This window comes from Cornus florida, unplaced genomic scaffold (genome assembly GCF_030987335.1).
Source record: "Cornus florida cultivar Cherokee Brave unplaced genomic scaffold, ASM3098733v1 CherokeeBrave_3.0.0_Hap2_Chr01, whole genome shotgun sequence".
Classification (NCBI taxonomy): Eukaryota; Viridiplantae; Streptophyta; class Magnoliopsida; order Cornales; family Cornaceae; genus Cornus; species Cornus florida.
Window position 1 is genome coordinate 32,381,337 of NW_026775571.1, and position 72,089 is coordinate 32,453,425.

The 72,089-nt window shown below is 36.8% G+C and overlaps 3 protein-coding genes, 1 long non-coding RNA gene and 1 pseudogene across 5 annotated transcripts; 3 read left to right on the plus strand and 2 right to left on the minus strand.

Annotated features, from left to right (window-relative positions):
* The first annotated feature begins 18,930 nt into the window (after positions 1–18,930).
* LOC132270496 (peroxidase 3-like) lies at positions 18,931–22,246 on the plus strand (annotated as a pseudogene).
* A 1,540-nt stretch (positions 22,247–23,786) lies between these two features.
* LOC132270503 (uncharacterized) lies at positions 23,787–34,593 on the plus strand. The gene is made up of 7 exons (XM_059771685.1): positions 23,787–24,389; positions 24,492–24,855; positions 32,454–32,488; positions 33,266–33,343; positions 33,482–33,609; positions 33,763–33,781; positions 34,441–34,593. The coding sequence occupies exons 1-7, from the start codon at positions 23,787–23,789 to the stop codon at positions 34,591–34,593; spliced, it is 1,380 nt and encodes a 459-aa protein (XP_059627668.1).
* A 119-nt stretch (positions 34,594–34,712) lies between these two features.
* LOC132294472 (uncharacterized) lies at positions 34,713–43,487 on the minus strand. 2 transcript variants are annotated; one of them, XM_059792345.1, is made up of 4 exons: positions 43,372–43,487; positions 42,616–42,652; positions 37,745–37,911; positions 34,713–35,161 (listed from the first exon to the last, which is right to left on the minus strand). In XM_059792345.1, exons 3-4 carry the CDS (start codon positions 37,798–37,800, stop codon positions 34,987–34,989), a joined length of 231 nt encoding a protein of 76 aa, XP_059648328.1. In that variant the 5' UTR covers positions 37,801–37,911; positions 42,616–42,652; positions 43,372–43,487; the 3' UTR covers positions 34,713–34,986. The 2 variants fall into 2 exon arrangements, with proteins under 2 accessions (XP_059648328.1, XP_059648337.1); XM_059792354.1 differs by lacking the exon at positions 37,745–37,911 and having other exon boundaries at positions 43,372–43,480.
* A 6,342-nt stretch (positions 43,488–49,829) lies between these two features.
* LOC132294486 (uncharacterized) lies at positions 49,830–58,404 on the minus strand. The gene is made up of 6 exons (XR_009478099.1): positions 58,116–58,404; positions 55,341–55,418; positions 54,890–54,948; positions 54,677–54,716; positions 51,130–51,417; positions 49,830–50,116 (listed from the first exon to the last, which is right to left on the minus strand). It is a non-coding gene; the product is annotated as an uncharacterized LOC132294486 (long non-coding RNA).
* Positions 58,405–63,706: 5,302 nt separating this feature from the next.
* On the plus strand, positions 63,707–64,771 carry LOC132270509 (uncharacterized). Its single transcript, XM_059771690.1, has one exon. It carries the CDS (start codon positions 63,707–63,709, stop codon positions 64,769–64,771), a length of 1,065 nt encoding a protein of 354 aa, XP_059627673.1.
* The last annotated feature ends 7,318 nt before the right edge of the window (positions 64,772–72,089 follow it).

The window sequence follows — 72,089 nt, forward strand, 5'->3', positions numbered from 1 at the left end:
TATAGGGCTGCAAGAAAGTCTGCGCGCCTCTGGATCTTATGGCCCACCATAAATATGTTTCGGTACAAAATCGAATCAAAGAACCAAAGGTCATCGGGCAGATAAGTCCGTATGGCAAAAATCACGCCTCTACTGTAGTGGCCAGTCAAAGCCACGGCCATGTCTACATCAGATGGCCTCCTCAAAATAGGATAGTCGAGCTCTTGAGGGCAGACATGCGGGCATCGGGAAGAAGTGGCCAGTGTCTCAACTGTGATCTGAATGGGGCGGCCATTAATGGTAGTGCACAGCTCCGCCAGATTACTCAGGGTCGGCCGGAAACATCCGAACAAGTCGCGGGTAAACTGGGTATGTCACCGAAGCTAGAATAGCTTAAATGCCCTGGCTAAAAATGTCATCATAAGCTGTCTGGGTCAAGACTGACCGGGAGAAGAAATCAACATCGAACACAGACTCATGCACCACTGAAAGGCATGAGTATCTCCGGATAGATCTGTCTCTGACCTAGCCTGGCTGTGCCAGTGGTGGAGAAGGAGAAGGTATATGCTTATCCTCATCCGAAGAGGATGACGTAGAAGTAGAAGACTGTAGTCTGGTGTCGGATGAGGACTGAGCTGGAGGCTACTCTTGAGCATGAGAAGGCCCTGCTGGCTCCTTTACTCTCTGTCTGACTCTCTGCTCATACTATCTTTTGGCAACTGTCTTAACCCGTGCCATAGCCTGCAAAAAGAAAAGAAACACTTGCAGAATAAGTCATTACATGAATAAGGAATTGAAGTACAGTACATAGAAACATGAATGTCAAGTAAGATAGACAACTCAAAATAATTGACATGAATCTATGCAAGTGATAATGTGCCAGGTATAAATAAGTGAAACATGCTAAGCATTATAAGTATGGAATGCATCCAATGTGGAAAACATAGGCATTGGGCATAAATAAACTAGCATGGAACACAAAAGATGGTGTGTGAAGTGTGTTATGCAAATCTGTAATGTTCGATCGATCAGGAAATGTGAGATCGATCCAAGTTGGATCGATCAGAAATAAGTGAGATCGATCTTTCTCTGATCGATCAAAGAAAAATTTGATCGATCTAACTACTGTGAGAAATTTGAAAAGTCACAGATCTGTCACGTGGATGGCATGGGGGCCTCTCGAGAAAGCTCGTGGGCCTTCTCACACATCAACAACACAACATTGGTCACTTATCTCGGCACGTGACCCCCAAAAACGAATTCGGAACAAAATATATATATATATACATATATATTCACATATATATACATGCTTGGAAACTTCATATATGGCAAGAAATCTAACATTAAAGCTCAGATCTAACATAGTAAACATGGAAAACTCAAGATTGAAGCTCAAAATGAAAAATAAAACTCAAAACTTACCTAACCCGAGAGGAGAGAAGTGGAAACGAAGGAGAGATGATGAGATCGAGATGAGAGATGATGATTCGAAGCTTTAAAGTGTCGCCGGAGGTTCGCCGGAGATGGGAGTGATAGGTAGCAGCGATTGGAAGGGGCTGGGGTCTGAGATCGATCTTGGATTCGATCAAATGACCCTTGGTTTCTATTTTTAAAAACGATATCCGATATGTTTGATCGATCCGAAAAGAACTTAGATTGATCGAACATAGATCAATCTGAAAGTAACTCAGATCGATCTAACCTCGCAAAAAGACAAATATTTTTGAAAATTTTTGAATTTTTGAAAATTAAAAATATTTTTGGATTTTTGAAAATAAAAGAAAATAAAGTAAAAGAAAAATATTTTTGGATTTTGAAAAACTTTAAAATGAAAATAAAATAAAATAAAATAAAAGTAGAAATTAAAATAAAATAAAAATCTTTTTGGAGTTTTTGAAAATAAAATAAAATAAAAATCTTTTTGAAGTTTTTGAAAATAAAATAAAATAAATATTAAAAATGTTTTTTTTTTTTTGTATTTTTGAAATATATATATATAATTTTTTTATTTGTTTATTTTATGCTTAAATTCAAATTCAAAATTCAAAGGGTAGTCAAAGTCAACAGTAAAGATGGGACACAGATCGATCAAACCAAGATCGATCTAGAAGGGACTCAGATCGATCGAACATGTAAAAACCTACATACAAGTTCGAACGATGCACAGAGAGCTGATTTTCATGGGTTCAAAAAAAATTTCTAAGTGTTGGAACTGAAGATCGATCCAAGAAGAAAATGGATTGATCTAGGAACTTTCAGATCGATCAAAGAAAAACTTCGCACGATACACAGAGAGCTGTTTTATACAGGAATTCTTCGTACGATGGAACAGAGAGATGATTGGATGCAGGGTGGAAGTTCGATCGATCGAACCTCTTTTGAGATCGATCGAATAGGCACAAAATGCCTAATTTCAACATAAAAGTGCATGCATACCTAATCATAGTTCCTAGTAATGTGTATGAACGCAGAATATATCTAGACGTCGCAAGAAATGAAAGGTAAAATAGAAATGAGGGAGGAATAGGGTTGTAAACCCTACGAAGTGCACTAGTCTTTAACGTCTCTAGCAAGACGTTGAGCTCTTTTAACCTGGATCAAAAATTTTGTGATGCATCGCCTTCTTAACGGGGTGAATAGCACTTTGAACCCCACCCAACAAATGGTTCTTTTGAGAACTTGTTGGATTTAGCTCAAAAGGAATTGATGGTCCTTTATCAATGTAATCCTTGGGCTTCCATGCCCTTTCAACACAAGGTTTCAAAACAAAATCCTTTGAATTCAAGTTTGAAGATGAACTTTTGGAAACTCCATTTCCAAGCAAAGACTCAATTCTATCACATTCATTGTCAAGACACTTTTCCACAACACTCACTTCTTCATGCTTGTCCATTGAATTCGGGGTTGGATTGAAAATATTCAACTTCACTTTCATGTGGCCAAATGAGATTTTCATTATCCCTGTCCTACAATTGATGTTAGCATTTGTGGTTGCCAAGAAAGGTCGGCCAAGGATGATGGGAATTTGGCTCTTAGGATTTGGAACCGATTCCATGTCAATGACAACGAAATCGACCGGGAAGAAGAATTTATCAATTTTGATCAAGACATCTTCAATGATGCCCCAGGACTTTTTGATGGATCGGTCGGCAAGTTGTAAAACCATCGACGTCGGTTTCAAGTCTCCTAAGCCCAATTTAACATATACCGAATATGGAAGAAGATCGACACTTGCTCCTAAATCAAGGAGAGCTCAATTAATGACATGGTCACCAATGATGCAAGAAGTAGTAGGTAAACCGGGGTCCTTAAATTTTAAGAGAATGTTATGTTGCGAAATGGAGCTCACTTGCTCGGTCAAGACTACTTTCTTAGGTGCCTGGCTTTTGCTCTTCCTCTTTTGGGTGCAAAGATCTTTCAAGAACTTGGCATAAGCCGGAATTTGCTTAATTTCATCCAAAAATGGAAGATTAATCTTCACTTGCCTAAACACGTCAATGATTTCATTCACTTTGGCCTTTTGTTTCTCAATAGAAATGGATCCTTTCAAGGCATCCGGATATGGAGCTCTTGGCTCAAAGTTTTTTTCAAAACCCTTCTTTGAAGTATCTTCAACACAAGAATTTTTCAAATCATCTTTCAAATCCTTTTTCAAATCACTTTTCATCATTTTCTCATTAAGATGATCATGCACATGCAATGAATGAGCAATTTTTAAATTCATTAGAATTATGATAATGAACATGATTAGGGGAGGAAGACATTTGATTAGCCGAATTTTGGTTGATCAAAAATTAATCAAACCTTTGAGATAAGGATTTTATTTCGGCGGCTATGTCATTTGAATTGTCAACTTGATATAAGCCAACATTTTTCCTTCCACCTGAGTTTCTACCATTTTTGGAAGACAAGGATCGATGCATTGAATTTTCACTCATGCTTTCATAAAGACGCCACACAGCATCCTCCTATATAAGAGCCACCCATGGAAGCATCGACCATTCCTTTAAAATTATCTGACAACCCTTCAAAGAAACATTGAACTAATTACCATTTAGGTATGTCATGGTGTGGACACTTCCTAAGCAAGTCATTAAGGCGCTCCCATTCCTCATGAAACATTTCCCCATCCCCTTGTAAAAACTCTCGAATTGAGGTTCTCATGGCATTGGTCTTTGAAACCGGATAGAACTTTTTCAAGAACTCTTGTTACATTTCCACCCAATAAGTTATCGAAAAAGGCCTAAGGTTGTTGAACCAATATTTTACCTTGTCTTTAAGGGTGAAAGGAAAAAGTTTATGTCTTAAAACCTCTTCCGGCATGTCACTCATCCAAATGCTTATAAGGTTCTTCACTTGGAAGCCCATAATAGTTAGGAAGCATTTGAATGATTTGTGGTTTAATCTCATAGTGATATGCTCTAAATAGGGGCAATTGAATGCATGTGGGTGCATTGTATTCATTCGGCACATAGTGATCACGCAAAGCAAGAAGGGGATTTATAACCGGTGGTGCTACACGAATACCTTGATTGCCTTGAATTATGAGAGGTTGTGGAGCAAAAATTAGCCTAGGCAGTCCCAATGGAACTTGGCCTTGTTGTTGTGGGTGAATGAATGGTTTAGGCATACCTAATGGAACTTGAATGTTGTCATGATGCACATTAGGGTGGAGGATACCTTATTGGTCTGTATAACCAAGGTCCTCCACATGGTCCTCATTATGGTCTTCCATTGTTGAAATGGAGTGATTAGAACTACCTCTTCCCCTAGGATTACGAATAACAGATTCAAGATGAAAATCAAGTGGGACAAGAGTAGGATTTAATGACCTTCGACCATGCATGCGCAAACAAGACAAAAACAAGCAACAAGCAATAAACAATCACTTCACCTCTGCAATAAATCAATCAATAAACTTCCTCCACATACAATGATCCCATACTCCCATATTTTCAACAATATGCAAAGAAAAATAAAATGCCTCCACGCGGGCTCACGATTTATCTAAGAATTGAAAAACAAGCCTCCACGCGGGCCGACGATTTAACTAGAGATTAAGTTTAGAAAGAGCTCACAAAGGGTCCTTAAGCACTTCAAATTATTTTTCAATTTTGGCTTAGCTTTGCAAATTTAGATTTTTAGCCTTTTCTATACTTAGCTTTAGCTCCTTGCTTTGAATTCTCCTTTGTTCACTTTTCTTAGCTTAATGTACCTAACCAATCAAGAACAAACACAATGAGTAATCAAAATGAAAATAAAGTAAAGACACGATCAAAAGAGTACTAATTCCTAATTGTTTCCAAAATACGGCGTTGCCTTCAATCCCCGGCAACGGCACCAAAAACTATGATGGCTTCCGGGGCGTGTGCACAAAATAATGCACAACAATTTGAATTTAGAAATTAGTGTCAAGTGGGCACCATGTTTTAAATTTATAAACCGCTTAACACCTATACTATGTAGTATGAGCGAGAAGGGATCGTCCCAAGGGATTAGGGGGTCATATTGATCTGGAAACAATATAGGGTTAGTAGGTCAAATGATCAAAAATTGGTTGTTTGGTTGATTAAACTAAAACTAAACTAGCAAGCTTAATTTAAACAAGTAAATAAATGATAGAGAAAACAAGAGAGAAAGGTCTTGGGAGTTAGAGGTCACCACTAAACATCACCTTTCTAAACACTCAATATATAATTGATAAGGGGAAACATGTGTTGCAATTATAGTGCGTGTGATTGGTTGTTTCAACAAGCATGGATGACCAATTAAGTATATATTGTCTAAGCAACATAGTGAATAACACAATATATCAAATTAAGCCATTAATCCTTCCTTTAAGCTCACAATCTAAACACATCACATGGTTAGAGACATATACTACTTGCATTCATGAGCATGGAACATCAAACAACAAGCATTGATTGTCCTCCCATCTAAAAACTAAGGCAACTACACTACAACCAAGCTAAGGACATGAAAATTAAAATACTTGAACTAAGGGAGAGGCACAATCCATCAAGAAATGAATATGAACCATCAAATAAACCACAAGAGTATTCTATTAAGTACCATGCCTTGACAATCTCTAGATCTATAGCATCAACACACATAGACATGCATCAATAATACAAAAGTTAGAGATAAATACATGAACATCTATTTTAGCATACATAGACATATGAATATAATGAAATGATCAATTAGAAGTATTAAACCACACAAATCATTGAATAAACAAGATTCATATATATATATATATATATATATATATATATATATAAAGTGTCAAGACAAGTATTACAACACAAATTCCCTCAAAATACATAACATCAAGGTTTAGAAGGCATGCTTAGGGCTAACTCTAGCCCCAAGAAGATGTTTAGCCACTCATTGATGTAGTCCTCCAACCCTCAAGGGCCATCTCCATGGTAGGAATGCTCTTCTTCTTGATGAAAACCCTAGATGAATGGAAGAACTCCCAAATGGTGTGTCTCTAGCCTCCTCTCTTTTCTTGGTCTCTAAGAATGTTATGATATGAGATATGATGTATAAAGTGGCTCAAATCCTTATATAGGTAGCTCAAGTGTCACACCCAATGGTCTGGACTCATGCACTAGGGCTCCCTCAATGATTGCACCATTTACCAACTTTTAATGAGCTGGAATATGATTTAATTTGCACTTGAGAGGGTTCGATCGATCGAACTTAGGTGAGATCGATCAAATTTTAGTGAGATCGATTCTTCCATGGCAGCGCCTTTTTGGATAAAGACAAATCTGAGATTTTTTTGAGATATTTTAGGAAAGAGTTCGAACTTTGGCGAGATCAATCCTTCCATGGCGGCACCTTTTTGGATAAAGACAAATCTGAGATATTTTTGGAATATTTTGGGAAAGAGACAAAAGTGGTAGGTGAGGATAAGATCAAACAAGTTCGATCAATCCGAGGAAAGTTAGATCGATCGAAGGTGGTAAATTCTTTTGGAAAAAGACAAATGCTTGGATCCATCTTGATGAGGCTTAGATCGATCAATGTCAGATCGATCGAAGATTGTTGAGATCGATCGAAGATGCTGCTTCTCCACACTTTGCTTCCACTTTGCTCTTTTCTTCCATTCAGCTTAAGTTTACTTCATTTATGCTCTTATTTGGCTGAATTGACTTATTTTGGGGATAAGTGCCTGAAAATGAAAATAACACGAAATTAATCTAAGGCGGGAAAATAAGATAGATAAAGGTCCTAGAATGTTCAAGCTTAACGGGTTTAAATGCGCACTTTTCAGCGCTCATCAATCATATTCCTTATAACACTTGGAATATGATGTATATTCATTAGGTGTTCTTACCAAACTATTCGTTGTCTTGATTTTGATTGTTCTGATTTCAATAATATCACAAGAATCATTATTCCCCATAAATACCTTACCACCTACATGTTTGTAAGTAGAAAACCACTCTTTATTAAGACACACATAAAGGGAACAAGCATAATCTAATAACTACTCCTTATCTCCTCCCCTGTTATCAATGATTAATAATGCTTTATCATTATCACCCCCTTCTTTCGTAGCCTCGGACACAACAACAGCAGCGAATGCAGTCTCCTTTCTTTGCGAAAAATACCACTGAATATGCCCCTTTCTCGCACACTTATAGGATCTTTTCTTTAACAATGACACAAAGTTTCTTAAAACTCCAAATCTCTTCTTCTCATGAGCAATAAGAACTTGAGCCTAAGCACCATGGCTCTTCATCATTTAACTTGTCATTGGAGAACAAGGTACTCTAAACTTGTTCTACCGAGATGGTGTCTCTCCCATAAAGAAAATTATTGAATGAATGCTTATGAGTAGAGCGTACTGATGTTTACAAAATAATTGTTTTATCCTCATCACTTAACTTGACATTGAAATTATATAAATCACAAATAATCTTGTTAAACTCACAAAGATATTCTTACAAGCTTACATCTTCTTTTCCCCAGAAGGAATATGATTCTTGCTTCAAGATTAACTGGTTGGTGAGATTCTTTCCTATATACAAATTCTCCAACTTCTTCCACATATATGTTTCTTAAGCTTCTTCTATCACATTATACATATCATCATCTGTCAACATCAATCAAATTGCACGCATTGCCTTCGAGTTGATCTTCCGCCACTCTACATCTTCTATCTTTTCCGTTTTCATGCCCAAAGTCTCTCCTAGACCATACTGAATTAGTAAATCCCAAAGTCTCTCCTAGACCATACTAAATCAGTAAATCCTGCATCCTAACCTAGACCATACTGAATTAGGAAATCCTGCATCCTAACCTACCAAAGACTGGAGTTTCTTCTTTCATCAAACTTTTCGACCACATGATTTCTATCTATAATAGTTATCACAATAGCTATGATACCAATTGTTAGGATTGCACACATACTATTGGTAAATAGAACAGCTAAAGGAACACACACAAAAAGGATGAGATTTACATTGTTCAGTAAATTGACTACGTCCATGGGCGAAGAACGAGTATCTCCACTTCAATACTTTGGTTACACACTCTTTCTTTTCTCACAAACTCAACTTATTTTCCTCTCTAGCCTAGTCTCTAACACACATATTTATTTATAGAGTCTTCAAACTAATTTCTTATTGGACAGAATTCTCCTACTTACCGTATCAATCTTGCTCCACAAGTTCACAACTTCCCAAATTTGGATAGGAAACTGATGTACGCACATGTATCAAATGTGATGGACTGGTCCATAACCATAATTCTTGGACCGGTCCAAATAGGGCTCCAACTATCGACTTTAGTTTCCTAATTTTGCAATCTCTAGCCATATTGAACTGGTCCAACTCTTCCAAAACATTATATTCACACAAAATTCGAACCAAAAACTTAACGAGGCCCACACCTCTACTCACACAACAACGGGCATCTCCAAATTTAGAGAATGTATTATATATCTGATTTGTCTCGGTATTCAGACATGCAAGTTAGTTTACCTTACCTCCATAATTTTCGCAACTAATTAGAACATTTAGCTGGCGTTACTTGGTCACAAGTTTTTGCAATACGTGTACGCCCTTAGTGGGCATAAAGACTTCTTGTGTGTGTGTGTGTGTGTGTAGTGTTCAACAATTAATCACAAAACTAGAACTAGACTTTCCTTCTTTTTGTCGTTTTGTTTATTTTGTATTCCTTGACCTTCTCAAGGTGCAATTCATTTGACTATGACTACTGTTTATGATGATCTGTCCTCATATTCTCAATGAAAAATAAATAAAATAAAATAAAATAAAAACACAGTCAAATTGGCGTTAGGGACGTGCAAAGTAGTTCAATTTGAAAAACTAGTACACAATGGCAATCTTTTGTTTCAGAATGAACAAATGTGCCATGTCACATTTTTTAGGTAGTTTAAGTTTTATTTTATTTTATTTTATTTATTTATTTATTCAGAAGATTGCCCATTTTCAATGACAGTATTTCTCTTCAGTCTTGTAATTTTTTTATTTTTTCAAACCCAAATGTAGGGTTTGAGTTTCTCCAAGAACATTGTGGATAATATAAACGAAATTCTCACTTTTTTTTTTTTTTTCCCTTTTTACAATGAGGCTAAAAAAAGTGAGACAACAAACAAGAGAGCGATTGGTGTTAACAACCTTGATCAAACCTAGGGAGTCCCCTGTTTCTTGGCATAGCTTCTTGTGGTTTAAATGTTTTTATTTTCAAACATTCTTTTAGCATATAGCTAGTCTTGGAATATGGTCTAATTGATTGATTTCATGAGTTCTTTTCTTATGCATAGAAAGTAAACACAATGATTATTCACTTAGAATTTGGTGTTTCTTAGCTTCTAACTTTCTCATAGCTTGGAATGTATATTGTATACTATGAATGATTCTAGGGATTAAAATTCTCTCATGTATTACAGTGTATCTGTTTCAGTCTATGAATAAAATGTTAAAATGTACGTTAAGAAAATATGAAGATGTTCATCTCTTCTTTCCATCTGTAGTTACCTATAGTTGGAGAATCAAACTGAATGACCTTGTATGATTAATTTTTCTAACAAAAACTATATAAAAGTCAAATCCGGTTATATCTACTCTCTTACAAGAGATTGGTGAAGCCCACCCCACCACACGTTTGTGAGAGAGTTTGCACAAGCTTAATCAGCCTGTATAACATTGCTCTTTTGAATATTGTTTGATTTTTTTATTATATATTTTTTTTAGCATACCAAACCCCTATTTGATTTTCCAATTCAGCGCTGAATGCAGAATACGGTGAGTGATTTTTAAAAATAAGTGCATTTGATAAAATTTTAGGACAGCGCTTAACATGGTAAGTACAACTTAAAAGTAGCCAAAATTTTATAGCTTATCGCAGAATACGGTAAGTAATTGGGTTTAAAAAATAAATTTCAAATGACTACTCTACCCTCATATAATCATATATATTTAGTTGTTTGTTGTTTGCTAATGAAAATGAATTACATGGAACAAATTCCAAAAAAATAAAAAAAACATAATTCTACCTAATATATTTTAAACTATTACCATTCATATTGATTCACTATATATAGAAAATAATTATTTATATAAGAATTTTATTCAATTTCACGTACTTTCTTTAATATTGTTAACACCATTTTTATACCCTAAATAAATATTATGTAATTATTTATATTTTAAACTGTTACCATTCATATTCATATTGATTCACGATATATAGAAAATAATTATTTATATAACAAAATTCCATTCAATTTCACGTATTTTGTTTAATATTGTTAACCCCATTTTTATACCCTATATAAATATTATTTAATTATTTATTTAATAGAATTTTATTCTCAGAGAAGAATTGTGTTTCAAATATAACAGAATTACTTTCTTTAGTAATAATATTTTTGAATATTTATTTATCAGGCAGGAAAAAAAATATTTACTTATCATATACTTTATTAACCATTATAAACATATTACATTGTAGATAAATATTATTTGTGTGATGTTGCATGCACACACACCCGAAGATTTATGGTACCTTATCGTAATGTACGATATTGGTTAGCCGACTTTCGAAATGGTGGTCGTCCTAAAACAAAAGAAAAGCTATTTAACCATGCACATGCCAAGCTAAGGAATGTAATTGAACGAATATTTGGAGTATTAAAGGCTCGTTTTCCAATCTTGAATTTATATTTTTTTATGATTATATTTGACATTAATATTCATTATTAAATTGATATATTTCATTGAGTGAATGTGGTTGTTTTATTAATATTTTTGTATTATAAATATAAAAATGTTATGAGTATAGATATTAAGGGCAAAAATATAATATGTATAACTTTCAGACTTCAGTTTTTGTATATAACAAACAATCTTAATGAATTCAGCGCTTAAAATTAAAATGTTATCAAATATGTTTTCAAATTAATACATTCAGTGCTTAAAGTTTCAGCGCTTAAAATTCAGTACTTGAAATTTTCAGTGCTTAATTTTCAATTTTATCAAACAGCACCAAGTGTGTAAAGTTCTCTCCGGCGTTATCTACAATTTATTATTATTATTATTATTTTTTTTTTTTTTTTTTTTTTTCATTTTCTAAATCTTGGAACGAATTCCTCCTTATAACCTTGTTTGTACATAGTTTTTTGTTCCTTTGTAGAATTTGCTTTACTTACCCAGAAAAGGAACTTAAGACAATAACTAGGAGCGTCCAACAAACTAAAAGTTCTATGTTGCACCCGGGTTTTTTCCCGCCCTTTATATAAGGGTTATACTAAACACTTAATGGGTCAGAAAATAGGTTTTATGCGACGGAGTGACTATGGTCAAATTATTATTTATTTTGGAGTAGGGCCAATTTACTAATATTCGGAGTCGCCACCTAGCATAGGGTTATGGTGTGCTAGGTCACCTATGGTGTCTAAGGACTTTAGAAAAACCTAGCATAGGGTTATGGTGTGCTAGGTCACCTATGGTGTCTAAGGACTTTAGAAAAATAGAAGGACACATGAGAGGTTTAATTTGGGCCCTAATGTATTTGACATCCATTTAGTCTACGAAAACTAGATTAATGGGCTCGGGGGTTTGGTTGTGCATGGGGAAGGTGTTAGGCACCCCCACGACACCCGTGAAACACGGTTACCTTACTTTTTATATTGCATCCCTGAGAAGAAATATATGTGTAGTTTTAAAAAAGATATTTTATTTAATAATACTTTAAAGGCTCTAATCTTATTTATAGGAAAAGATATTTTATTTAATAATACTTTAAAGGCTCTAATCTTATCTATAGGAAAATAAGATGTTGTCATAGTTTGAGAAATATATATTTAAACATATGAGTTTTATATATTTTAGATATTGATGTGACCGAACCTAGGTATGACCTAGGTTGCCTACATACCCCATCACATAAAAGGTGAGGATCAGGTCAAATGTAGTTCAATCAGCATTTAATAATTATTTTAGGAGAAATGTTTCTAAGAGAAAATCTAGTTTTTAATAAAGTGAAAATTGTTACTATATAAACATATATATTTCCGGAGATTTGATTTTTAAAAATGTTTCTAAGGAAACATTATAATTTAAGAAGTATAAATATTTATAAGGAAATTTATATTTTAGTAAAATATATTTATAAGGAAATCGCATGTACATTTCTAAGGAATTTGTATTTAAAATGTTTCTAAGGAAACTTTATAATTTAGGAAAGTATATATATTTCTAAGGAAATTAGTATTTTAAAAATGTTTATAAGAAAACTTGCAATTTAGGAAAGTGTATATATGTTTCTAAGGCTTTGTTTGGTCAGGTAGAAACAGGTATAAAAGAAAGGAAAGAGAAATTTTTTTAATTTTTTTTAAGTTTGGATAGATAGAAAGAGAATCGTAATGGAAAATTTAGTTTCCCATTTTGAGTTTTTTCCCCCAAAATTTTTCCCTCAAAAAACACACGGAAATTTTATTTTCGCGTGAAAGAATCCCCTATTTATTTGCTGTTCCAATTTTACCCATTATTTTATCGTTGCAAAGTTCTCTCCAAAGGTAAGTTCTATCTCAACATTTCCCTGGCAACCCAAATTATAAATTTAATACAGAATATCAATGATAATTTGTGTAAAAATTGCTCCTTCTAAATAGATTTTTTTTTTTAATTGTCTATTCTATGTTGTAATTCTAGCCACTCATAATCCCAAATCATACTTAAAATAATGAGTTTAATAGTCACTATTACATCTATAGTTTCAGAATTTCAGATAATTAGGAACGCTATTTTAACGATTTTTGCATTCCAAATATATACACAGTATCCAATATATATATATATCATACTATGTATTGTCTCTTTGTGATTTTCCCTTATATATATATATACACACACACTCATATACCTCTTTCTCTCTCTATATATATATATATATAAACGAATATACAATAGAATCGGAAAACTATCCCCAAGTAGTTTTGCTACTAATTAAATTTTGATGGAAAAATTTTGTTCCATGAATGTTTTATTGAAAGACCATATTGAACTTTTAATTTGGTATATTAATGCAAGTCATTTTCGCATGGGTATGGATATGTATGTATATATATATATATATAGTTATATGGTGAAATATTTGATTTTTCTCTCAAAGGACAGTTTTGGTATGTATAATCACTTTCTTTTCATTTTCATACTATCCAAACCAACAAACTAATATTTTTCTATAATTTTCCTGATAAATTTTCCATGCTAACCAAATGCATGCTAGAAAATGTCTTCACTTTTCATTCACTTCACTTTTCATTCACTTTCTGTATCTTTTCTTTTCTAACTTATTTCAATCTATCCAAACGGAGCATAAGGAATTTGTATTTAAAATGTTTCTAAGGAAACTTTATAATTTAGGAAAGCATATATATTTCTAAGAAAATTAGTATTTTAAAAATGTTTATAAGAAAACTTGCAATTTAGGAAAGTGTATATATGTTTCCAAGGAAACTAATATTTATATATGTGTCTAAGGAAACTAATATTTATAATTTAAATATATATATTTATTTCTAGAGGAAAATTTATTTTTTAAAATATTTCTAAGGAAAACATATAATTTTAGAAAGCATATTCTACAGAAACATGTAATTGAAGAAATATATATATATTCCTAGAGGGATTTGTAGTCTATGTTTCAAAACCTGTTTTTAATAAAGTATATTTTAAGAAACATATACTTTTAAAGAAATAATATTTTTAATAATACTTGTATGCTTTAAGAAGTTAATATTTAAAGAATTATTTTTTTTATAAGAAAATTATATGATTTTTGGTTTAGAAATTGGGATCAATAATTTTTCTATGACAAATGATTTTATCTAGCAATTAGTAGCAGTTCAAATATGAGTCCATTTTTTTTTGGTGATCGAATGTTGTGATTTGCTTTGGTTGGATAGCCTTTAGTGAAAATCCAACCTCCTTTGACTTGGGGTTGGTTTGGTTAGACGGAAAATTTAATGGAAAGTGAAAGTGAAAGAAAGTAAAGTGAAAGAAAGGAAAATCAAGTTTCTATCGTTCATTTGAAATAAAATAATGTGATATCATATATAATATTTTGTATTTTTTTACAAGAACTTGAACCCACTAATTTTTACACTTTAAAAGTTGAGTAAGTACCAATATAGTTGACTAATTTAAGTTGTGTACGTGAAAAAATATTGATTATTATTACTGGGAAGAAATTATGCCAACTTTGTTCTATTTTAAATAAAATCTTAAGTCATTGGATGTATCTCAATGAGTGGAACACGGTAGGACTCTAACTAATATATACATATATGTATGTATTATTATTGTATGTTGTCTTGAGATGATATGGTTTGTGAGATAATAGTATTACCAATTGTGAAAAATTGTGCAATTGCAGCCATCATCGGAAAATAATGAAAAATTATAATTTAATAATGGAAGGAAAAATTAAATTAATTTTATACACACACATAAAATTACAAACAATTAAATTAGTAATAGACAAATTAAGTAATTTACAGAATAAGGAAACTTTTTCTTTTCAATGAAGTCTATTTAGTTTAGACAATATGGGCATAGGAAAAATAAGAAGTAAAGTGCACAACTTTTGTGGGAAAGCAGATTTTCCTGTGTTTGACGCTCGAAAAAATTTGAGGAAAATTTTCAGATGTGAGAAATTTACTTTCCCCAAAATTTTCACTTTCTATCTAACTAAACTATTAAAAAGATTTAAAATTTTCTCTTTGTTTTTCTTTCTTGCTGTTACTTGCTAACCAACCGGACCCTTAGTTAATCATAAAAATAGAATGAGATGATTTCCAAGAAAACCACATATTTTTGACACTTTAGGAACTTTAATTTTAATGTGATAATGGTTTTTACGCTCACAAGAGAATGATTTCTAAGGAAGAATATTGTTTTGGAAAATACTAAATTTTCAAAACAATAATGCCTATTTATTTAGGGGATATCACCACCTATCTCTTTTGAAAATAGTTTTAGTTGTATGGAATACTTTTTTAGTAAATGATGATGAAAAAGATTACTTAGAAAAATATGATTTTTGGAAAGCATTACTTTAGTTTTAAAAAAAATATCTCTAATGAGATTTTCAAAAAGTATTACTTTTAAGAAATATGATTCTAAAAAATATTCTATAATTTGAAAATACAATTTCAATGTGACTTATATATATATATTTATATATATATATGGAAAAAACATAGTTTTTAAAAATATGATTTCAATATAACTTGTAGGAAATATAGTTCTGAGAAAAACAAATGATTTATTGAAAATATAACTTTTTAAGAAACTGAGGTTCTAAAAATATGATTATTTTCTTATAGAAAATATAACTTTAGGAAATACTGCTTTAGGGAATGTGTTAAAGGGAACTAATCCAAGCTACCTCAATTTGTTGGCTACGAAAGTTCAAATGTGTTAATGGAACTATGTGAATCATATGATTTATTTACCAAAGAATATTATATTTGAATAGATAGAAATAATATTTATGACAGAAAACAATTGATCACCTTACATACCTGAGTGAATGAATGCACCAATACTTTTTTCAATTATTCCATCAATAAATACAAATCTAGTCAGTCATTGGGATTTGACAAAAATGATACTAGATTGATGATTTGGCCTCAATAAGAAATGAAGTGAATGTGGATGATAACATGGTACGCCAAACAAATCATAACATATATAAAATATATACATAGCAGATATATATATATATATACACACACACACACATAATAGATATATATATATATACATATAATAGATATTAACAAGATACCATAAAAAGCATATATCACCACTCCCAAAATCAAAATACATCTACATGGAAAAGGATCGATGCCTACCTCCAATGAAGCTTCGACTCTTTTCGAATGTTCATGACTGTTGAAGGCTTATCAGAATATTGGTAATTGGCGTCGGTTGATGCTTGGTACATCTGCTGGTAATGGGTGTCTTTTGTGGTTCATTCGTGTCTAAAGTTGGTCATGAGTGTAGTGTATCAGTCTCCATCTGCCTATGGTGGATGGTTGTGTATGTAGTGGATGTCTGACTGTTTAGCTTTGGTAATGGGTCACTGCTTAACAGTATGCTTGCTAACACATGAATCCAAAAATGAAGAGTCTATATGGCAAAGGAATTAAATAAAATACATTTGCAAAATTAAAAACAATGCTAACCTTTGACGGTGAGTAGAAAGGAAAGATGGAGCAACCGTTTCCCTTTGCTCTCTTCTTTTTGGGTAGAGTTTTGACTTTATTTTGGGCCTTGGAAAGTTGACGACCAGAGTCTTGGCTTCACTGTTGGAGGCTCATAGGAGAACCAAAGAAAAAGATTTTCTGTTGGTGGCTTATGAGAAGGAGAGAAAAAGATTTTCCTATGCTCTGTTTTGTGTGTGTCGACCACTGATACTTCGTGGTTGGTGTCCAACTGGTATGTGATTTTCCTATGCTCTTCACTGTATATGCTTTGTGGGTGTAATTGATGTCCAACTGGGGTCGGCAGAACTTGGTTTGTGTGTATTGGTGCGTCTGTCATGGGTAATTCGGTACCCCCAAAGCTGAGTTTTTATTCACTCATATTTATACCGTTCTAGTGCGTGGGCAATAAGAATTTAAATTTCTAAAGATATGATTTATGACTAACAGAAATGAAAAATTGAATTGAGGTTTATCTTTTTCCTCTATATCTTCTCTAACAGAAATAAAAGATTGAATTGTGGTTTATCTTGTTCTTATATATTCTCTCTTAACATAAATGAAAGAATGGATTGTTATCATGTTTAAAATTTTATTATTGCCAAATATATACTTTGGTTTGTTATATTTTATTTATTTACTATTGTCATCATATTTATTTTATTATCATAGTTACTCTATGTATATAATAAAAAAAACAGATTTGCTAAAAACCAACCTGTCCATGCAGCCTTGGTCACACCTTTTGGGCAAACCAAATTTACGCCTATCTTACGGACCCAATATAGCATGGAGAGACAAAAGGTTGAAACATATGCCCATTTTAATAGCTGGCGTTGGCGAAAAACGGAAATTAGTAAAAGGCTTGGGCATTATTTTCCTTCATCTTAATTTTATTTTACCTTACTATATAATATATAAAAATGCAATGATCATTTGTAAAGCTTTGCAACTCCTTTAGTTGTGTCCTAGAATTTTAACCAAGAACAATATTATTACTCTATTTTATTATTATTATTATTATTATTTTCCTTTCATTCTATTATATTTATTTTTCCTTTTATACCGCGTGGCTTATGACCACAACCTGGTGAATTAGTTTGTGGCCTTAAGTCACAAAATGAAAACTATTTTATTTATTTTTATTTTATTTAAAATATTTATTTTATTTTATTTTTATTTTACCCTAAAGTTTTGACGCATTCCGGCCACAATGGCAGAGTCCATTTTATTTACTTTGAATACTAAATTTATTTATTTTTATTTTATTGAAACTTGAATTGGCTAGGGTTGCAAAATTACGATTTTGCCCCTCTATCTTGATGGAATGCTAGAAGCCGCTTTACGAAGTGAACTTTAGGTGTATCTTATAGTTTTGAGACGTTCTAGATCCAACGGTGGCATCCATTTTATGATCTGATGGTCGAATTTTCTGATTTTCCTAACTTGGCCAAACTAGTTTTACTATAATACCCCTACAAATGGGTAGGGGCAAAAATGGGGTGTCTACACTCTAAATAACTATTCTTAATAATGTGCTAATTACTCTTTTACCCCTTACCCTAGTTTTTCCTTTCTTTTATTTATTTGTTTCTTTTAAAATTAATAAAAATAAAAACTTTGTCATCAATTTCGTCAATCCACCTCTTATTTACTTAATCAGTACCTTGTTAAAATATCTACTTTCAAATACAAGAGTATTCACTTTGTGTAAAATAATGTCAAAAACTAAATATATCTCGTTCCATTCACACATTTACCTAACCCAAGCCCAGTTAACAGAATTTAGTGTTATTATCCATACTAGTAAGAATACATATTCGTGTGTAAATTTTTGTGGGACAAAAATTGTCAACCCAAAAACTTTCAACATTTATGATTCAATGAACAACATTGTTCAATAATAGAAAGCAGCAATTTTTATTTGGTTGACTTCACTTGTCATTCTATAACCATCAGCAAATCATGTAAAGCAGTAGACTCTAAAAGTCTACAGAGTTTTTATATATGCTGAAGCTCCAAGAATTAAGGAAGTTGGTGGTATGTGATGCCTATATATATAAATATAAATCATCCAGTGGAGGTTAGATTGTGCATTCAACAAACAGATAAAGATTTGAGCATTGTCTCAGTTTCACTACACCACTATAACGGTATAACTTTGGTATTGTCCATTCCTTCTTTGAACAAAAATGAGGGCAAGAGAGAGCATTCTCATTCTCTTGGTGTCTCTTGTTTTGCTTGGGGTAATAGGTAGGGTTTGTGAGGCAGATGGAGACGGGGGAAATGGAGATGGGAACAACGGAGATGGGGGAAATGTGTTAGGAATTGTGTCTTAAATTCCCATTATTATTAGTTTCTATTTTAGAGTGTATTTTTTATGGTAATTTCTTATAGAGACGTGAATTGGGCTCTAAGAAATTGTAATCCTTATCCACAAAGGAATTTGATATGTGACTCTATAAATAAATACTTAGGCTATTATTGAGAGTGATGAGTTGAGAGAGATGTAACTTCATGAGGGAGTACGATGCTGGTAGGGGTGAGTTACGGGTTTGGTAAAGTGAACACTGATGGCGAGAGGGAGTTTCATGGAGTACACGGAGAACTCGAGAAGAGTTTGTGTGTATGATCCGGTGTTGAAATTCTCTACAATTGTAATATCTCTACATATATAGTGAATCACTTCTCATCCGTGGATGTAACCCTGATTTTGGGTGAACCACGTATATATCTTGTGTTGTGGTTTGAATTGTTATTTTTTGTTTCTTTCTTTTGCTTCCGCTGTGCCCAACAACTGGTATCAGAGCCAAAGGTGAAGGAGATCTAGAAACCACAAGAAGTCTCAACATGTGCTACAACGGGTTTCAGTTGTAGGTGGAGTCAATCGGCTTAGTTACATGGCATTGAGCTTGAGTAGTCAAGGTGGAGCCTTGGGGTTTTGACTGATTGAGCAACGTATAGTGGGGATAATCCGAGTTCTGCAATGAGATTGAGAATATTGAAATTGCAGAGAATTGTCCAAATTCAATTGCCATGAGAAGCGAGATTGACGTAATGGAATTTGAGCCAAGGTGGAGATTGTTAGGAATTGTGTCTCAAATTCTCATTATTATTAGTTTCTATTTTAGAGTGTATTTTTTATGGTAATTTCTTATAGAGATGTGAATTGGGCTCTAAGAAATTATAATCCTTGTTCACAAAGGAATTTAATATGTGACTCTATAAATAGACACTTAGGATATTGTTGAGAGTGATGAGTTGAGAGAGATATAGCCTCATGAGGGAGTACGATGCTGGTAGGGGTGAGTTACGGGTTTGGTAAAGTGAACACTGATGGCGAGAGGGAGTCTCATGGAGTACACGGATAACTCGGGAAGAGTTTGTGTGTATGATCCGGTGTTGAAATTCTCTACAATTATAATATCTCTACATATATAGTGAATCTCTTCTCATCCGTGAATGTAATCCTGATTTTGGGTGAACCACGTATATATCTTGTGTTGTGGCTTGAATTGTTATTTTTTGTTTCTTTCTTTTGCTTCCACTGTGCCCAACAAAATGGAGATGAGAACAACGGAGAAGGGGAAAACGGAGAAGGGGAAAACGGAGATGGATTGAGGAAGAACTTCTATTGGAATGGATGCTTACAAGCTGAGAAGCTTGTGAGGGACATTACATGGAGCAAATAGGGATGGCAAATTCCCCATCCCTGCCGGGTCCCCACCTCGCCCCGCCCAGTTTATAGCGGGGATGGGGACCCTTTTATGTAAACGGGGATGGGAATGGGGGTAAATTTTGAAAACCCGGCGGGGACGAGGGTGGGGGACGGGGTGGGGATGAGGTAAACCCGCCCCGCCCCGCCCCGCCCCGCCCCGATTAAATATTAAATTACTAATATACCCTTACATTTAATAATTTATTACTAAATTAGATTTAGTATATATATATGAAAATAAGAAAAATTATGTTTTTTTATAAAAATAATATATGTTAATTGGGGCCGGGGATGGGGATAAGGGGGCGGGGGCGGGGGCGGGGGCGGGTATGGGGGTGGTGGTGAAATTTTAAACGGGGATGGGGGTGGGGATGGGGATTGAAAAATTCAACGGGGATGCGGATGGGGAATGAGATCCCCGCCCCATTGCCATCCCTAGGAGCAAAGTTCAAAATGGCCCTACTTTGGGTGCTAAACTGCGGAGAATGCACTTTGCTTTGTTAGGGTATGTCCACGTTATATAACTAAATTTTGTTCCCATGACTGATTCAAGCATCTGTCCTGCATTACCTGCACACACACACACACACACACACAAACAACACACACACATATTCAGATGCATTATCACATTCATGTTGTGTGATTGTGGCAGGGATGTGATGCATCTATACTGTTGGACAAAGTTGGGACTACCCAGTCAGAGAGAGATACAATACCTAATCTCACCGTGTCAGGTTTTGATGTACTTGATGATATCAAGTCACAAATTGAGTAAGCCTGCCCTGGCATTGTTTCCTGTGCTGACATTCTAGCCTTGTCCGCTCGCGAGTGTGTGTGTGTGTGTGTTTGTTCGTATAGTTTAAGCAGCCCATGTGGGAAGTCCTGACTGGAAGAAGAGATGGCAAGATTTCTCTTGCATCAGATGTCAATGGAAACATACCATCACCCTTCGCAAACTTCGCCTCACTTAAGCAAATATTTGAAAACAACGGGCTCAATCTTATTGATCTTGTGGCATTATCAGGTAAAATGTTATATATCTATAGATTTGGATGCGATACATATACGATATGTCCATCTAGGTAATCTATGTGCATATGCAGACAACAAATTATCATCACCTCCAAAGAAATTTTGTTTAAAACAGATGCACACATCATTAGCCTTACAATACACACACATTATTATCATAAAAACAAAATAAACACACACACATATATAATCACCTTTATATAAATGCGGTATCAGATGCACACATCATTAGCCTTGCAATGCGCGCGCACACGTATGATCACCTTTAGATAGTGTGGTATTTATGATACGTCCAAGTACTAGTGTTGAAGTCATAGAGCATATATATGTATATATATGTCACACAGAGGCAACAAATATCCAATGGTATGCTCACTCTGGAACTTTCTCAAGTAGGCTTTACAACTTCACTGGAAAAGGTGATGCAGATCCTTCTCTAAATGCAGCATATGCTGAGTGACTGAGTCCTTGAGAAAGCAGTGTCCAAATCCGGCTAGCACCGCGACAACTGTAGAGATGGACCCTAAGAGCTCGCTCTCATTCGGTAGTAGTTACTTTAGCATCTTAAACCAGAACATGGGGCTACTCCAATCTGACGCGGCACTCCTGACTCAGCGAGGATAGTGAAATTGTTCGAGACACCCCGTGCTTTCTTCAGAGAGTTTAGTAGGTCAATGACGAAGATGGGACCCATTGACGTGCTCACAGGTAATGCTGGAGAGATTATGCAAAAATGCCATGTTGTGAACTCATAAATTGATCATCTGTGGAACCATTTGGGGTTTGATCAGATCTGTCTGCATTCGTCATTCATTCTTCAATTAAACAAATCGGTGGACTCAATGCCTGAGTGGATAAATATCATTGAAGATGCAAGAAACTCCTACTATTATTTCTCTCTCTAGAATTCTTACACCTCAACCCGAAAAGATCCCTCTCCTCTTCATTCTAACTCCTATTTATAGATCCTTACAAGATATTTACAAGATATTTGCAAGATATTTTCTGATTGCTGGACCTGGGCCTATTCCTCTGTAAGCCTTAGTCACCCTTGATGGGCTTACTCCCGCTCGGCCCATATGGCAGTGTCTTTCTATGGGCTGACCCAGCTGTTCGGACTGAGGGTTGTGTTTTGCGAGTCGGACCCGGCCCATGTCATCCGGGGCCTCCTCAACTGCCCCCATAATTGCCCCTTATTTAATAAGGGGTAATTATTGATGGCGTCTCATCATGACGCTGACGGCTCGAGATAACCACGTGGGGGAGCGGACGGTCAGATCCAGAATCAATGTTCCGGGGCTCGAGGGATTTCTTGCCTTCCCGACGCTTCGGCCCTCGGGCCCCCTCGCCTTTATAATGCTCTAGAATTCCACTTCACTTCTCTTTACCGTCTCCATCATCAGCCAAGTCTCTCTCTTTCTAGAACAGTGCTAAGCCTTTTCCGGTGAAATCCTTCGAGAGTCATTCTTCCAGCGATCTTGCAGTCCTCCGAGGTTAGTTTCGTTCTTTTTACTTTCGGCAGGCTTCCATTTTCCCTCTTTAGATTCTTCTAGCATTTCCACCATGGTTGTAGATCTGGATGTTCTTCGTATGAGACTTAGACTTCCTGACAACATCGAAGTTAGGGTTTGCCCCCAAGACGTTAATATTACGACCGGCGCCGGCCTCCTGCCCGGCGAAGTCTTATTCACGAACCTTCAATTGAATGTTGTTAGGTTCCCTCTGCACCCTTTCTTTAGCTATGTCTTCAATAGATTGGGGATATCCCCTCTGCAGGTCAACCCCAACTTCTTTAGGATCATATCTGTTATGCTCTTATTGATGCGTGACAGAAATCTGGATCTCGACCTCATAGACCTCCTTCTGTGCTATAAGGTCAGTAAGATCCGTACTAACGAGCCCTTCTACCACCTCTACCCGTTCGAGAAGATGTCCATATGCACTAACACAATAAAATCTGAAAAGGGTTGGAGGGATAGCATAGTGGGCATTAGTGGGGCTTGGTCTTCGCCGGCTGCAGAGGATTACCCAATCCCGAGCGCCTTTGGTGTCTGCTCTGTCTCCTCCTATAAAAAATTCAAATCCCATAAACATGACTGCCCCTGTGAAACATGCGTTCCTCGTTTTTGCACTTACTTATGCCGCTCCTTGGGAATACCTTGTGATGACTTGAGCTATAGTGTTTGCAGGGATAGGAGTAACTACTTGAAGAGATACGTTCTGAACGATATTCCTTCCTGCTCAGATCTCCTCACTTCAGACAACCTCTTTGCGCTCTCATCACTCGGCTACAGCATGAGCAGACTGCAGATTCCCTCTTTTGGCAGGAGGAAAAATACTCCCCCAGCCACTCCTGCTGCTGGGGCGACCTCTTCTCCAGCGTCGGCTTCTTCTTCAGCCACCATATCTGACACTGTCCCGAGCGCAGTGGCTACTAACCCTGTTGCCAGCGCCCCTGCTGCCAACCAGAACGCGCCCTCCCCAGCTACCATAGCTCCTGCTGCTGCGGGGGGTGGTCGGGACAAAGAGCGAGGCAAAAGGCCTCATCCTGACAGTGAAATCGATCCGGAGGAGGAGCCTCTCATTAGAAGGACCCGGGTCTCTGGGCCGGGTACTCTCCTGCACCGAGCGATCAGAGCTCCTTCTCCCTCTGGGCCTCCCGCAGCTGGTGGCTCTGCTTCTGCTTCGGGCCCCCCTTCTATCCCCAGCTTACCGCCATGGGCCCCTCGGTACACCCGAACGGATGGGACATTCGTGAAACCGAACGAGACCATGCTGAAGGATGGCCAGACCGCTATGGCCTACTACAGGAGCATGTGGACTCCGAAGGACCTTGAGGCGGCAAAGGGTCTTTCCCAGAAGGACGTGTTCAGTCGCTTTCCCCAATCTGCTATGGAGGTGACTTTTATTTTCTAACTCATGAATTCTCTCATATTACTTGGTCCTGCCTTCGCCCGTTCTGACTATTGGTTTAACCGTTTTTAATGTGCACCTATGCAGACATTGTTCGGGATGATGGCCATGCAGAAGCAGGTGGAGATGGGGAACGCCAGGGCCCGAAAGTATTCTGACAGCCTGGAGGTGGCTAATAAAGAAAACGACCTCCTTGCCATGAAGAATACCGAGGTGCTGGTTCGGCTTGACAAAGCCGAGCAAGAGAGAGATGTCCTGAAGAAGGAGAATGATTCCCTTCAGGATGAGAAGGACGCCCTCCAGCTTGAGAAGAGCGTCTGGCAGACTGAGCGGGAATCAATCAGAGAAGAGAAGGCAGAACTCCAGCGCCTTCTAGCTGATGAACAGTCTGCTCGGATGGCTTTTGAAAAAAGAGCTCTCGACGAGCCTACCGCTCTGATCGACGCGATCAGCAGAGTGGGTGGTGGGATGCTGGCCCTTCACGCTCGGTTCTCCAGGGTTGGTGCTCTTCGGTATGCTCAAGGATTCTGGGAAGGTTTCGCCGACCGGGTTCCGGATGAGGGACAGACCAGCTCCACTCCGGATGAGGTAGACAAGGATCTGGGGATCGAGCCTCTGGGGGTCTATGTCGACCCAGAACCCACCGAAGCTGAACGTATATTTGATGAGTGCCAGGACATCGCATCCTCAAGGATCATCACCGCTCCTCCTACTGCTCTGCCACTGACTGCTCCCCAATCGTCAACCGTGGCTCCTTCTATAGCCACTGCTGACGCTGAACCCCAGCCGAACGATTCAGTCATTCACCTGGATTCCCCACCTCACGAGGGTGAGGCGGCTGATGGGGCCGAGGAGGCGAGTCGGCAAGACCAGGATGCTGTTGGTACTGAGGCGTCTAGCTAGGGCTCCTTCGAATTCTTCTAGTTCATATCTTCTTGTAATGATGGACATCTCTCTTTTGTAAACTCAATGTTCAATATTAATGAAATGACAGAACTCTTTTTCCCTATGTGTTGTGCTTTATTCAACTTATCTTCAGTACATACATATCTTTTCTCTCTTTTTCTTTTTATATTAGCTTCGCCGTGTGTTTGTACGGCAAGTGCCTGGCGCTCGGCTAGAATGCCACTTGCCACTTGGCTTTAAATTTTTAGCAAGTGTCTGGCGTTCGGCTTATAGTGCCAGCTGCCACTTATCTTGCTTAAGTGCCTGGCGCTCGGCTAGAATGCCACTTGCCACTTGGCTTTAAATTTTTAGCAAGTGTCTGGCGTTCGGCTTATAGTGCCAGCTGCCACTTATCTTGCTCAAGTGCCTGGCGCTCGGCTAGAATGCCACTTGCCACTTGGCTTTAAATTTTTAGCAAGTGTCTGGCGTTCGGCTTATAGTGCCAGCTGCCACTTATCTTGCTTAAGTGCCTGGCGCTCGGCTAGAATGCCACTTGCCACTTGGCTTTAAATTTTTAGCAAGTGTCTGGCGTTCGGCTTATAGTGCCAGCTGCCACTTATCTTGCTCAAGTGCCTGGCGCTCGGCTAGAATGCCACTTGCCACTTGGCTTTAAATTTTTAGCAAGTGTCTGGCGTTCGGCTTATAGTGTCAGCTGCCACTTATCTTGCTCAAGTGCCTGGCGCTCGGCTAGAATGCCACTTGCCACTTGGCTTTAAATTTTTAGCAAGTGTCTGGCGTTCGGCTTATAGTGTCAGCTGCCACTTATCTTGCTTAAGTGCCTGGCGCTCGGCTAGAATGCCACTTGCCACTTGGCTTTAAATTTTTATAGTAAACCATTGGAAAAGAAAATTCTTTTTTTGTAAATTCCAGTAACTTGCTCATTCATACGTATTTGATTGACAACAAATAACATCCAATTAAAGCCAGAACTTAGCTTCTATTGGTAGTACCTCTTCAGAGACGTGGCGTTCCAGGGCTTGCTGACCAACTTTCCCGCCATGGTTTCCAACGTATATGCCCCTTTGCCAATGACTTCTGCAATTCTGTATGGGCCTTCCCAGGGTGGCATCATTTTTTTGACCATCCCCACCTTTCTTTTCAGAACCAGATCGCCCGGGGCAAAATCCCTGTGTTTTACTCTCTTATTGTGACTATTCACCAGCACTTGCTGATACGATGCTAGCCTTATAGCCGCTGCGTCCCTCCTTTCGTCTATCATGTCGAGGTTCAATCTTAACATCTTGTCGTTCTGATCTCGACTCCATGCTAAGCTTCTGATAGTGGGGACTAAATGCTCAACCGGTATAACTGCTTCGGTACCATACGCCATTGCGAACGGACTCTCCCCAGTCGGCCGCCTTGGGGTGGTTCTGTAAGCCCATAGAACGTTCGGGAGTTCATCCAACCACTTCCCCTTATGATCTTCCAGCTTCTTCTTAATGCAGGCGAAAATGGTTCTGTTTGTGATTTCTGCTTGTCCGTTAGCCTGAGGATGACTTACTGCAGCCAACTTTTGGTTGATTCCATACTCCTCCAGCAGCTTTCTTACTTGCCTGCTGTCGAGGTTTGTGCCATTGTCCATGACTATTGTTCTGGGAACACCGAAGCGGCAGATAATGTTGTTCCAGATAAATCGTCTCACCTGAGTCTGAGTCACGCTAGGATACGGTTCTGCCTCCACCCATTTAGTGAAATAATCCGTGGCCAGTAACACATACTTGTTCTGAGCTCTTGCAGTTGGCAGAGGACCGACCACATCCATCCCCCATTGCGCGAAAGGCCACGGCGAGGCCATTACGTGCAATTCCTCAGGTGGTTGGTGGATCATTGGTCCATATCGTTGGCACTTATCGCACCTTCGAGAGAACTCCTCCGCATCTCTTGACATGTTTGGCCAGAAATACCCTTGTGTCATTGCTTTATGCGCTAACGATCTTCCCCCAGAATGATTGCCACACACACCCTCATGAATAGCTCGCAATACCTGCTGCGACTCCGCGGGGGTGACACATTTCAAGTACGGGCCAGAATAGGACCTTCTGTACAGCTGGTTCCGCACGATGGCGTACTTGGCAGCATTCTTTTTGAGTTTCCTAGCTTCATCCCTTTGCATAGGCAAAACGCCATCTCGAATATAGGTAATGATTGGGTCAATCCAACTCGGTTCATACGGTATGACGTTGACTTGCCAAGGGTCCGAGTCCATCGGTTCTTCAAAAATGGACGGCTGGGTCACTATTCCCACTGGAATCACCCTCGCCAATGTTTCACCGCAACTCGAAGCACTGCATGCTAAACGGTCTGCATCTGCATTCTGTTCCCTCGGCAACTGTATGAATTCAATCTTTGCAAAGTCCTTGGCTCTACGCAGAACGGCAGAACGATATGCCCCCATCATGTCATCCTTGGTTGCGTACTCACCATTTACCTGCCGAACAATCAGCTGCGAGTCACTATACACTGTCAAACTTTTGATCTGTAGCTCTCTGGCCAACTTTAATCCATTTAGCAACGCCTCGTATTCCGCTTCATTATTGGTGGCTCGGAACTCAAGTCTGAGTGCTTGGCTCAAGGAAGTACCCTCTGGGGTTTGCAGTTTGATCCCAATCCCAGCCCCCATCTGGTTAGAGGAGCCATCCACAAAAAGTTTCCAAGAGCCGCTTTTAAGGTCCTCTTCCGTATCTTCGGCATCACATTCTAGTAGGAAATCGGCCACCGCTTGCCCTTTAACAGCTGTTCTCGGCTCGTACGTTATGTCAAATGAACTCAACTCTATGGCCCACTTTGTCATTCTGCCCGAGAGCTCTGGCTTGTGCATGAGCGTTCTGATTGGGAAAGTTGTTAGAACAGCTATGGGGTGGGATTCAAAATAATGCCTTAACTTTCTTTTTGCATTTACAAGTGCAAGTACCACCCGTTCGGCCTTTGAGTATCTTTTTTCTGCCTCCATCAGTGTTTTGCTTACATAAAATACCGGGTATTGCACCCCTTCCTTGCAACGAATCAGAACGGCACTCGTCGCGACACCAGATACTCCAAGATATAGAAATAACTTTTCTTCCGGTTCTGGGGCTGACAGGACTGGTGGATTCTGCATATATTGCTTCAAATGAGTCAATGCCTATCGTTGCTCATCCCCCCAGACCTGCCTTCCATGGCTCCGAATCGTGTCAAAGAATGGTTTGCAGTGGTCTGACAACTTTGAAATAAATCGACTTAATGCAGCTATTCGTCCTGTTAGGGCTTGCACCTCTCTGATCGTCTTTGGCTCGGCATTCTTAATCAAAGCCTCTGCTTGAGCGGGGCTAACTTCGATGCCCCTGCGGTTGACCACGTGTCCCAGAAACTGCCCGGAACTCACACCGAACGAGCACTTGGTCGGATTGAGCCTCATCCCATATCGCTTTAGTACATCAAATACCTCTTGCAGATGCTTCAGATGATCATCCTTTTTCCTACTCTTTACCACCATATCATCAATATAGGCTTCGACAGTCTTACCCATTTGATTCTTAAAAACTTTGCTAACAAGTCGTTGATAAGTTGCTCCCGCATTCTTTAATCCAAAAGGCATAACTTTGTAGCAGTATGTTCCTCGCTCGGTGACAAAAGAAGTTTTTTCTTCATCTGCGGGGTCCATAGGGATCTGATTATAACCTGAATATGCGTCCAGAAAGGTTAAACGCTCATACCCAGTGGTGGCATCCACCATTTGATCAATCTTAGGCAACGGGAAGCTGTCCTTCGGACAGGCTTTATTCAAATTGGTGAAATCAATGCATACTCGCCATTTCCCATTTTTCTTCTGCACCACAACGACGTTGGACAACCACTCAGGGTAGTGCACCTCTCTGATAAATCCCGCATCAAGCAGCCTATCGACTTCTTCCGCTATGATCTGATTACGTTCTGGAGCAAATCTTCGCTGCTTCTGTTTCACTGGTTTGAAATTAGGATTGACATTCAGGGAATGACAGGATACGGAAGGACTAATTCCAGGCATGTCGAGGTGACTCCATGCAAATACGTCGACATTGTGGGACAAGAAATCCACTAGCTCTTGCTGCTCTTCTCTGGTCAGTCTTATACCCACTCTGGTAGTTCGTTCTGGCCTGAACTGATCGATCTGCACATCCAGAAGGGGCTCCTCGGTCAAGTCGGCTGACTCCTCCACCCTATTCTGCTCGAGTGGAGGTTCCTGTAATTGCTATCTGGGGCTTGTCGACCGGACGGGCGCCTTTCCTTTCCCAGCATGCTTTAGTGTGACGGAATAACACTCTTTGGCTGCGACCTGATCCCCCCGAATGTCTATTACTTTATCTCCATCGGGCCCGAGGCACCTCATGACCTGATGCAGAGTTGAGGGTACACCTCGGACTCTGTGAATCCACCCTCTTCCCATCAGGAGATTATACGAGGGGTGAATTTCCACAACCACAAAAGTTTCCATAAGAGCTCGTTCTGCAGCTTGAACCTCTACTTCCACCATCCCGACGGGTTCCACCCTCTTCCCATCGAACCCTAATAAGGGATTTCCGGTGGGCTTGAGCCTCTCTGGTTTAATGTCGAGCCTGTCAAATGTGTCCCTCGGCATAACATTCGCACTGCTCCCAGGATCGATCAGAACTCTGCGCACCAAGCAATCTGCCACTGTCAAACTGACTACCAACGGGTCGTCATGAGGCAGTTGAACACGCTGCAGGTCTGTCCAGTCGAACTTTATCTGCATTGATGGGCTCTGCTGGTGTAGAGTGGTCACATTGCCGACCCTTTTCTTCATCTGCGCCTGCCGCAGGCGCACCCGTAGCAGCTCATCTGACTCTTCACTAGGCTCGGGTCGACCATGGATAGCATTGATTATACGAACTGGCTGCGAATTGTGGGAGCTTTGTTTATGACTCCTTTTTATTTGTTCCACTGGTCGATTCTGCTCCATCGCCGAGCCTTGAACATAACTCGCAAACTCCCCTCTAGCTATCAACATCTCCACTTGCCTCCTCAAGTTCCTGCATTCGTTAGTTTGATGTCCGAAATCAGAATGAAAAGCACAATGTTTAGTTTGATCCCTCTGTTCGAGGGGTTGTCTAATTGGCAGTGGTGGATGAAACTTGTCTTTGTTCTCCTGATACAGCCTCGCCAGAGTGACCTTCAGCGGAGTAATCAACTCTTCCTCCCTGGACCTTTTTTCGGCCTTCCAGGTGGTCTGACGCTGCGGCTGAGCCTGCTTCTGCCTGATCTTTGCCTTGGACTTTTCCTCGGTTGACACAAGCGACGTTGTCCGAGCATTAGCTGCCTCCTCTTCTTCTAGGCGCACAAAGCCATCGGCTCTCTCATTGAGTTCATCCATGGTAGCCGGCGTGTTCACTACCAGACTGGTGTGAAAGGGAGTTCCGCGTGTCATGGCTAACTTGAAGGCTTGAACTGCCGTAGAGGGGTGGCATTCGATCACCATACTCTTAGTGAGATTAAACCTGGTAAGAAAGGCCTGGAGACGTTCATCCTTGTGCTGCCGCATCGTGAATAGGCTCGAGATGTCCTTCGGCGGGCGTTTGTTCCCATAATACTGGCTTATGAACCGATCGCACAGGTCTCTGAAACTGCTAATGGAGCTCCTAGGCAAGTTTTTGAACCAGCTGAGCGCCGGTCCGGCCAGGCTTGTAGGGAAACATTTGCACATTAAAGAGTCGTTTTCCGTATTCAGGGCCATTTTCAACTGGATATGATACACATGATCGATCGGATCGGTCGTTCCGTCAAACAGAATAAAGACTGGCATAGCAAACTTCCTTGGATGCGGCGCATTCAAGATCGCGTCGGTGAATGGTGAATCCACCGTCCGAGCTGCGGATCGGAGAGCTTCATTCTCTCTCTGGAGTCCAGCGGTAGCTCTGTGAGTTACGGTTCTGCCCTCCGAACCGTGATGAGTGACAGTAACCATGGAGGGCCGGTAAGACGGATCGAACGACCGTTCCTCTATGAACTCTCTTTGCCAAGGCGACGCTACTCGACGGCGATCAACCTCCATCACTTCCTCTCGGTCAAACCTTTCCCGCTGCGGATCAACGTGAGTCGATCCTTCGTGATCTTCAACTCGACGAACATTTGGCGGCAAATTGTCCATCATCCTTTCATCACGGTGGTGAGCTGACTGATTGTTCTCGTCCTGATCGCCTTGATGCGCGATATTAGATGGAACACCTCCTTCTCCGACCGGAAGTGGATGCGAAACCGCAGGTATCTGCCGATGCTGCAGTCCAGCTTTCAATTCTGCATTTTCTTTTCTGAGAGCTTCAATCAAGTTCATCAACTCTTCAAGCTTTGTTTGCTGGACAGCCTCCATCGGATTGGAGCTTTCACCTATCATTATTCCCGAACGGAGTAAAGGCATTAATCTCAAGTTCGCGAGTAGATCTGAGCTTCGTGAGTAGGAATTTTTAGATCTGGCTTCTAATTCTCCGAATTATGCTCACTGTTTACGAGATCTGAATTGTCTGAACTCTAAATCCGTCAGATCCTGCCACAATCGAACAACTCGTGGTTGCGTAGATCCGAGGTCACTCCTGCCAAAGCTTCAAGAATTGTAATTCCTCCAGAGTAGGTCACAATCGCTCAGATCTGGATTCAAATCCCCAAGATCGAGTCTCGATCAACCGAATTGGTTTGAATCCATTCGATACTCCTCATTGATCAACCAAACTTTCATGCGATTCCCACAGACGGCGCCAATTGAAGATGCAAGAAACTCCTACTATTATTTCTCTCTCTAGAATTCTTACACCTCAACCCGAAAAGATCCCTCTCCTCTTCATTCCAACTCCTATTTATAGATCCTTACAAGATATTTACAAGATATTTGCAAGATATTTTCTGATTGCTGGACCTGGGCCTATTCCTCTGTAAGCCTTAGTCACCCTTGATGGGCTTACTCCCGCTCGGCCCATATGGCAGTGTCTTTCTATGGGCTGACCCAGCTGTTCGGACTGAGGGTTGTGTTTTGCGAGTCGGACCCGGCCCATGTCATCCGGGGCCTCCTCAATCATAGACCTAACTTTTTAGTGTCGGAGATCCTTTCTTGTTTTCTGCTTCTGTTCATTGTGTCTACAGTTTACTTGACCTCCTGGGATGTGAAAGTTTCTTTGGTTTGTACTCGGCTACTGACCGGGTCAAGAGATGATTGACCTGTAATAGCTATCACAGTTCGAAACTCTCATGCCCCCAATGCCTACTACGGGGTGGCTCAATGCACTTTTTCTTGTGCTTGTTTTAACCTACTTAAAAATAAAAAAATAAAATAACTAGAATGTTCCTCGTAACCGTGTTTATCCTGTCTATCAGTTCATTCAAATCCACAGGATTAAATAGTAGAATTATTATTCAAAAGCATCAGCTAGTCTAAGCACAAAAATCATCGGCTTTGGGATTATCACCATTGAAATGCAAATCTATGTTACCTGGACATAGGTATGGGACTTGTCAGATCTCTAAACAAAAGGACACATGGACACTGCTAAATATTCATTTTATTTAATTATTTTATTTCATTTTCTAGAGTAAAGTAATGTTATTAGCTAATATAGTGTTCAATATTAAGCATTTAACTCATTTTAAAGTAATAATATAATATAATTGAATGATTGAATATGTTTTTAAGTACATGTCCATCCAAAAGTGTCGAACACATAGATGCAATCATGCAGATACCTCATAAGAAAACTCACCACTATACAAGTTATGGTACATGATCAGCAAAGCACAATGACATTTGCTGGATGAGGGTGGAACCTGTGCCAGTGATACATGCAGCAATAGAAATACTTTGCAAGTAAAAACTTGCTTGCATCGAAATATATGAAGGTTGACTAATGTAGCTAATAATGAATTCAGTAAAATGAAATGACTGAATTATACCATTTAAGGATACAGAATGCGTAATGGATTATCCAGGAATAAACATTGAATGCAGGACAAACTTGCAGTATATCAATTGGTTTCTGGTAAGAATGAGAGGAAAATTCGCTTCAGAATGTTCAATGAAGCAAGTTCTAAGCCACCCTAAGAGAACTATACAATCTCAGTAAGTTTGTTGGACTAGATATGATTTAATAGAATTGAAGGAGAAACATCATTGACAGCATATTCAGATAGAACTCGCCGCTATCTCCCTTTTTCGCATCAAAGTGAGAGCCTTATGTGGGATCCTCGGCAATAACATGTCTGCTAGATCCATATTACGTTTGTTGGATCTCTGTTTAAAGGACAGGTGAGACCACTTCTTTTAATGTAGTTACTTCCTAGGGCACCAAAAAAAAAGCAGCTTAATGGTACAACATTTGCAAGATTTTAACATAAACCTAAGATTAAATTGATATGGTCATTTCCTGTATTTATTTTGATTCAACCCTCTTACTATCAGTTACACCTCTTACGATCAGGTTTCAAGGATACCAACCCTAATATGATCATTCAACTTTTTCCCACATAGCCTCATTCCATTCAAAGATACAGCCAGGATAATATAAAAGGGCTAGCCCAGTGCACGAGGCTCCAGCCATTGCGGATTCTGGGGAGTCAAATGTATGAAGCCTTAGGCCCTTACCCCCACATGTGGAGAAACTGTTTCTGTAATTCGAACCCTTGACCTCCAGGTCACAATGGAACAACCTTGCCGTTGTGCCAAGGCTCACCCTTAGATCCAGGATAATATGACCATACAAAATCAAGGTAAAGACATCCTCCTTTCTTGGTCTAGAAGGTAGGACTAATTCCACCTACCCATCTTAAGAGTTGAGGTATCTCCTCCAGAAGAGGAGATGAAGGGTTAAGTGTCTCTCTACAGGCAAAAAGTGTGTGAGTTGTTTACCTGACCCAAAAAAATTGGTAGCTAAACTATAATAAGCTTCTTCATTACTAAAGGTATTTTATTGGAAGAATAATCAAAGGGAATGGCAGTTGTAGCTAAAGTGAATTAGGACATGCCCTAGAGATTTGCAACTTCCCCAGGTGTTGGTTTTATTCTCCACTTGAACCAATCCCAAGGCTCAGAATTTTTTAAAAAAATAAAATAATAATAATAATATAAATTGGGTAACAGGGTTTGGAGACAGAAGTAACATTCATCCAATCTTTAGAAAATGAAGAAGCTGAAGATTCAATCTGCTTCTGGGAGAGGAGGGAAAACAATCTACTTCTGGGAGTAAAAGATATACCACATAATCACAATGATGTGTCAAACATGTCTGTATGACCTAAAATGAAGTCAATTTAGTATTGTGAAATAAATTATTTCTGTCCCCAACTGATATTGAGAGAATATATATATATATATATATATATATATATATATATATATATAATATATGGTGCTGCATTTAACCCATGAAGATCCCATTTCAACATGTGAACCATGTCTCAGGAAACATTATGCAAAAGAGTAACAAGACTGTCAAGAGATGAAGTTTGGCACTTACATCGAAAAGATTATAATCATAACACTAAAAACAAACAGCATCCAAGTTCTACATCAACTAGCCAAAACCAGTCTAGAGGAAATAGAAATACCATATTGATCAAAATTCCAAAACAGTGAACAATAACAGTAGACAAGGGCAACGATCTACCATTACAGAAGCCTTCCCACTCACTTCATCTTTGCCTCAGTAAACAGAACGTGGCAATTCACCCGAGGATCATATTTCCGGAACTCGAGCTTTGTCGTGATCCTAGCCGGATTCCTCCTCTTCACATAGAAGTATCCAGTCCCAGCAGCAGAGACAAGCTTTATGAAATTCTTCTTTTGATTACCCATTCTTTTACTGAACCATAAAAAACCCAGTCAAATTTCCAAAACCAAATATTCTTAGCCCAAAAAACAATTCAAAAAAGAAAAAGAAACTATAATAATAAACAAATTAATCCATGAATTTTTTTTTCCCTCAACCTGAATTAATCCATGTTTGTGCACAAATTTTGATTCCTAAAGACAATTTTTTTAGCCCATTTCAAATCCCCAATTTGTTGTATTATTCAGAATACCTAACAAATAAGATATATATATATTTATGTACAAACACACATAACACCACACTTGACTATGTAATCATCACCATCTATGATTTATATAGGAATAAAAAAACTTGAAGATTCAGTTTACATAAATTGATGACTGAAGAGTGAGTGTGTGTATATATATGCATACACAAAGAGATATATATAGAACTGAAAGAAAATTATATGAAACGAGTGATAATTTGAGATTTACTGTTCAAATCTTCAGGGTCGCTGGGGTTTATCTAGAGACTTAAATAGTGTTGGTTCTGTTAATGTTTGACAAGACATAATTACCCAAAAGAATTAAATTTATTTCCAAAAGTGTACTTTGTTCGCATGGTGCATGTTATCAGTGACCGTCCCTCACATCACATCCCTCTGCTCTTGAGAGCCCTCTTACACTTCAGTTGGGAGAAAAACTCGAAGCAAAGCTGAGAGGAAAAGGTAAGATTGATCAAACTACTGGTTTTTTCCTATTTGGTTGCTGAGAAATTGTGGGAAGATAAATTAGAAAACTTGTATTCCTCCAATTTTAAAGGTTCTAAATCTTCATTTCTTTCTTGTATTCAATCAGTAAACAAACGGCTTCAATTATTTGTTGTTTGGTCGCTGAGAAATGTGGGAAAATAAATTAGAAAACTTGTATTACTCCAATTTGAAGTATTCTATTCAATCAGTAAACAAATGGCTTCAATTGCTCACTGAAAATTTGTCTCTTTTTTTAATTATTGTTTTGATTGATCAGACGCTATTGAATTGATCAGAATTTGGAGATGGTGAGCACTGTGGATGTGGTGGGAGATCGGATTCCAACAACGGCGGTTTTTATGGCGTCGTCAAAGCATATTGCAACGAAATGCAAGAGCAAAAACATTGCGTTCCTCAAATGCAAGAAGGATGATTTGAACCCTGAGAAATGTCTCGACAAAGGTCACCAAGTCACTCGCTGCGTCCTTGACCTGCAAGTATATATTATATACATACATATACATGTATATGTTCCTATATATGTATATTCATATGATGTACTCATTAAATTGTTGTCACTTGCTTTTCTTTTATTCAAGATGGATAATGTATTGGTGAGGTATTATTCATCTCGAATGTTTTCGAAATCTATTGGTTTTCTATGAAATGCCTTTTGAATTGAAGAGGGTCCTGAATTTCTTATGATTAAGGAAGTAATTGGATTGAAATTAGTGATCAAAGTTGAACATCGTGCATGTTTTGTGCAAAAATGATGAAATTTTCAGTCTTAACAACATTTGAATTTGACAATATGTAGAGTCAGTTTGTGTTGATGTTTTGTTTTCTTTATAATAGGATTGCAATGATTCTTATACTGAGGGCTTGTTCACCTGATTGTTATTTATCTAGTTGTCCATTGTGTTAATGGGATTGCAATATTTTCTTTTTTTAGTAAGAAAACTTTATTAACATGCTTAAAAACTTGAATGTTGAAAGAAGAGGCAGCACTTCAGCGAAAAAATTAAAAACACTACAGACCTAGGATCTATGGAGACAGACGACAACAGGGCAAACCCTTTAGAATCTATACTAGATCAGTAGACTCATCGAAAGAAATAGTGATACAATTCAACATCTTTACACACTACAGCGTCAAGCAGCATTTTCTAAAGCATCCAGTACACAGCATATTAGCAAAGAAATTATGGAAAATTCCTTTCCATTTGGATCTATTTATTTGACTGATATGCCTCAGTAACTGGCAAAGAAGCCAATCCATGATGAACAGTAGAAGTAATTCTGTTTCAAGAGAAATAGTATCTCTGTTGGGACTAAAAAGAATAGACATTTCTACAAATGTGTCATGTTCATGTCTAACCGTTGTTGGATACCAGCACTTCATGAATTCTCTTGGCCAAAATATTCTAGACACTCCCAAACACAAATCTTATATAGTAAGAAAAATCTTAGACGAAGTCATGTTCTACAATCTTGAAAATACGAGGTATGCATCCCAAATATCTACTTTTTCTTTCATCAAGGAAAGTGGCATTCACTTGTTAGTAACCGAAGTAGGGCCATATGAGATCATAGTCAATTGTCCTCCATTCTTTCTCTGTTCAACAATTGCTATCGATATGCACTTACTTCTTTACATAAGTCTTTCATCATGCACATGGTCTTCACAAGTCAAGTAATTGATACTTTTTAACATAGTGCAAGAATATAATTGTAAAATTATGTCGAAGATTAGGCCTATTTCCAGTCTTTTGCTCCCGACACCCTGTATAAGTGTGACATATACTGTATAATGCACTTTCATGTAAATAAAAAATTAAAATTTTTATATGGCCATGTATACAGCATGTCTCCAACCTTACCAGGATTTGATGTGTTGACATGTCCATGTCTTATTGTTTTCATGTCCCTTGTCCATGTCGTATTGTTTAAATGTCCCATGCCTCCATCTGAGCTTGTGCCACTTGGGATAGAATTTCTAAGAATCCTCTTTTTTGCATTCTCATATGCTGTGAATGGTGGCTCTTATCTGTAGTTTGCAAACCATTATGTAAAGATGTACCTTCTATAAATTACTTCCCAAGCTATAGTAACTTACCATCAACCCTATGGTCATCAATCATGATAGACCATTTTTTTGTGATGTCAGTATCCACGCCACATATCAATGAACAGCTAAAAGCTTAATGTTCATGATATTCTAGTACTGCTCTGCATAGTACAAATTAGTGGTTCCAATGGGACCATCTCCCATGAGCCTGTTTTGAGTAGTTACTACTAAACCTTTCTTTTAGTCCCTAATAGAACCATGTACCAGAAAGAATGATGCTGAGATGTAAAATGATCATATTTTCAAGAGGATTCCCCTATGACTTCCCAATATCATTTAGAAGTAGGTAGGTTTTGTTCTCGAAGTATATCATCTAAGAAGCACGGAAACGGATACGCAACAAGGATTCGGCAACACGGCAAATCCTAAAATATTAGGACATGGACACGGTGGGGACACGGCAAATAAGAAATATATTTTCTACATGTATGATGTTGTACTCTAAGCAATTAAGAGTAATATTAAATTTTACAATCTCATAATGAGAAAAATAAATAAATAAATAAATTTGTTTTTTGCAGGAAAAAAGAAAGAATGATAGAAAGAGGGTTAAAGGAAGGGGGGGGAACAAAGAGGATTAGGGTTTTGTTAGAAAAATAATTAGGCCTTAGTTAAAAATAAAGGTAAGAATGAAGAGAAATAAGTCCATGGGGAATAGAGGAAAAAGGAAAAAGAGACGAAAAGAAATTTATTGTGAAAGGAAAAAAATAAGTATTTAGGGTTTGTGTAAAACAAGAAGAAGAAAGAAAAGAGGAAGAAGAATAAGAGAGAAAAAAGGAGAGAGAGATCGAAAGACCATTCACCGAAAGCGAAGCTTGGCTGATGGGACAACAAGAGAGTTGAATATGATCGTGCAAGAGTTCGAACCGTTGAACTAAAATATAAGAATAAATATCTAATTGTTTGAATATAAATTGTCTTATGAAACAAGTTTTTATGTAATTGTGTAATTAAACAACTCCTAATATTTACAACATTGTTTCTAAAATTTTCTTAAAAATCTCCAAAGAGTGGGGCACGCGTGTCGGACACGTATCCATGGCATGTCGGAAGCGTGTCCAAGGCGTGTCCGAATATTCGAAAAAATATAAAATATTCGGACATGTATTTTGGCGTGTCCGGTGTGTGTCGGTGTCCGACATAGATTCTTTGCCTCTTTAGGCGTGTCCGTGTTTCCTAGTATATCATCTACATTGGATTTTTACTTGTTCACTTGGTACTCAAAAGATGAATTACAAAACGTCATGACATTTTCTTTGTACGGTTTGTTTTTCCAATTTGGAGGTATTTTACTTTAGAGAGAAACATGAAGTAAATTTTGCTCTCAAAAGCAAAATATGTAAATTGAAAATGCTACCCAGATGGTGCCTACATTAATTAGGGTAATGTTCTTATTTTCAGTTCACTTTATATCACATGTTATCAAAGTATCATGATAGGACGGTGAATTACTTAGTTGATTGAAAGCTGAGCTTTTTTCACATTTTTCTTTTGTGATTTTTTTCTTTTTCCTTCGAGTTGGTTTGAGATTTTTTGGAATATTGAATTGTTAATGTTTTCATTCAACTTCGTGTGTTCTACTTGTGTTGTGATTGTTGGTTCTAGTGAGGTGCTGAGTATGACACTGGTTTAAAGGTAGACATGATTTATATTTACCTTAGATGTAAGCTTCATAGCTAGGCTTAAAGTATGTTGTGTACCTGCAGAATTTATGAGACACCACTCATCTACTATGCTAATAGCTATTGTGACTTACTTCTTCTTAATATAACTATTTAGGCTTTTATTTGGAAATACGTCAGCGAGGATTTTAGTCACTAAATAGCATTAAGTTTACTTGATTAGAACCTTAGTGGTTTCAAGCTAAAATTCAGAATAGCAACAAAGTTCGAGGTCAAAATAATGCAGGCACTAATTGAATTCATTTTACGAAGAATTGATTCTGATATTCTAGTTTTATTATTGTTTTTTAGGGTAAATTACTATGACCTCCCCAGAGGTTTGGCTTTTGCACCATTAAATTAAACTTTCGCATAAACCACTCTGATACCCCTTTCAGAGTTCAATAAAAACTCTAAACTTCAAAAAACCGTTAACGCCTTTTTACCATTTTTACCATCAATACAATCATATAAAAATACCAGTGATTAATAAATAAGAGTCAAATTACAAATTTGTCCTCTGTTAGCCTCAATATTTCCTTTCCTACACCCTTCTTGTCCCTTTTTGAAAAAAATTCAACTCCATTTCTCATTTCCTTCTCACTAAAACCTCACCACCTCCTATCACCACCACCACTGCCCCCAATCTCTCTCCTTCTCTCACCACTGCCACCGCCATCTTCACCTGTTCAAATCCCCCTTAGCCTCTCTCTAAACCCTCACCTCCACCGCCACCCACTGCAAGTCTGCATCCCCATTCTCTCTCTCTCTCTCTCTCTCTCTCTCTCTCTCTCTCTCTCTCTCTCTCTCAAAATATCTGTGTGTGTGACAAAACTCCAATGACTATTGAAAGATCTGAAATCAAATAACGGATTCAACAAGGACGAAATCAAGCCAACAGAGAAGTCATCCACAAAAACACCGTTGACAAATTGAGTATCGACCTTCCTTCGTCTTGCACAACAAAAAAGCCGACTTCAGAGTTTGGTCTTTCTCATAGGCCACTGACATGCAAGCTGCAGCAATGAAACCCCATTGCTGAAGGCTTGAATTTGCGAAACCCCAAATCTAAAACAAAACCAAAGAGACGCAAATGGACAATTTGGTAACCCGGAAAGATTTAGCATGAAATTTGATAAAATAAATAAATAAATAAATAATAATAATAAGAGTAAAATAGGGCACTTGCATTGATTTAGAAAGGTTTTCAGTAGGTGTACGGAGAAGATGATTGCGATATCGGATTTAGAGGGAAGGCAGAGCAAGAGATATGACAAACTAGTAGAGAGAGATAGAGAGAGAGAGAGTTGGTAGCAGTTGGGATAAGGTTGCAGTGATGGCTTAGAAGCTGTGATGAGATGTAATATATATTTATCATATTACATAGTGAAGAATCTGTCTTTTGAAAGAAGAGATAACCGTGTAATTTTGCAGCTAAAGGCCATCTCGGTGTTCAACTAAAAGATTTTGACGGCACTACCGTTATTTTAACGGTCAGGAGTCTAGCTGTATTTTTTACCAAGCCTCAAGGGAGGTTGATTACAATTTTGACCAAAGTTTATTTTTAGACTGCAAAAGCAAAACCTCAAGGGTCAAGGGGGTAGTCTAGTTTGTATCTAGTGACAATCCAGGCGCAGCCATTAGTTAAATTAAAATGAGGAATTTCTCCTCACCATTTTTTGATGTTTAACTTGACAAAACACATCAGTGGTGAAAATAATTTTGCACACAGGTGCTTCATGTGCATCATGGTAAATTGCTTTTAAAATATTATACAGTAGTTCTTCATCATTATGAATGCTACTAATCTGAGGAAAATGTTTGATATTTTTCATGCTTCAAGCCACACTACTAAACCTTAAAAGGATTTTCCATATTATATGAATGTATTTTATTTTTTTGTATAATGAATAATTTACAGAAATTTTTAATCCTGTCTCTCAGCAACCATACAAAACATTAAGGTTTACATTAGTCTCCAAGTGAATTCTGTTACCAGAAAAACCTGGAAAGAGGTTTTAACAGTGCTTTGACCACATCAATATTAGGAAGATAAAATCCACAATCAGAAAATGCCCCCAAAAATCTACACTTAATTATAAATAAATAAAAGAAGAAGAATCAGGTAAATGAAGAATAATAAACACTAACTAGGCAGGGCCGGTCATGAGATTCCAAATATTTTGAGAGGCCCTAGGCAAACTTTCAAATGTGAGACCCTTAAGTTTCACACATGCAAAAAAAATTATAAGAGTGCGAAATTTTCACACGATGTTTTCAAATTCTATAGCTAATATAATTGTGTGCCTGTGCATTGTGCTTAAGACAACTAACTAATAACTAGAAATTTATTACCACCAACATATAATTGTGCGCCTGTACAGTGTGCATAAGACAACTAACTAATAACTATAAATCTATCACCACCAATAAATAATTGTGCGCATGTGCAGCGTGCTTAAGACAACTAACTAATAACTATAAATTTTCTATCACCACTAATAAATAATTGTGCACCTATGCAGTTTGCATAAGACAACTAACTAATAACTATAAATCTATCACTACCAATAAATAAGTGTGCGCCTGTGCAGTGTACATAACAGGTAACTAATAACAATAAATCTATCAATTAAAGAGTGCGAAATTTTCACAAATTTATAAGAATGCGAAATTTTCACAAATTTATAAGAATGCAGAATTTTCATTAATATGCGATGATAAGAACATAAAATATATTAATGTTCAAAACACACAAAAGAAAACCCGGTCTTGGTGCTTTAAAAAGAGCACGATCAGCTTACATCAAAAAATTAAAAGGAAATATTGAACACAACTTTGTCACAAAAATCAAAATTCAACTTTATATCAAAGTAAATGTTCAAGGCAAATAACCTCACGAGATCCTAGGAAGAGTGTCCTCAATATGCAATGATTTGATTCAAGTTCAAGGAAAAATTACCTGGCGAGATCCTAAGAAGAGTGTCCTGCTAGCAAGCCTAGCATGTGAAAGAAGATCACAATTAACATAAAACGGATGGAGAATCAAACGGAAACAATAATAACTAAGCATTGCCGATAATACAATAAATATAATATAAAAAAAATCTAAAATCAAGCAGTTTGGTCGAATGATCTCCTTGCTGGAGTTTTCACCGGTGTGTGTTTTTGTGTGTTTTTTTTGCGAGCCAATTACCCCTTTCTTGATTTCAGGATGAGGAATCAACTTTAGTAGCAGTGATTGATCGATCATTGCTACAGAAGATCTGTGCAAATTAATAGAAAAAATCATTAACTTTTGTTTTGTTAAAGCCTGCTCTTGATTTCCATGTGTTTGTACATTCTGATGGCAAGTGCTTTGAGCCTTTGACAGTATTATTAAATGAAATTCTAGCTGAGCCAACTTCAAATAAAATCAATAATGGCGGTATGTATCTTCATATAAAAAAAAATAAAAAAAAAAACCCTTAATTTGGCACTTTTAAGTATGAACATAATTTAGAGATCGAAATAAGTTAATTATTACCTCAGGTCCTCAACCCACTAGAAGGGATCCTTATTTTTCGTAGGAGTGAATGTGAAAATGCAAAAAATTACGAGGAAAAGGGGTATGGTTGCTGCTGTTGTGAGATTGGAGTGGACTTAGGGAGAGGAAAAAAAAAAAAAGAAGATCGATTCATGCAAAAGGAGAGAGAAGAGAGAGAGAGGATGAACATACCTTGTCACGGTGGCTGCGTCCTGCGGAGTGTCGAAGCAGATTGATTGTAGAGATGGAGGAGCGTCTGTGAAGGGCAGTAAAAGATATTGGGACTTGAGTTTGAAACTTTTACCTATAGAAGAACCATACAACCAAACGACGACATCTCGCCTCATCAGTTTCAATTTTCTTTTTCTTTTTTTCTTAAAAAAAAACAATCTATATCTATATCTATATCTATATCTATATTTATATTTATATCTATACTTATTGTAAAAGTGTAGCTAATTTCTTAATATATATATTTTTTTTAACAAAAAAAGTCACATTAAATAAAAACACATAATAATTTAATTCAAATAAATTGAATAGCCCAACAGTTTCAAAAAGCTTTAAACTCACGAATATTTTCATTAAATGTTTTAAATACTATTTTTATGATTTTTAATTCAAATGAATTGAATTAAATGGTTCAGCTTTTTTCACAAAAAAAGTCACATTAAATAAAAACACATAATAATTTAATTCAAATAAATTGAATAGCCCAACAGTTTCAAAAAGCTTTAAACTCACGAATATTTTCATTAAATGTTTTAAATACTATTTTTATAGTTTTTAATTCAAATGAATTAAATTAAGGACAATACTTGCCTGCTCACCGGTGAGTAGGAAGTTCTTGCTTACCAATGATGTGGCGCAAAAGTAATATGACAAGTGTCCATAAAATAGAAAATTAAAAAAATTGAATGTTTATTGGGTCAACCCAAAAGGATGCAAATTAAATCCTAATTTAACTTTCTCCCTCTCAAACTATTCTGCTAAAACTAATTTGCTAATACTGTAAGTTTTGACTTTTATCTTTCATGGTTTAATGTGTAATCCTTACATATACTTATCAATTGTTTTTAAAGTACACCCAATTATATAAAATCTGATTCACGTGGTTTGATAGATGATTTGTTGATTGTAAGATAAATAAATATCTATGTATCATTACATTTATAGTTCTTTTTTCTATTCATCATCCACAGCTTTGTTTGTATATTGTCATATTATTTTTATTTAAGAATATTAGCTTAAAATGTTTTTTTTTTTCCCTCTAGATCCCCTTCTCATTCACTCCCTAGATAAAAAGAGAAAATCAAAGTTGCGTAAAAGAGAGGGGAGAGAGAGTTAGATTTGGATCATATTGGGTTTAATCCGAATAACCTCTCAGCTACTCTATAATTCTAAAGTGACTTACCATTTTCCATTATATCTATATATAACAGCTATTACATTCTAAGTTAAATTATCTATAAATATATATACTACGTATAAAAGTGCAAGATGCCTCTATCTAATTTAATTTCTTAATATTTTTAATTTCTTAAAAAAAAAAAATCTTAAAATTATATTTATAGAGTGTAGCTAATTTCTTAACATTTTTGAATTTTTTTTTTTCACAAAAAAAGTCACATTAAATAAAAACACATAATAATTTAATTCAAATAAATTGAATAGCCCAACAGTTTCAAAAAGTTTTTCAAATACACATAATAATATAAGTCCACGCAAGTCTTGTACCCAGACGTCTCATTAATTAAAACACATAATAATATAATTCAAATAAATTGAGTTGCCCATCCGTTTCAAAAAGTATTAAACTCACAAATATTTCCATTAAATGTTTTAAATACTATTTTTATGGTTTTTAATTCAAATAAATTTAATTAAATGGTTCAGCTACCCGAGAATTCTAAAGTGACTTACCATTTTCTATTATATCTATATATAACATGCATGCAAGCATGCAAATGCATCCACAGGTTTCAACATCTTTTATTTGTATAGTCTTTTATTGTTAATTTCTATAAAATTTGTGTTTTTACTCCACCATTTTCTGTGTGATACACTGGTATCATCTCCTTCATAAAATTGTTGCAGTTTTTTTTTATTATTATTATTATTATTATTTTTATGGAAGGTGTTTCAATCAAAGTGGACAAGGTGAAAGGTGATTACTTGGCTCAACTCTTCATTTGATTCTCATGTTGCAAATTCAATTTTAAAATATGAAATGAAACTTGACTAATAAATTAATAATAGTAGTTTGACATACCCATTTTCTCTTGTTTTTGTGTATTTTGGATTAATCAATAACGATATGTTGGTTTTAATTGACATCATTTTAATTAACATTATTTGTGTGCCTTATTCTTTATTATTATGTTTCTCTTTGTTTCATGAGTGTTACCATAGAACCATGTTTAATTTGTTTTTAATGTAAATTATTTTGAATCTTTTTCTTTATTTTGTTTTGTTTTGTTTTGTTTTTAAAAAAAAAAAAAAATTCAAGAAGAAATAAGCTTAAATTGATTTCCAATTCAACTATATAGTAATTCTACATATACATGGAAGCATAAATAAAAAATTGAAAAATCGATTGGTTTGGTTGGTTAAACTGAAAATTTTATATATTAAAAATTGTAATACAAACTTTTACTTTAGAGCTTCGGGCATTTCAAATAACAGTGTTAGATTGTTTCAAACCTTTGATATATTTTTTTCAGACCTGTTAAGAAATCATTTATAACTAATTCTAAGACTAATAATTTCCCTATATTTTCTCATAACCATTTCAAATGCCTGAAGCTTTATAATGGTGAATTGTGTGCTTTACTGGGATGCAACAAACGTTTAAAAGGGATGAGTGATGAACCACTGAGGTAAGATTTTTTCTTGTATATGCTCCTAATCTTGTATTTTGTGCGTGGTATAACTATTGGTAAATTATATCTATTGGTAAATTATATGCTTCATATGACATTTAATATATAACAAATCTTATACTAATATGTCATGAGATAATTAATAATATGTTAAGAAATCATTAATTAAATATGCAAAATAAAGTAATAAAATAATAATAATAAATAAATATAGAACCTGGACCGAGGCTAATATTGGATACTATGTCCTTAAGACAGATTCGCCCCGCTATGGTGCTAACGGACTCAGTGGCGTCTATCTCCCAAGATACAACGGTCTACATCCACCAGTAGCAGCACTACAAACTCGTGGATACGGCGAACTTCTTCCGTGTAATACTCTCTCTAACTCAAAAATGCATCTATACTATATAAATACTGAATTAGATGCAATCCGAACCAAATAGTTCGGACCAATCTTAACATGACTCGATGAAATTGGATTAGGGTCTAAGTGGTTTGGATCACTTAACCTATGGTTTGAACCCACTTGGATTGGGTTCAAGTCTAGAGAGGAAGATAGAAGAAAAATGAAAAATGAACGATTTGCAAATGATCCAAAAGGGGGTATTTATAGGCAACAAAGTGTCTTTTCGGGTGGGTGCAACTCTTTGGAAAAAACTAAAAAATAGTTTTTAAGTAAGGTGCCTTTTCGGATTGGGTGTGTCTTTTCATCATTGGACACAACCATTTATATGTGTTTTTTCATCATTAGACACAACCATTTATACATGTCTTTTCACACTGGACACAACCACTTCAATTGGTTGCAATGGTTCATTTGGTGTTTGTTCACCAATAGACACATCCATTCTAATAGGTTGCAATGGTTCACATGGTGTCTGTTCACCAGTAAACACATCCATTCTAATATGTTGTAACCCTTTAGAACCAGATACAACTCTTTGAAAATAGATGCAACCCTTTAAAAATAGATACAACCCTTTAAAAAAAAAACTAACTTTTAATTTAAATTCAAAAAACAACCACCCATTTAAATAAGCCCAGCCTAAAATTAAAGATTCAATCCAAGATTCCATTTAGTAAAAAAAATAATTGGACTTTACAATTAGGCCCAAGCCCAAGCCCAAGCCCAAGCCCAAGCCCAAGCCCAAGCCCAAATTAGGCTTATTTAAATTTCAATTGGTTTCAACATTTTTTCCATGTGAGACAAACACTTCCCACATTTTGCATACCCATTTAGGCTTATTAAAATACCACACTTTGGAGCTAATTTCTCATTTACCCGGAAACGGATTTGAGAAAGTAAATATACCACGTTCATCTCCTTGCGGAGAGAAACGCGCTCATCTAGAGATCCGCAAAAAAATTCTTAGCGGATTTTATTCCAAATCTTATCCAAAATTTATGTTTTTATTGCCCCCGTTTCCAACAGTAACTTCTCCCAAAGACATTTAATTAACGACTTTTTAATGGTTCTTACAATGATTTCATTAAAAATACTAGAAGGTTAATTATAGTGTAATAAATCAAGGTTTATGATCTACTCCGGGTAAAGATCTGCCCAATTTCGATTTATACATATAGGACAAATGTTCCCACTATCACTTCTTTTTGCTATGACTCTATTTTTTTAATTTTTTATTATCAATTCATTTCATGCTTTCCGCCAAACATTTTATGTATTTCTCTATATTTCATTTCTCAATTGATTAAGAGTTTGAATGTACAATTGTCATACCAAATGTTTTATTTCTTATAACTTGTTACCCTTATTGGATATAAGCTATTGCACTTTATTTTCTAAGGTAAAACATATAAGGAGATTCGTCAATTTTCAGTTTATTAATTTAAAATATTATTTTAATTGGTATTTTTTTGTAGTAAAATCATTATAATTGCTCTTCAATTTTGGTAGGTAATTCATATGATAAAAGTTACTTTTTGTAAGACATTGTATGTTACTCGAGTACTTTTGAAAGATGATTAACCTTGTTTATCTAATTAACTTTTTAAAATGTTTAATTGTTTTGCTGATTGGTTTCATGTGCTATATATATTTGAATATGATGGAGATTTAACACAATTCAAATGGAGAGTTATACGATGGATGACTAAATGTGGCGATGGGATAGGATGTGAAAATCCAGCAAATAAATGTGTTAACAGTGAAGGGATTGAAGCTGAAGAAATTATATTCGAATTATATTAATTATAAATAGAGCTAAATATATATTAACAAGTTGTTTTTTTATTTGATATTCATTTATTACTTGTAAGAATTTTTAGTTAAGTTATTTTATCAATTATATATATTTTGTTTTCAAACGTAGAAATAATTATTTTTCTTTATTATACAATAAATTCAACTATAATTTTCATATATTAACTTAAATTCATAAGTGATTGCATATGTTTTTTCTTCCTTTGATTTTTAATTTGGTTTATTAATCTTGTTTTGAAGATAAGGAAAATGTGGTACTATCACTAATATATATTGACTCTTCTTCTATTATTTATAAGTTTATATGTTTTTTGTCAGTAATATTTTGTAGAAAAAATACATCCAATTTAAAATTACACACACACACACACACATATATATATAATATTGATAAAACTACAATTTAGTGACATATATCATATGATATATAATCACATGCATAGCACGTGTCTTTTCCTAGTATATATATATATACTCTCCATATATCAACATTTTTTATTTTTATTTTCACATAAAAGTATTTATAAATAATTTATTTTAATAATTAAATAAATTAAAAACAAAAATACTTAATGATTTTCTCTATTTCTTAATAATTTTTAATTCATAAAAGTCTCATTAAAATCACATGTCCACCACCCATTCCATTTTAGAGTGAGATCCGCGACTCTTGCCAGTTCCCCATAAAGAAAGAGAGTATGTGCAATTACACTTTATCTTGCCTACGCTACGAGATTCGCAAGTACCTTTCTTACCGCACCCGAAGTTGTAGATCGTTTTAAATAATGCCATCATCTTTTCTCAGCGAAAAGGTTATTTGATTTATTCCATTAATCTACAATATTCCGGAAAAGGGAAGAAAAAAATTTAGAGCTCTAATTCACAATATTCCAAAAAATAAAAATAAAAAACGAATCCTATTTTTTTACCATTACTTCTCAGGTCAGACGGTAGAATTACTGTTTCAGGTTTTGAATAATTGACCTTCTTTGTGTTTATTTTTTAGACAATATGGTGATGAGCCAACACCATAATAATAGATTGTGGACATTATAATTGAAAAAATGGACACTATACTCATAGTTTACGATGTTCATGATGTGCTATATGGTTCTTAATTGATAGAATTAAGTCTGACCTAACATAATGTTGATATAATTGCTGTTTTAATTGTGTACTCAATGCAACGTAACCTTGTTTCGGTGGGATATTTTCTAAAATCTAATAAATTGTTATTTTTTATCAATCTACCAAGTTTTTATTTTTTATTTTCTAAAATAACAGACAACAGATCCAACCTCTGTGAAAAATAATCTGCAATTTGATTGGAAGAGCCTTAAACCCCATCAACCCATCATAATCGAACTCGGGTTAAACCCGGGTGGGTTGAGCTATGATCGAATCCTCAATGCACCAAGTTGCACCCGTAACCATATTTGATATATATTATAGAGTCAGACACACAAATAGACATACTCTCAACTGGTACTTAAAACGTCCAATGTGAACTCCAGTAAATCGTGTTAACAAACCCACACGGGAGATTAACAACAAAGCCAGTCATAGGAACTGTTGAATAAAAGCTTCAATGCAAACTTCTTAAAACATTAGATACTCCCATCTGACAAAAATTCGAACTCCAACAAAAATAAAATGACACTAACATCAGTCACAGTAACTTAAGTCTACTAAACTGTCCTCTTATAGTTTCAAGCTTACAATCATTATATAGTGCAAATATTGCCGGAGCGCAACTGAACACTTTACAAAAGAACCGCAAGGGCAGAGCCACAGGGCAGCAACATAACTAGCGAAGAACCATCAGCGAGGACTGCACACCAAGAACGATGAATAAATTAGATCAAGGAAATTCTTTCAGCCAATCAGAAACAGTTAAGCACACACCAAAAGCAGGTTTCACAGAGGGCATTGAGCTGATAGTGAATCTCATGATGCCACCACCCTGATGGAACCTCAAGACTTCTTGTACTTTACATTTTTCCCAGTCTAAACGATTGTACTAGGGAAAAGGTACAAAGGTACAACCGGTGTTGGAATGTAAAAAGGGTTATCCTCCTCAAAGCAAGCATAATGTGTCTTGAATCCATTGGGTGTGTGTACTTGGACACTGGACTTGTTAATTGGGTATGGAAAACCGCACAAATGACTAGTCCTTTGGATGCGAAACCAGCCTTGTGACAGGTATCATAGCCGCTACAGGTACTACAATGTGGCTTGAGAGAACTGTTACGTAGGTCCCACAGAGAAATGTGGATCCCCATCACAAGTGCACAAGAGCCCAGCCCGGGGTCTGTCACAACACATAGATGTGTTTCGAGTTCCACATCATGTGTGAACTAGATGGTCATGGACTTCTTAAGTGGGACAAAGAAACCCCACAAATGACTAGTCCTGTTAGGTGTGGAACTGGTCCTGCCACAATAAGTCTTGAAACACAAAGCACGTATTGAAAAAATGTTAAGATTGATTGATACATAAAATTAGAAAAACACAAGTATTTAATTATATACAGGGAAGACTGAAGAGTAGTGAAAAATAATAACAAAATAAATTCAGAAGATGTAGTCTAGCAAAAAAAAATTCAAATGTCATAAAATAAAAGAAATTTCTAAAAGCAGTCAAACTTATTGTTGGTTCAATCAGTTGCTTAAACCCTTCAAATTCAGACATAAAACAAGTCTCATGACTACCATGAAGCATGAGTCTTCAGTTAATTAACTAATTGGTCCTTTGCCTGTATGTGTTTTGCTTAAGCCTCATAGATAGGAAAATGTCAAATTTGTTATCATCCTGTCATAGATTGAGATATGAAAACACAAGTACCTATAGGATCGAGAGCGATTCTGGGTGCTTCCTCTTGGACTGTGTGACTTGCTGGGTGGATGAATCCTCTCACCGTGAGGACACCGAGCATTCTCTCCCGGACTTGGATACCTGCGGTTTGACCTGTAATTTATCTCATCGCGTGGAGAAAGAGACTGTGAAACGGATCTAGACTGCCTTGAGGACCCTCGGTTTGCCTTGTTATTTCTCTCATTGCGTGGAGAAACTGACCGCGAATTGGATCTAGATCGGCGTGGAGAATAATAATCATCCCTTGCCCTGGAGCCCCTGTTCCAGTGAATAGGAAACAAAAAAAACTATGAATAATTTTAAATGTAAATATCACGAAATCAGAAATAGAACACCAATAGATGAATATGAACTGAAAATACAACAGACTAATTAAAAGTATCTCTAGTTTCTCACAAGATATAATCTTTTTCCAAATCAGAATTATATACCAAGTCCACAAAACAACAATTTCAGCACAAACTTAATCATGAAAATATATTCTGTATTTTGTCGAGAGAGTAAGAGAATTTTCACTGACACCCTGACTAGGAAACCCAAGTGATTGGAATATGACATTTACCTGCCTTTCAGAGTTTCTGCACAAAAATATGAAACTTTGATCCAAACACTTTTTAAGGCTTTATAATGGCATACTGGGTTGATCAGCATCTGATAACTTCATAGCTCTTCTCGCCCAACTTTTTAAAACCTCATACTATCTTTTCATGGACATTTTCATCATACCTCAACCGCTAAAAACTTTGAATGGCTTCCCTTCTTTGAAGATGATTCTTTCTTTGGCCAACTATAAGCTTTAAATTATTTATTTAACTGGATAGTTTACAACATCAACTTATCAAACTTACAATTTTTTTTAAGAAAGAAAATTGATGTTCTTTTGTGATTGTGATCATTCAACACACCATGTTTAACTACTTGGTTCGATTAGGAGCTAGAAAATCTACAAGCCAAATAGCAGATGATAGGAAAGCCCATGTAATTTAGGTTATAGTTGATGAAGGTGAATTTAGTATGAAACTTCTGGAGAGACTTTGAAGAAAAGGTAAGCAAGCAATCTTCTACTTTATGATCCCTCTCTCTTTCTCTTTATTAATTCTGAATACTTTAAGTCTCTCTTTTTCACTTAGAATCTGCATGAACAAGGCCATCAGCAGATGTCATTCAAATTCAATAAAAAACAGAAGAAAGTGATATTACACTAAGAGAACAATATATGTACTTTGAAGAAACTACAGTAACAGCTCATTAAGGTTAAATGCTAGGACTATACAAGTCCTTGCAGAAAAAGGAAGCAAGGAAATTGAGATTATCCCAACTGTATCCAAAAAAGAGAGAGATTAAAGAAAAATGAAGCGTTTTCAGCTAATAGGAGATCTAATTATAATTTGGTTCAGCAAACTTCGCATATTTGGGGATTTAGCTCTCAGTCAAAACAATATAATTAAGATACAAGAACAATCTAGAGTACTACACGAGCAATTGCAAACAAAAGAAGTTAAAAACAAAAGCACAGACAAAAAGACATTCAAAACAAGACATAAGAGTAAATTTACTCCGAACGAAGGGACCAACCTTACTTAATCAAATAAAACAAGAACCTTCTCCCTTGGGAAAGTAAGAAGTGAAACGAGAATCAACAGACATATGCAGCAGATAAAAATATTAGCCATCAGCCAATCCCCCTACTCTTTTCCCAGAAAAAATAAAAAAGAAAGAAAATAAAAGTTTTAACTTAGAAAGAAAAGTTCTGCATTCGATACAAAGGCATATTGAATAAATGAACAAAGGACATCAAAACACGCTTACAGTTAAACTACATCTCTCCCTTTTCTGCAGACGGAGGGAGGAAGCAGAATTTCATTCCCAAGGGTGATCTTTATTTCTTATTACTATCCTATTTTGTTTTCCATTTCTCATCAAACAAATTTGGAAATTTCATCATTTCTAATACCGATTGATTGGAGAAAGACATTTGTGGATTACTATAATTAAATCAAACAAGCACAACTAGATCAGATGGAACATGGCAAAAGACAGAGTGGTACTGCATCATTATCTCCTTTTCAAGCAATGATTATGTAATTTCTAGATAGAGAAAGAGAAATATGAGAAATGATTGGGTTTCGATCTTGCAATACATGAGATTACACCCAGTGAATTACAAGATTTTGCTTCAATAACACAATATCAAGACAAGATATTGCTTGATAATTCCTTCAAGTGCCTAAAACCAAAAAGTTTCAGTGATCACCTAGCAAGTGCTTGTGAGAAAATATTGTTATCACTTTAAAAAAACAAATTTACTTATGAGGGAATCTGGATTTTAAATTCAGAGAAATGAAACCACACTCAGTGGAAGGTGCTTTAAAATTCTTCTTTCTTATTGACAAATTTACCCATAAATTTTAGGGCTAAAAAGTCTTTTAGTACTACCAATTCAATACTAAATCTTTTTAGGACTAAATTTTAAGTTTTATGAAACAGAAACTTAATGCATTTTTAAATAATGAAGCTAATAATACTCCATATTTATCTATCCTTTATTAGGAACGACAGCGTTTATTTTCTTACCTTTGTTTTCTATCCATTTACCAATTTGTAGAGATATTATATTTACCAAAATAATGGAGAGAAATTAATATTTAGTTCACTAGAGTCTCACACAATCCCAATGATGGTTTTAACTATATCCTCATGTAGATCGAATATCTTTCTCGATTGCATTTATGGAACAGAACTAAAGAGGCGACATTGTTTTTATAGCATTTAAAACTAACCCTTTTTAAAAATAATAATTGTTCAAAATAAGAGACTTCAGTGAATTCTCTTATTAGAGAGAGAGAGAGAGAGAGAGAGAGAGAGCCTAAAAAACTCTAGAAATGAACCCTTATTTATTATATTTTACAAAAATGGAGACGGCCAAACTTAATAAAAATATATGGCGATGGCCAAACCAGCTTTTGTTTTACACCAGACCCTCCATGCCTGGATATACAAGGCTTGTGTTAAGTGAAAAACAGGAATATAATTTCAGCTAAACAATATGGCTTTCACTTTCATTGAATTCAAATCAATTAAGTACTGAAGTGATGGTTCCAAAATAGAACCAACTCCTGCCTTAAAATTCTCTGTCTAACACAATTTTTGACCTGATGATCACAGGAAATGCCCCAAAAATATGGTTTTATAGAAGAAACATGACATTACTCAAAGTTAAAGAGAATAGCATAATAAGAACATGCTGAGTATAAGTATGGTTCCAAAAACACATAAACATGATTGTTTATTTCCCAATTCCATGATGTAATTGGACAGGAAATTGTTATAAAAGCCACATAGGATACACAGAGAAAGGGGGGGTTGGGGTGGGGGGCAGATAATGAAGAACAATAGTTTCAACATGACAGCAAGGACTTAAAAGATGAAATTCAGGATATAAATCAACATTATAAGAATCACAAAACACAAATGACAAAAGGCAATTAAATCTCTGTATCCAGATATAAATCCATACCTTAAATCACTTCTTATTGGAGAAGGTGAGGGTGAGTAAGCTGCCATACAGAATGAAATAATAATTTAGCAGGGGAAAAATATGGAACTATATAATTATATAAAGTTACTAGCTACCGGACGATCACAATCAGTAATAACTGCATCGCAAAACACAAATAAAATCTTGTTTGAAATGTTAAATGAATGAAAAAGTCTAATAAGTAAAACTAACAGCGATGACGGCGGCTTGGGGATCTCGGTGGACTTCGCCTCCTATAGCTTCCTCAACTACTGTACATAAAAAGAAAGCATAAACAATGTCACCGACTGCTTAAAGGATAAAAATGATTCACAAAAAGGCAAAATGGTAAAAAGACAGCAAATCAGAACACTATTACACCTTATTCAGAATTATAATTAACAGCCCTCTTTTAGAGAGGAAGGGGGGGGATTCTAAAGTTCCATGTGTGTGGTCCAAATTCCATTTCAAATAGTACTTCAATTGAACTGTGAGTCTAAGCTATTTCAATAGTCATAAACCGTTATAAATCGATAATTCTTGATTGAGTCCTTGCATGAACGCAATGAATTTAAAACTACGGTTGTTATGGGTTTGTGAACTCTAAAAACATAATTAATAGAAAAACCAACACTTGGACATGAAGCAGAAGAAATAGGCATACCCGGTGTAGTAGTCCTTAGGTAAATACACATCCTTTAGTGGACCAAATCGTTCAAACCGGGTTCTAAGATCTTCTGGCCTGCACAGCATCCAATAGAACTATTATACCGTCACTTTTCTTAATAGAGAGCACAAGATGTGTGTGTGTGTGTGTGTGTGTGTGTTAGAGAGAGAGAGTTTGAACTATTAAGAGATAAAAGTTTAACCTGGCTAGTGTTTGAAAATTAGAGGGAAAAAAAAGAGTTTCACACTGAAACGGTATAACAATTATTATTTTATTTTAAATTATTTTTTGGCATTAACGTCATAATACCAGCCACTCAATTTATAGATTATGAGCATTTCAAGTACAAAGGCTGCCACTCAATTTATAGACATTATGAACATTTGAATTACAAAGGCTACAAAACATATATCACAAAGACAAGACTATATTGACACTACATCAAATTCAAAGCCTCGAAGCAGCGACTTGGGAATAACCATAGGTTAGGTCTGTCTCAAGTCCTCGATCGGCAGGACCACAACTGGGTAATGCCTTTTGTTGACATCAAATTCAAATAAGTTCTAAAGTGATATACTAGAAAAAACTGTGAATTTTTTTTTCCTGAGTACTCACCCCCCCCCCCCCCCTCTCTCTCTCTCCAAGGAATTGTTTGCACTCAAGAGGAGTCGGAAAAAAAAAAAAAAAAAAAAGAAGTGAAAATTACTCTTAAAAAACTAAAAATGAATTCAGTGGAGTAACAACTGCCATTATTAAGTAAGAAATGTATACTATTCTGTAGAAATTAAACAAATTAAAAATAATGACGTACTTATATTAAAATTGGACAAAAACTATATTCACTTTTATAACTTTTAAGTTAGAATTATTGAATAAAATAACAAGTTAACAACACCAAGATAATTTAGTAGGAAACATAAATTAAGAAAGGAAAGGTGCGGCCCATGCAAATGGGTTGTCCTAGAGTTGCTATTTCCTCCCTACATGCAGATGGTGACGGCTATAGCAGCTCCAAGATACAACCCCAATCACTCAAAGTCATGACTCCTCTATGAGCATATTCACAGAAAATCCAGTACGGTCTTTATCAGTTGCCCAATTTTGTTAAACTATGGTGAAAGTAGTAGATAATAGGGAGAGATTAATTGTACATGAAATTGCAGAAAATAAATAGGGAGGAAGAAAGACTATATTCAGATTCTCTTTCTTTTCAGTTTTCTGTACCCTATGGACTGTTAGAATCCTAGTATTTATAGACTAAGAGTCCAATGATAAAAAAAACTGAGTATTACAAAAATTAGGAAATAATGTCAATAAAATTGCAGACAGTCAGGAATCCAATAGAATCGTTCAAAGAGGTTTCGAAAACATTTTAAATATGTTAACATGCTAACAATCCCCCACAAGGTTTCCAAACCTGTTAAAATTATTATACATATATAGAGAGGGATTGGGGCAACTTTATACCATGTAATCGATGTAGGTACCTTTCGGATTTGAACCTACACTTAGTGTTAGATAGTTTCCATTTGGAGGTCTAGAGTGAATTGTGTCTTGAACTCAGACCCTTTAACCAAACTTCAACATATCACACATAGTATTGATAATTGACTTGGTTTTGTGGGTTAGCGCTATTAATGGCCATGCACTTATCTTGATGGTCATGAAAGTTACTAGAGAATAGCCCAATTCTCACAATTGTGGCCTCACAACAACTCTCACTTAGGTGAGTCCTTCAAAGGTACATGTGACTGGTACCTTGCAGGAGTATGCCTGCCTCGGGCTCATTCAGCCCTTCCTAACATCACATTAAAAGTATCATGCTATAGGAATGAGCAGTAGCGTATCTTCATGAGAAATCTTCTAATATAAATGTATTGTCAGTGAGCCATGCAATGTGGATTGTTTCTACCCAATAAAATGGGATCTCCAATCACAAAGGTTGGGTTACCTCCGTAGGTGACTCCCTTGTGGGCTTAATCCCATCCCCTCGACATTTCTAGACTAATTTGCATAAAGAAAAAAAGAAAAACAAAGAAAAGAACTTACAATAAAAGTTTAATATGGCTGATCATTAGAGGAAAAAAGTAATAGTTTCAAACTGAAAATGTATAACAATTTTTATTTAATTTTAAATTATTTATTTAGCATTCACGTCATATTACCAACCACTCAATTTATAGACATTATGAACATATGAATTACAAAAGGTTACGTGTCAAAAGTGTACTAACACTACAAGCAGCCATTTGGTAAAATACCAAAGTACTAACACTACATCAAAATCAAAGCCTCAGAGCAGCCACATTAAAAAATACCAAATGCTAGGAGGTCTGTCTCGAGTCCTCGATCCAGACATGGCAGGACCACAACTGGGTAATGCCCTTTTTCGACATCAAATTCAAATAATAAGTTTGAAAATGATATACTAAGAAAAACAGTGAAAAATACTCGTAAAAAACTTATAATGAACTCACAAGGAAGCGGAACAACAAATGTCATTATTAAGCAAGAAATATACACTATTCTGTTAAACAAATAAAAAAAAAAATAATGATGTTACTATTCACAACGATTTTGGGGTATTATCAGGTATAATTCAATACAATTTGCAACAAACAACATAATTTCAGCTTTGATCAGTAATAGTTCAAAAAATAACAAAGAGATTGAAGAAGACGATATAATAAACGTATATATACCCAAACGATGAAAAATGAATCAAATACAAATTAAAGAGCGCAATAGAAGAAGAGTGTATAAAGACGATACCTTGCGTGGAGAGAGATGTTGCGAATAAGAAGACCAGAAGGGGCAGGTGATCTTCCGGCTCTGCTAGACCGACTATCATCGTATTGCTTGCGTCGCAGTGGGCTTCTGCTACGCCTAGGGCTGTAGCTTCTGCTTCGGCTTCTGTACCTCCCCATTGATACACCTCTCTCTGTAGAGGAAAATTAGAACCCCAGATAGATGGATGGAGCTAAATCTTACTTGGTTCGTGCAAAACCCTAAAAAAATGCACTCAACAGGACCACAATTTACTGCACAAGGTGTTGATTGAACATGTTTAACAGACAGTCAGACAGCACTCGTGATGAGTTAAGAGCATCTATTATTATTATTATTATTATTATTATTATTATTAGGATAATTTACAGGTTTGTTATAATTACACGGATCTCCCTCTGGTTTGAGAATTTATTCAGATCTTCCCTAACAATGAAACTATCCTACACGAACCTCCCATATGTGCGACGGACCGTCAAATATACTAACGGACATGGCTAATTTACTAAAATACCCTTAATTTTCTATGGTAAATGACTAAAGTACCACACACACATATATATATATATATAGATAGTGGTGGTGGTGGTGGTGGTCTCAAATAGTTAAAGAGAGATAAAGAGAGTTAATCCTTGAGCTGGGTTGCGTTCCTCTTGCCTTATGGGGTTGAGGAAAGAAGGGAATATCTGATCTGAGAGAGGATAGAGAGGTGAGAGAAGAAAAATTCAAGGTCAAAGGCATTATAGAGAGAGAAGAGGCGAGCGAGGGCGAAGATTACAAGAGATTGGGAAAAGTTGTAATGGGTGTCGACAAAAACAAATCAAAATCATAAAAATTAAGCAAAGTCTTTGAATAAAGATGGAATTATAGAGAGAGAAAGAGAGACATGGACTTTTAGAGAGAGAGAGAGAGAGTGGGGGTGTGTGCCGTGTTGTTCTAGAAGGAAATCAAAATCAAATCAAATGTGAAGACCGTGTCTTCTTTTTCCTTTTCCGATTTTTCGTCATTTATTTTTTATTATTTGTTATTTATTTTAATTATTTGATTTATTCTTTTTTCGCGTTGTCTTAGGTTTTGTTACGCTCAAGGTAAGCTTCGGTGCTCGGAAATGATTTCCGGCACCACATGCATTATGTTTTTTATCTTTTACAGTCCGCGTATGTCTTAATTTCATTGTAAAGCATGCTCATTTATTTACAATTTCCAGGGGTATCGACGCATGGTTTATTCGGAAACATTTTAGTTTTTCGAGGTGTTTTGTGTTATTATGTTTTTGAGCTATTTTGCCTTAGGGACTTTTGTGCAAATATTCTTTAAAATATTTTGTGGAGGGACTAAGTTGCAAATAGGGATAAGAGTGACAAATGACACTCTCCCATTGGACTATGTGTTGACTTGCCATTGCTAACACTTGGAAGCCTAATTTGGCAACAAGTGTAATACCATGATCAAACCTTGTAAGGGGGCCTAGATTTGTGACAAGTGGAGGGTGGATGTATGTGTGTGAGAGAGAGGTAGTGTCGGTGTGTATGTGTATGTTTGGCCAACAAGGCTTAGGGTTAGTGGGAAAAGATAGGATTTTCATCTTCCTCACAATAAGCCCCATTGCAGCCAACCTGAAACCTCTTTGCCATTTTCGGATTTTGAACCCCTTGCCTTAGGAATTTGATCACCCACTTTGAAGATCACATCTTCCTCTCTTCTTGATCTAGAACACCTTTTTTTTTTTTTTTTTTTTTTTTTTCCAGTTTTTCATTTTAACCTTGTTTGTCTCGGATTCCAGAGGGGTGAATCTCGAGTATGGCAGTTTGAGGAATCCTGAAACCCTATTTGCCATTTCTGAAATTCGACTCCCTTACTTAAGGAATTTGGTCTCCCACTTGAAGATCAAATCTTCCTCCCTTCTTGATCTATAACATCTTTTCTCAGTTTTGCATTTCAAGTTTGTTTCTTGGATCTAGAGGAACAATCCTGTAGTAAGGTAGGATTGTTGTTTCTTGCTTCCTTTGCTGTTGATATACATTGTATGCATGTAAATTGAAGTCCTAGGGTTGTATTAGATTAATTTTGATTATATCTAACCTAGTGTTTCATTTTTGTGCAAGATATATTTGTGATTATTCTCTTGTATTTTTGTTGTTTAACTTAGTAGATAATGAAAACTTTGTGATAAATTGTTGTTACTTTGATGTTATAGGATTTTTGTTGTCACTATTTGTGTTATGTTAATTGATTATGTCATTGTTAAGTTAGAGATTTAATGAATATCATGTTAGCATGATTAAAATCTCTATATTGATTATCTTGTAGTTGTATTGTTGTAATTACATTTGGTGTGTCTTTCACCTAGTTGCACTAAAAGTGTGTAGTGTGGCCAAGTTTAAATTTATAGATTGCCACTACCACTTCTAACTATAAATATAGCTAGGGTGAGTAGGGATCATCCCAAGGGAAAGGAAATAATATTGATATGGAAACAATGTTGGATTAGTAGGTCGAGTGATCAAAATGTTGTGATTGGTTAATTAGACTACAATATTAAATAAATGAGTGCAAAGTAAAGCAATTGAAGTAGAGTAAAGTGTAGAGAATAGAAGAGAGGGATCTTGGGATTTAGAGGTCACCACTAAACATCACCTTTCTAGACACTCAATGTGTAATGAATGAGGGAAATTGTATGTTGTAATACTAGTGTGTGTGATTGATTGAATCAACAAGCATTGATGAATAATTAAGTATACATTATCTAGACAACCTAATGAATAGTACAATATATCAAATTAAGCCATTATTCCTTCCTTTAAGCTCACAATCATAACACATCAACAAGTTAGAGAAATATACTACTTGCATTCATAAGCATGGAATATCAAACAACAAGCATGGTGTGATGTTTCCATTTTTCGTCATTTTCCATTTTTCCAGAATTTTTGTTGTTGCAAGGGCATTTTTGTTTTTTTTGTCGTTTTTCGTACCAAACACTGTGGAGTGTGCCGGTTGTGTCCGAGAGTTGTCTGGGGCATTTCATTGAGTTCAAGACTCTTTGAAATGCAAGGGTAATCATTCTGACATTTTTTAGTTTTTCAGGCCAGACGGTCCCGTGTGGGACCCACTGTCTGAATTATTGCATACGGGGATTTTAAGAAAAAGGAAAAGGAAAAAAAAAAAGTCGGACCCACCAATATCAAACTTAAGGCCATGAGACCACATGTTTGGTCTCATTTTCCTCTCTTCCTCCCGGCACCATCTTTCTTTTTCTTTATGCCTTCATTTTTCTTTTCTTTTTCATTTAAAACTTCAAGCTTAGATTACTCCTTCATCATTTGGTGTTTTTAAGTGCCGTTTGCAGCAAATTGAAGCTCACAAAGAGATCTACAAGTTGATCGAAATAATTTCATGTTTGGTGCACTCTAGGAAATTCGAGATCTAGGGCAAAAATTGGGGGTTTTTGCTTAATTTGAGGTAGGGGTCTCTAATTCATGTTTTCTTGTTCTTTTGTGAGTCAATTTTAGTTAATTGATGTTAACATGCTTAATTGAAGTTGATCTCTCTTAGAATGATTTTATTGTGGTTATGAAGTTCATGATTTTATATATATGTTGATTTGTATGAAGAACATGCCTAAGTGTTAACTTTCCCATGTCTATTGCATTGTGAATTTGCTAAAGATGATATATGTTTACATGTATGATTTCCTTGGATTTTTGATAATGAATGCCTAATTGTATAATGTGAAAATCTCTTATTTCCATAGTATTGAAGGCATGAGACATACATACATGTCATTGGACATGAAGGAATGGAAATGTTTTGAAATGAATAAAAGGGGGTTTTCGATATAAGTTTTGATAAAAAAATTATTGTGAAAAACCTGACGCCAAGGGGGTACCGAGGGTCCGTGGCGTTAATTTAGCCTAGAGAGAATTAGGGAGATCGTCCTAGTGTGGTTGAGCTATCTGGGCCCCAAATGACGCCGCGGGGTTACCAAGGGTCAGGGACAGTAGCCAATCACTCTCTCGTGTCGCCAGGGGGGTACTGAGAGACGGGTTGCATTAACGGTTTGAAAAGTGAAGAATGGAAGTGATTTTAAGTATGGGGAGCGACATACATGACATTGCATATCATGGCACGGCATTGTTTATCATGAAATTGAAATTAATGTTGTATTCCTTTCCGGTATAGCATGACCCCTATCCACTATTTCTATTTTTTATTTGGATTCATGGGGCTACAAGAGGTGTGTCTTTGGCACCACCTACTGAGCAATTTGCTCACCCCATTATATTTAACATTTTTCAGGGCACTGTAAGGAAGTGGCGGACGACAATCCACCACCAGCTTAATAAAGTTGACGGACTTGGACCTTTTGTATTCGATGTGTATATTAACCCATTTTGTTGTAAATAGTATTAGGGATCATTTTGTATCTTCTACATGATTGGAAATGGTCTTGAGACCATTCATTTGTATTTTGTGGTCTCAACTTGATCTTTAACATCCATGTAAGGCCTTAAGGCTATATTTTTGATGTACGACGTTTTCACTTAATTTTAATGATGTATTGGACTCGTGAATGGTCTTATTCAATTTTAGTACCACTTAATAATGTTAGTTTCATCATTATATGAAAGATTTGAGACAGGTTTGAGCTTTGAATAAGGTCACTAAGGGACCAAATGAGTGCCTAAGTGCACAAGATCACATTTTAGGCTGTTTTGGGGCATTTTTGAGGTTCTGGGCACCTTGAACCGGTTCAGCCCCATTGAACCATTCAAGGGGGTTTCTTTGGTTTAAGAATGGGCACACTATCCATCTTGAACCAGTTCAAGACCCTTGAACCGGTTCAAGTCTCCCAGTGTGTGCATTATATTTGACAACTTTGATCAACAGACTTCGGATGGTCATAACTTCTTCGTTCGGAACCCAAATAGGGTCATTCTTGAGTCCATTTTCAAGGATTTTGAGTTAGATTTCCAATGATACCAACCTCATCCTCAATTTCCATTCATGTTGAGAGTTATAGTCATTTTAGTGGGACAGTGTCAAAATTTCCTTTGAACCGGGAAAGGGTATTTTTGGAGATTTTTATTTGATGACCGTAGAACTTGACCATCCATCATGGAACGTTTAGAATAATTGTTTTAGACCTCATTTGACTAGTTTAAGTTCTTATTATCCTCTCATAATGTAAAATGATCATTTTACCCCTAGTGTGTCCTCGGGTTCGGGTAAGGACCCGGATAGTGATTCGGACCCCCGGTTTGGGTCGTTACAAATTTAGTATCTGAGCGATGGTTCAAAAATCATTAGGATGATGGGTAGAGGCCTATATAGAGTTGCATGGGAAGTTACTTGCATTATTTATATGATTATTTACTACGTGTTTTAATTATCTGAAGAAACGTGCTTAACTACTTATTTGTTTATGTGCTTATATGTTTACGCTAAAGTGTTTCTTGTATAGTTTTGCATGCAAAGTGTTAGTATGGCATCATTTCATGTTGGGTCATCCATGGTGGACCTTGGTGTCATGTCATTGAACCGTTTTCTTATTTTATAGTGCGATACCGCCACGAATGGAACCAAGGGAAGTTGGCCCTAGGCCGACAAGGGGTGATATTGGTGAAAGCTCTAGCTCTAATCCAGCGGAGCAAGATGAAGAGGACACACTTCTTAGGGATTTGATTCCCCCGAGCGGTGTTCCCATTATAAGGGATAATGTCGAGACACCCGTTGAAGAGGGTGAAGGTTCAGCTGGACTAGCATTAAACCACTTATTGCAGAGTGCCTTGAGGGCAACAATTGCTACTCTTCCGCAACCGATACCACAACCGGTAGTTCAGGTGGAGGAGATGCTAGCGCAGAAACGTCTTAAGTTGATTTCATCTAAGTTGATGCCAGTGATGTTCGAAGGTGGTGCGGATCTAATGGAAGCGGACGACTATATGGATCAAGTTGAAACTCAATTGACTTATATGGATGTGACGGATGATTATGTGAAAATCGTCTTAGCCACTTATAAGTTTTCTAAGGATGCCAAGTTTTGGTGGAAGTCAGTCACCAACCGGCACAAGGTGGAGGAGATGAGTTGGGAGAAGTTTAAAGAATTGTTCTACGAGAAGTATTTTCTAGTTACCAAGAGATGGGAGTTAAGGGATCAGTTTATTGGCCTCATCCAAGGTAATATGTCGGTGACAGAATATGAGAACAAGTTCACCCCACTCTCTCGCTTTGCTCTAGAGATGGTGAGTAACGAAGTTGACAAGGTTCGAAAGTTTGTTTCTGGGCTTGACTACAAGATGAGACCGTTTATAACGACACAATACATCAAGGTTTATTCTGAGGCAGTGGAAAGAGCATTGATGCTAAAGGCGGAGGCCAAAGATAAATATGCAAGAAGGGAACAGTGGAAGCAAAAAAGGAATGCAGGGTCATCTTCAGAGGGATCTTCATGGAAGAGGAACATGAGTGGTTCGTCTCAGTTTCAGGGGCAGCAGTCTACACGATTCGCTCCTACCACTCCTATGCCAGCTGGGTCTGACAAGAGTGGAGTTGTTTGTTATCAGTGTCAGCAGCCTGAACATTACAAGTCCAGATTTCCTATGAACTTGACCACAGTTTCTGTGCCATCAAGAGCTTGATATGGGTGCGGCCAGCAAGGCTATTTGATTCGAGACTGTCCGAGTTAGTAAAAAGCACCAGTAGTGGCAAAGGGTCACGGCAGAGGCCATCGCAGTGGGCTACAGTTTAGTTAGGTTTCAGACCATCGCCACCACCATAGCCTTCCATGTCTTCATAGGGATCATGACCAGCTAAGAGGGATATTCCTGCTGCATCGGTGCAGCAGTCAAGTGTTCAGGTTGGCAGTTTTTAGGCACAAGCACCACAGGGATGTGTCTTTGCACTTGCACAGGCCGATGCATCTTCTGGTCCATCAGTCCTTCGAGGTATATTTCCAGTGTTTGGTTCTTGGGCTCGTGTTTTGTTTGACTCTGGTGCATCTCATTCTTTCATATCATCATCATTTGCACATGCAACAGGGTTAGAGGTCAGTTTCATAGATTAGGCATTGTGTGTTGATACGCCAGTTGGGGTTTTAGTGTCCTTGAGTCGAGTTGTGTGAGATTGTTCTATTGTGATAGCCGGGCGAACTTTTGTGTTTGACCTTATCCTCTTGGAGATGACTAGCTTTGATGTCATTCTCGGGATGGATTGGTTAGCTTCATTTCATGACAGGATCGACTGTTTTAGAGGTAGAGTCACGGTTTGCACTCCTGAGGGAGACTGTTTCTTTTTCATGGGAGATCGAAGTGATTCCCAACCTTCATCGTTGTATGGGATTCGTGGACGGAGTCGTGGTGATTACTTCTTGGCTAGTCTTCTAGTTGAAGAAGATGATATTATGGAAGAAGATTATCCTGCGGTTGCTCATGATTTTCTAGATGTGTTTCCGGAGGATTTGACAGAGTTACCTCCACACCGAGAAGTGGAGTTCGCTATTGATTTGATGCCTGGTACCTGGCACCATATTATATAGCACCAATTGAATTGGAAGAATTGAAGAAGCAGCTTAATGATTTGAGGATGAAAGGTTTCATTCGACCAAGTGTGTCACCATGGGGCGCACCGGTCTTGTTTGTTAAGAAGAAAGATGGTTCTTTGAGGTTGTACATTAATTACTGAAAGTTGAATCATGCCACCATCAAGAACAAGTACCTTTTGCCAAGGATAGATGATTTGTTTGACCAGTTAAGAGGAGCCAGTTGTTTCTCGAAGATTGACTTGAGATCTGGCTATTATCAGTTACGGGTTAGGGATGAGGATATCCCAAAGACGGCATTCCATACACGGTATGGACACTATATGTTCCTTGTTATGCCTTTTGGCTTGACTAATGCGCTAGCGGCATTCATGGACTTGATAAACCGTATCTTTCACAATTATTTGGACCAGTTTGTAGTAGTTTTCTTGGATGACATTCTTGTGTATTCACTATCTTTAGAGGAGCATGAGATCCATTTGAGTACTATGTTGCAGATTTTGCGAGAGCACCGATTGTATGCCAAATATGAGAAGTGAGTTTTGGCTACAAGAGCTGAAGTTTTTGGGGCATGTTGTCTTAGAAGGTGGAGTATCAGTTGATCCATCAAAGATTAAAGCAGTATTGAATTAGGAGCAACCCAAAAATGTTTTTGAGATCCAGAGTTTTCTTGGTTTAGCGGGTTACTATCAGAGATTTGTAAAGATTTCTCCCGTTTGGCAGCGCTTATGACTTGTTTGACCCAAAAAAGTATCAAGTTTGAGTGGAATGAAGCCTGTGAGTCATCCTTTCAGGAATTGAAAATAAGGTTAACTACGGCTCTAGTGTTGGTGATACCTGAGCGTGACTTGAGTTATATGATCTATTGTAACGCTTCACGTGATAATTTGGGATGTGTACTGATGTAGGATGGTAGAGTAGTAGCTTATGGGTCTTGACAGTTGAAGACTCATGAGTACAACTACCTTACTCATGATCTGGAATTAGCGGCCGTTGTGTTCGCTTTGAAGTATTGGAGACACTACTTAGATGGTGAGAGATTCGAGGTGTTCTCGGATCACAAAAGTCTCAAATACCTTTTCTCCCAAAAGGACTTGAATAACAGACAGAGGCGATGGGTTGAATTTTTAGAAGATTACTATTTTGATTTGCACTATCATCCGGGTAAGACAAATGTGGTAGCTGATGCCTTAAGCCGGAAATCTCGTGGAACTTTGGCCAGTTTGGCTATCCGGAAATGGAAGATGCTTGAGAGTTTGGCAGATATGGGATTGTGTTGTTACGATGAGGATGATTGCAGTGAGTCGGCATTCTTGTTTAGTCTTGTGGCTTAGCCTACTCTTGTCGGACGAGTGATTGAGTCACAGAGATAGGATCCAGATTTGGATGCCATTCACACCTTGATCTCTAGTGGTGAGACAGTGAAGGATTGGACCTTGCATGTAGATAGGGGTTTTCGGTACAAGGATTTGTTGGTTGTTCCCATAGTTTATCGTGAGGACGTTTTACGAGAGTTTCACACTTCCCGCTTTGTAGTTCATCCAGGTGGTACTAAAATGTATCACAATTTGAGACGTTAGTATTGGTGGAACGGGATGAAGAAAAATGTTGCACAGTTTGTGGCTAAGTGCCTTACCTGTCAACAGGTGAAGGCCGAGCATCAGAGACCAGCCAGTTTGTTGCAACCATTGCCTATAGCGCAGTGGAAATGGGAATAGATTGCTATGGATTTTGTGACAAGTCTTCTAAAGTCACAGAGAGGCAATGAAGTTGTATGGGTCATTATTGACAGATTGACTAAGACAACTCACTTCTTGCCTATTAAGGCAATAGATGATGCAGAAGCACTTGGTGCCCTTTATGTGAAGGAGATCGTAAGGTGGCATGTAGTTCTAGTAACTATTGTTTTGGATAGGGATGCCAAGTTCACTTCAAAGTTTTGGGAAGGACTTTAAGCAGCGTTTGGCTCAGTATTGCACCTTAGTACGGTATTCCATCCACAGACGGACGGACGGCCAGTCAGAGTCTACCATCCAAATCTTGGAGGATATACTTTGGGCATGTGTGCTTAATTTGGGAGGCAGTTGGGAGGACCACCTTCCACTCATTGAGTTTGCCAACAACAACAGTTATTAGGTGAGCATTGAGATGGCTCAATTCGAGGCGTTGTATGGCAGACCTTGTAAGTCTCCAGTTTATTGGACTGAGGTAGGCGAGACAGCCGCCTTAGAGCCTGACATAGTACTCGAGACTATCGAGAAGATTAAGTTGATTAGACAGAGATTGCTCATAGCTCAAAGCCGACAGAAGAGCTATCTTTTGAGGTAGGAGATCATATTTTTCTACGGGTTTCTTAACGGAAGGGTTTGATGAGGTTCATGAGTTTCGGGAAGAATGACAAGTTATTGCCACGGTTTATTGGACCATTTGAGATTTTGGATCATATAGGAGAGGTTGCCTACAGACTTGCTTTGCCACCACAGATGGACAGAGTCCACAATGTCTTTTATGTATCGATGCTATGGAAGTATGAGCCGGATCTATCTCATATTTTGAGTTGGGTTGATGTAGACATTGATGAGGATGTCTCCTATAAAGAGGGACCAGTTCAGATCCTTGACACATGGTAGAAGGTGTTAAGGGATAAGACGATACCGTTAGTGAAAGTTCTTTGGAAGCACCATGGAGTCGAGAAGGCTACTTGGGAACTTGAGCAAAAGGTTCACTCCAAGTACCCGGCATTGTTTTCTTCCCCAGGTATAGCTTGATTTCAGGGAAAAAATCCTTTTTAAGTTGGGGAGATTGTGATGTTTTCCATTTTTCGTCATTTTCTATTTTTCTGGAATTTTTGTTGTTGCAAGGGCATTTTTGTCTTTTTGTCGTTTTCCGTATCGGACACTGTGGAGTGTACCGATTGTGTCCAAGATTTGTCTGGGGTATTTCATTGAGCTCAGGACTCTTTGAAATGCAAGGGTTATCATTCTGACATTTTTTAGTTTTTCAGGCCGGACGGTCTCGTGTGGGACCCGTTACCGGAATTATTACATACGAGGATTTTAGTTAGGTTCATTTGCATGATATGCATTTTATTTAATGTGTTTATGTGGTAGGTGCACATATATGATTTTATGGTGAGAATTAATAAGAAAAAGAAAAAGGAAAAAAAAAAGAAAAAAAAAAGTGGGACCCACCAATATCAAACTTAAGGCCATAGGACCACATGTTTGGTCTCATTCTCCTCTCTTCCTCCCGGCACCATCTCTCTCTTTCTCTCTTTCTTGATTTTTCTTTTCTTTTTTATTTAAAACTTCAAGCTTAGATTACTCCTTCATCACTTGGTGTTTTTAAGTGCCGTTTGCGGCAAATTGAAGCTCACGAAGAGGTCTACAAGTTCATCAGAACAATTTCGTGTTTGGTGCACTCTAGGAAATTCGAGATCTAAGGCACAAATTGGGGTTTTTTGCTTAATTTGAGGTAGGGGTCTCTAATTCATGTTTTCTTGTTCTTTTGTGAGTCAATTTTTAGTTAATTGATGTTAACATGCTTAATTGAAGTTGATCTCTCTTAGAATGATTTTATTGTGGTTATAAAGTTCATGATTTTACATATATGTTGATTTGTATGAAGAACATGCCTAAGTGTTGATTTTCCCATGTCTATTGCGTTGTGAATTTGCTAGAGATGATATATGTTTACATGTATGATTTCCTTGGATTTTTGATAATGAATGCCTAATTGTATAATGTGAAAATCTCTTATTTCCATAGTATTGAAGGCATGAGACATACATACATGTCATTGGGCATGAAGGAAAGGAAATGTTTTGAAATGAATAAAAAGGGGTTTTTGGTGTAAGTTTTGATAAAAAGAATCATTGTGAAAACCCGAACACCAAGGGGGTACCGAGGATTCGTGGCGTTAATGTAGCCTAGAGAGAACTAGGGAGATCGCCCTACCGTGGTTGAGCTATCTGGGACCCAAATGATGCTGCGGGGTTACCAAGGGTTAGGGACAGTAGCCAATCCTTCTCTCGTGTCACCAAGGGGGTACTAAGGGACGGGTTACATTAACGGTTTGAAAAGTAAAGAATGGAAGTGATTTTAAGTATGGGGATCGACATACATGGCATTGTATATCATGTCACGACATTGTTTATCATGAAATTGAAATTAATGTTGTATTCCTTTCCGGCATAGCATGACCCCTATCCACTATTTCTATTCTTTATTTGGATTCACAGGGCTATAAGAAGCGTGTCTTAGGCACCACCTACTGAGCAATTTGCTCACCCCATTATATTTAACATTTTTCAGGGCACGGTAAAGAAGTGGAAGACGAGAATCCACCACCAGCTTAGTAAAGTTGACGGACTTGGACCTTTTGTGTTCGATGTGTATATTAACCCATTTTGTTGTAAATAGTATTAGGGATCATTTTGTATCTTCTACATGGTTGGAAATGGTCTTGAGACCATTCATTTGTATTTTGTGGTCTCAACTTGATCTTTAACATCCATGTATGGCCTTAAGGCTATATTTTTGATGTACGACGTTTTCACATAATTTTAATGATGTATTGGACTCGTGAATGGTCTTATTCAATTTTAGTACCACTTAATAATGTTAGTTTCATCATTATATGGAAGATTTGAGACAGGTTTGAGCTTTGAATAAGGTCACCAAGGGACCAAATGAGTGCTTAAGTGCACAAGATCACATTTTAGGCTGTTTTGGGGCATTTTTGTGGTTCTGGGCATCTTAAACGAACCAGTTCAAGGGGGTGTCTTTGGTTCGAGAATGGTCACACTGTCCATCCTAAACCGGTTCAAGACCCTTGAACCGGTTCAAGTCCCCCAGTCCCCCAGTGTGTGCATTATGTTTGACAGCTTTGATTAACAGACTTCAAATGGTCATAACTTCTTTGTTCGGAACCCAAATAGGGTCATTCTTGTGCCCATTTTCAAGGATTTTGAGTTAGCTTTCTAATGATGCCAACCTCATCCTGAAATTCAATTCATGTTGATAGTTATGGTCATTTTTGTGGGACAATATCAAAATTTCCTTTGAACCGGGAAAGAGTATTTTTGGAGGTTTTTATCTGATGACCGTAGAACTTTACCAACCGTTATGGAATGTTTAGAATAATTGTTTTAGATCTCATTTGACTAGTTTAAGGTCTTATTATCCTCTCACAATGTAAAATAACCATTTTACCCCTAGTGTGTCCTCGGGTAAGGACCCGGATAGTGATCTGGACCCCCGGTTTGAGTCGTTACACATGGATTGTATTTCCATTTAAGAAAGTAAGGCAACTACACTACAACTAAGCTAGATACATGAAAATTAAACTAATTAAACTAAGGTAGAGGCACAATCCATCAAGAAATGAGTATGAACCATCAAACAAACCACAAGAGTATTCCATTAAAGCACTATGCCTTGACAATCTCTAGATTCATAGTATCAAAACACATAGACACGCATCAATAACACAAAACCTAAAGATAAACACATGAACATCTATTCTAGCATACATAGACATATGAATAGAATGGAGTGATCAATTGGAAACATTAAACCACATAAATCATTGTAGAAACAAGATTCATATATAAATCAAGTGTCAAGACAATAATTACAACACAAATCCCCTCAAAATACAAAACATCAAGATCTAAAAGGTATGCTTAGGGCTAACTCTAGCCCCAAGAAGATGTTTAGCCACTCATTGATGTAGTCATCCAATCCTTAAGGGCCATCTCCATGGTAGGAATGATCTTCTTCTTGATGGAAACCCTAGATGAATGGAAGAACTCCCAAATGGTGTGTATCTCTCTAATCTCTAGACTCCTCCAACTTCTCTCTCCAAGATTATGTATATGTCTCTAAGATTGTCCCTATGTAAAAATGACTCAAAATCCTTATATAGGTAGCTCAAGTGTCACACCCAATGATTAGACCTCATGCACTAGGGCCCCTTCAGTGATTGCACCACGAGCCATCTTTTAATGAGCCGGACTCTATTTTTTTTCGCACTTAAGAGGGTTCGATTAATCAGAGTTTGGTGAGATCGATCGAACCATGGCGGCGCCTTTTGGAATATTGACAGATCTGAGATATTTTCGGGATATTTTGGGAAAATGACAAAAGTGGTAGGTGGGGATAAGATCAAAGAAGTTTGATCTATCGAAAGGATGTTGGATCGATCGAAGATGGAAATTTCTTGAGGATAAGGACAAGGGGTTCGATCCATCTTGGTAAGGCTGGATCGATCACTGTAAGAACAATCGAAGTGTGGTCTGATCGATCGAAACTTGCTATTTTCTACCATTTTGCTTCCACTTTATTGCTTTCTTCCACTCAGCTTGAAATTACTTATTTAATGCTCTAATTTGGCTGAATTGACTTATTTTGGGGATA

What these genes read in the sequence shown, in the direction of transcription:
- LOC132270509 (XM_059771690.1), top strand. Translation starts at nt 63,707, where the DNA reads ATGGAACCAAGGGAAGTTGGCCCTAGGCCGACAAGGGGTGATATTGGT.
- LOC132270503 (XM_059771685.1), top strand. Translation starts at nt 23,787, where the DNA reads ATGAGCAGACTGCAGATTCCCTCTTTTGGCAGGAGGAAAAATACTCCC. An exon ending in TTCCCCAATCTGCTATGGAG is followed by an intron (nt 24,390 to 24,491) that starts GTGACTTTTATT and finishes GCACCTATGCAG; the next exon opens with ACATTGTTCGGGATGATGGC. An exon ending in AGTATATCAATTGGTTTCTG is followed by an intron (nt 33,344 to 33,481) that starts GTAAGAATGAGA and finishes CATCATTGACAG; the next exon opens with CATATTCAGATAGAACTCGC.
- LOC132294472 (XM_059792345.1), bottom strand. Translation starts at nt 37,800, where the DNA reads ATGGACAAGGGACATGAAAACAATAAGACATGGACATGTCAACACATC. An exon ending in TGTCAACACATCAAATCCTG is followed by an intron (nt 35,162 to 37,744) that starts GTAAGGTTGGAG and finishes TTTATGGTTCAG; the next exon opens with TAAAAGAATGGGTAATCAAA.